Source organism: Bactrocera latifrons, unplaced genomic scaffold (genome assembly GCF_001853355.1).
Source record: "Bactrocera latifrons isolate USDA-ARS-PBARC rearing strain unplaced genomic scaffold, ASM185335v1 scaffold_120, whole genome shotgun sequence".
Classification (NCBI taxonomy): Eukaryota; Metazoa; Arthropoda; class Insecta; order Diptera; family Tephritidae; genus Bactrocera; species Bactrocera latifrons.
This window is the reverse complement of record NW_017534631.1, coordinates 433,737-484,994: the sequence shown is the minus strand read 5'-3', so window position 1 is coordinate 484,994 and position 51,258 is coordinate 433,737. Positions and strand designations below refer to the sequence as shown.

The 51,258-nt window shown below is 35.5% G+C and overlaps 2 protein-coding genes across 3 annotated transcripts in view; both read right to left on the bottom strand.

The window, feature by feature from the left end:
- LOC108978335 overlaps positions 1-6,598 on the bottom strand; it is a 43,353-nt gene extending 36,755 nt beyond the window's left edge. For both annotated transcript variants that reach the window (XR_001994099.1, XM_018948559.1), the window contains exon 1: positions 6,465-6,598. The gene's annotated coding sequence lies outside the window, so the exon portion shown is untranslated. The remainder of the gene's footprint in view (positions 1-6,464) is intronic.
- A 21,129-nt stretch (positions 6,599-27,727) lies between these two features.
- LOC108978329 (opsin, ultraviolet-sensitive) lies at positions 27,728-40,675 on the bottom strand. The gene is made up of 4 exons (XM_018948553.1): positions 40,458-40,675; positions 33,907-34,095; positions 28,734-28,864; positions 27,728-28,602 (listed from the first exon to the last, which is right to left on the bottom strand). Exons 1-4 carry the CDS (start codon positions 40,673-40,675, stop codon positions 27,728-27,730), a joined length of 1,413 nt encoding a protein of 470 aa, XP_018804098.1.
- Positions 40,676-51,258: the final 10,583 nt, after the last annotated feature.

Below are 51,258 nucleotides of genomic sequence, written 5' to 3'. Positions count from 1 at the left end.
TTTCCGAATGGACCACCTAAGACGCAGCCGCGGTCAACATTTAAATGAAATTATCTTCAAAAAGTAAATGTCATGAACCAATCTAACGTTTCAAATAAAGAACCGATGAGATTTTGCAAATTTTATGCGTTTTTTTTTTTAAAAAAGTTATCAAGCTCTTAAAAAATCACCCGATAGAACTTGTATCAGTTTTGGGTGTCAACGAAACCTATTAATTTTGATATCAGAAAGCAAGAAGATAATCGTTAACAAATTTGAATATTGCGTTTTTATTTCACTGTGCAGTTAGACCATTAAAAAATGTAAGTTGAGAAGTTTATTTATTTTATTCTTACAAATTAATTAACTTCATTTTTGTAGGGGAAAACATAAGAACAAAACACAAAATACCAGAATAATTGAATTTGTTGAAAAAAATTCAGACATCATAAGCGGATGCGCAAAACGCGATTAAAGGCTTATAGATTAATTATGACAGGAATTAACGAAATCCCTTAACGTTGCAGGTCTTTTACATAAAGATGTGACGTGTGAAAATAAACTTATTTTTTTTTTAGATTATAACTGAGTGGAAAAGCGAAATTAAGAGAAAAATAGCTCACAACAAACTGCCAAATTGATTCAAAAATCACGTCCTAATCCCCGTTTGGTAAGATCCCTCTGATAACAAGCACAGTGATGCTGCCAATTGAATTACAGGTGAAATCGTCGAGGGCTGCAAATGTGGATCCGTGATATAGAACACCATAAGAAATTGGAAAATTACGAAATCCAAACAAATTCTGTGACGCTACTGAAAATCAGTATTGATTTGCAATCCTGACAGCTAAGCATATCTGTCCGATTTAGGAAAAATGTGCATACAAATTTTATAAAATTACTTTCATAGAAACTTAGTCTTTAGTATAAAATCTAACTAAATCTCACTTATACATCGTGAGATACATACATACACTAAATTTATATATAATTTATTTATTTATTTTTACTATATCTAATATGCCCTAAAAAATCGTTGTCGAGTCGAGTGGATAATATTCCCTTAGCCAAGAATGATTAGAACAAAAGGTGTTCATAATCCCTTCAATAGATTCCTTCCTTCATGGTATTCGCAAATTAGCGTAAGGGCCAGTGAATCCTATTTTTCATACTTATGAAACCCAAAGTTCAACTAAGCAGGAATCGATGGCCTTGATTTGCAAGGGGTTATAGGACAGCACGAAGAACTGCATTTATGCCACTATGTCTGAATTTTGTAACCCCGCAAAATTAATACCTCTGTGTAAACTAACGTTAACCAAGTAAATACCAAAAGCTCTGTCATCGGGAAGGACCTCTCCGAGCCGTCCGATACCAAAAAAGGTTTCAGACAAGCCGATTCCTTATCATGTGAGATTCTTCAAGCCACTTCTGGAAAAAATAATTCGAGCTACAAATTTGAATAGAGAAGACAATCTCCTATAAGAATGTATTGATATCATTAGCCTCAACAACTGTTCCGTTAGTTTTACTTTCTTTAGACTTGATGAGGAAGCGAAGAAAAAGAGTGTGGTAGAAAACCTCCTAACATCATGCAAACAGTCGTCGCACGCCCCGTTATTGTTGTCAATCATAGCTTCAAAATCGTAGATAATTTCGTCTATCTTGAAACCATCATCAACACCAACAACAATATCAGCCTCGAAATCCAACGCAGGATATCTCTTGAGAACAGGTGTTATTTCGGACTGAGCAGCAACTGATAAATAAAGTTCTCTCTCGACGAAAAACGACTAAGCTCAACAATTCAACATCTGCTGAGTCGACGTTACTAGTTTCCGAGATAAAGGCTCTGCGGAAGTTTATGGTCTTTTGCGCATTGGCAACAGCGCTGGAACGATGAGCTGTACGAGGTATACCACGACATTGATCCATGGGTGTAACCAAAGTGAACGCTTTTTGCTGTTTTCTTTTAAAAGTATAACTTTTTCCGTTACGTCCACCAGATTAGCATGAAAACAACCGAAGCTGGTTGGTTGTACCAAAAAATGAGATTTTTTTTGAAATTTGGAAACTAAATTGGGTATTACCAATCAGTATATAAGATATTATCAAACTACGAAAAATAAAGGCGTCTAACAGACACAAATAGAAAATTTCACTTTGGCCACTGCTTTTCAAACTGGACCTTTCAAATGCATTATACAAATCACATTTTTTTTATTTTCTCTAAAATCTAGACGCAACACCGTTCCACTATTCCATTACTTCTCTTCCTTAAAAAATATTTAATATGCGTCAGCAGCATGAACATTACCAGGAATTGAAGGAAGAATAATAGGGAAAAATGTAATGCGAACAATATATTTCATTTCCTTTAACTACGCAATATCAACATTCACTTATGTCGGTAATCACTTCTGTACAGCTGGAATTAGCGAAAATGGCGATGTATTTTATTTTTATAACTGTTTATATTTTCAATGCAGGATACAAACAGAGTCGCACTACAAATATGAGCTTAAAACAGTAATATTTTGGTGAAACTAACGGCAATGAAGTATTTGTTTAGTCAATATTGACATAGCGAGCGGAAAGGTGACTGCTGCCTGGTTTAACCGTCATTGTTGCTATACGAGAAATAGCAGTACAGTTACTATACACATATTTGTTGGCATTAGAGAGAGCGACTGTTGCGTGGGATATTTATGCGTTGGCTAAGTGCAGTTGCAACGGTCAAGTTAAAGGTACTATGACAATGGTGAATGGGAAACTTAGTATATGTGCATGTGTATATATAAGTTGGTAGCAATATGCGAAAATATAATTAAGTTCTTATTGATAATTTACAATAAGGTATTCAAGATATAAAAGTTTGTTTATATATAATATTTTTATTCCAATATAAAATATTTGTCATCTTGTTTTTTTTTATTAATATAATAAAAAAAAGAAATTGTAATTTAAATTTGTAGGATAAATGATATTTCAAAAATATATATTTTGCTAAGTTGGTGGCACTATCTCTCATTATCATGCCAAATATGAGCACGATCTGTAAACCAGCATGTTTACAGCAGCTGCTTAAGTCGGTACATCTCAGTAGTGAGTTGCGATTTTTACAATGGATAAAAATATCGAAAGAACTTTTCACAAACTTTGTATTTATAAAAACTTCGTGTGAGGAATCTTTGCGAATATTGGAAAAGGCTTACAATTACTCAGTTTCATAAAAAAGAACAAGCCTACGCGTGGTATAAAGTCTTCAAAAACGGTCGAGAGATCTTTGAAGACATGAGCCGTTCTGGACAACCTTCGGCCTGTTTAACTGATCAAAATATTAAAAAAGTAGAATGCTAGAATAACGTCAGGCAAGTACTAGAGAGAGGACAAGAGAGCTCAACATCTCTCGAGAGTCCGTTCGAAAATTGTTTGATATGCAAACAAGGCAACAATCATCGGAATGGAGGAAAAAAAAGGGCTGAAATAAGAAAAAAACCACATCAAAACCGCTCAAAAATCAATGTGAGGCTCACTGTTTTTTCGATATTCGTGGTTTGAGTTTCATGATTTTTTCCGGAGGGGCAGATGGATAATAAGGTTTTCTATTTGGTCATATTGAGGCGTTTTTGTAAGAATATTGTAGCAGAACAATTTATAAATTTTGCACGATGATATTGAGCCACGATTGTGACCGAATTTAAAGCCAAAAACGCAGTGAATACCATCGATCAACCACGGTATTCACCACATTTGGCTCCGTGTGATATTTTCTTGTTCCCCAAACCGAAATTGCTGCTCCGTGGAACGCGTTTTCAGTCATTCGAAGAGATAAAACGAAATTCGCTAAAGAAGCTGAAGGCCATGCCAGAAAGTGGTTATGAAAAGTGTCTCTAAAACTGGATCGAACTGAAGTGTCTCTAAAATCGTTGGCATAAGAGTATTATATTTGGTGGGGATTAGAAGACAAAATAAATATTGATGAATAATTAAATATTTTTTCTTTTATTTACCGTATCCCAGTACTTTTTTTTTTGTCAAAATGTATTACGTAAATTTAACGGAAATATTGTGATCTGAAGGCAAAGTTATTAGAAATTAGAAGTTTGATTGAAAGTTGAGGTACTTTGAAGCGACTTGATATACAAGTTGTTATTCGATAATAAGTCGAAAGTAATGTTTTGATGGATAAAAGTGTCAAATGTTGTTCTACTGATGTTCGTAATTGGATGTAGTCAAGAGTTCTAATAGATTTTATGTATGTACATACAATATAATAAGCATATGAAGCTAACTCAGTAAGCAAAAGTAATTTTGCAATCTTATGCTACAGTGAACTTGAATTAAAACTCAGTCACCATGATGATATGAAAGGCTTACGATACTACGTAAGTAATGGTAAACAATCTCTGTCAGATAACCCCATTTGAATGCTAGCTAATTTGATTTCGATCCTGGCAGCGCCACATTGAAGCAGAAGGAGTCTATTTTGAAAGTTTTTAAAGAATTGTAACGATTGGTTTAATAAATTGACTCAGTCCTTTTACTTTCCGGATAAACCCTGTAGTTTTGCGGGGAGATATCGAAACTAAAATTTGAAACAATCAATGCTGTATGACATATATTAATAAATCGTTATGGCTGTTGATACTTAATCCAATTTATAATCCTATATAGCTCTTTGCCCAGAATTTATGAAATAAATTTCCTTTAACCGTAATAAAACAATTCTCGTCTCTCTCTCTGACTTTCTCAAAAAATTTACAAAAATTTTATAGTTATCTAAAGTTTGTCCGTTAGCTCTTTTACAAAGATTTGTTAGAACAGGGTATATTAAGTTTGCCTAAAAGTTTGTAATATGCAGAGGCTAGCATTGGAGATCCTGTAAAGTGTATACATTACATCGGTTCGATCTTTCTATAAAATCGCGTACGCGGCAAATGTTAAACGCATCTTTGCCCAGGAGAATATGGGTCTAAAACAGGTTTCGATGCAGCGAAATTTAAAAAATCGGAATAATCGGTTCTTTGATCATTAGAATATCAATGTGCATATATTTATTAAATTTCGTTAACATATCTCAAAAAATTACGAGAAATTTTTTATGATCCCAAAAAACGAGACAAGGTGCGATCGTATACAAATTGATCGATCAAAATGCAGCTTTTGTATGGAAATCTTCTATTTGCAGAGATATCTTTACTAAATTTGGTATGGATTGTTTTTCGTGGCAAGTGTACAACCTCCGAAGAAAGTGTTTTGATCGCACCGCGAAGGAGGATTTTTTGGTGTTTTTTTTTTGCTTAATAATCTGGAAGCCATCTCAACTAGTTATGGCTAAAAATCATTAATCTTAACTTTAGACATTAAAATTTTTGTACTTTAGAGCGCAGAAAGATTATAGTAGAAGAACGATAGTTTTTCGATTTTTGAAAAATTTCAAAATTTCTTTGTTAATAGTGTTTGTATGTAACAATAAAAATTTCGATTAAATTATTTAATTTTTTGTATGAGAAAAAAATTGTTCAAAAAAAGCTATTTTTACCCGAGGAAACCCATATAACTCCTTTACTTATATTACTTTTTAGTGTTTTGGTAAATTTAATTCAGTTTTTATAAAATATTATTAATTGTATTTCAGTATCTTATTATTAAAGAATGTCAGAAAAAGAAATATTTTTATATTTCCTTAAGCATAAATTCCATTTAGTGCTTTCTTCACATTTCTTAAAGCAACTTGCTTTGTGTTTTTCAGCAGATCTAGTGATGCAACGGGAAAGTGAAATTATAAGAGTGTTGCAACTACATTAACACAGAGATATCACGTAACACACACAAATATATACATACATATGTATATATACAAACATATACATATGCATATGCATATAAGCATCTAAGTAAACAATTTGCCCTAACACTGCACAAATTTTTATGACTTTTCACAGCTTCTTTTCATAAACAAAAAGTCGATTTACTCAAAATAAGATAATCTTAATATTTGTTCTAATCTTTTTAATCACCAAAAACCACTTTCACTAATTACAGATGCAGAGCGAAAGATACAATTCGTTTTTTATGTCATTTGCATTGCATTTTTCTCTCCTTTACTTTTTCTTCGCTCATATGTTGTACTTTGTAGCTTCGAATATTCAATATGCAATATGCACTGCGTCTACATAATTGTGTGTAGATATGTATGTGTGCTTATGTCAAATTTTGCATTTTCATAAGCGGATGCTTCGTACGCTGCTCATTTTGCCTAGCGTGCGATTCCCACAGCTGCTTTCATCTTTCGTCCTTCGCTTGCACTTCACATCATGTGCACTTACATGTGCATGTGTGCATCACTGTAATCACAACACCAACACAAACAAGTAATTTATATTTTTTTACATTTCTCTACTCTACTCCTTTTGCGCTTCTTCTTCATTTAAGTAATGCCTTACACTTAGTTAAAATATTTAACCGATTTATTTATTTACATTTTTTTCTTGTGTGGCTTTACTTTTCCAATCGCGACTTTCACAATTTGAACTTATCTCAGCAATTTGTCTCACATTAAATTCAATAAAAAAATATAATTTTCTTTCATTTGAAGCTGGCTGGCAAAAAATGTTGTATACATTTTACAAGAGCAACGCAGAGACTAGCCGAAAATGTTGTGCATTGCCAACGACGATAACGACGACGTCGACGAGCCAAACAGCTCCCACGAACGTAATCAACGAGCGCGCATACGAGCCAATTTGCAGTGACGACGAGCTAACCGCTTGTATGGAGCAGACACAGAAGCAGTGGAGAAAACTGAGGTGATTTTTGGCTTTGCTGCGATTTTGATTGTTGCTGTGGTGGCTGTGAGCACTGCTAAAGCGTTAAGTAGTGCGCATAGTGGGCCATTTTTGTGTAATGTAGTTAACTTTTGGTGTACAAAATTGGTAAGAAAGAACTTAGTCCAGACTTGATTGTACTTTTCGATTGCTATTATACATATGTAGGTAAGTAAGAACATTAATCGTAAAGATTTTAGATAACGCTCCAGTCCGCTCATTTATTTAGCGGCACTCTAATTTCCAATAATATAAAAATTGCTAATGAACCCAAAATTTTTATCATGACAAGTATTTGTTCGTTTGTTATTCTTCTTCTTTATAGGCGAGTTTACAACAGCGCGCTACACGTTCTTCCTTTTTATTGTTTGGCGTTAATCAGAGACTCCAATTGTAGCGAATTCCTTCTCCACCTGGTCTTTGCAACGGAGTGAAAATCTTTCTCATCCGCTGCGTCCTCGGTGGGTACTACGTCGAATATTCTCAGACCTGAAGTGTTTTCATACATTTGGATGACATGACCAATTTAGCGTAGACCCTGTTTCTTAATAAGCTGAATTATGTCAATGTCGTTATATATCTCATACAGCTCATCGTTCCATCGAATGCGATATTCGCCGTGGCCAACGCGCAAGAGACCACAAATCTTCCGCAGAATGTTTCTCTCGAAACCTCGTAATGTAACTCATCAGATGTTGTAATCGGCCATGATTCTGCATCATATAAGAATATGCAAAAGAATGATGAGTGACTTGAGTAACTTTGGTCTTTGTTTGTCAAGAAACGTCTTTACTGCTGTCAATAGTGACTTGGCTCCCATATGTCGCGAGTGCAACGCCTTTTTGGTTGATGACAATGAAAATATTCTTTGACCAAAATGAGGAAATACTCAGTATGGGAAAGCCTTTTTTGGGATAAGCTGTTACCTAATTGGAGCTTGTATTACTTATCTTCTCATTCAAAAAAGGAATGGGATTTTAATTCAACAAAAGGTTATGTTAGGTTGATCTGCTAGGCCAATGAGCCACGCATAAGTCTTGGTCCTTTGTGATACCAGATTAAGTTCAGATACTAGTTCCATGAGGAGTGGTCATGTTTTAGGATGCCTGCGTTTGAAGCGAATTTTAACAGACTCTATGCCCTCATTATTGACACCTCCCACAAAAAATAGTCCCAGAATGACAAGAAGGTCGAGTATTGTATTTAATTATAGAGATCTTCAACAATAAACAGAGAGCACTATAAGTTGAATGCAGTTATCGTATGCCCCGATTAAGTTTCCAGTATTACGACATGGAACCGGAGTCTTAGGCCATATTTAATGTACCCCTTCTACAACAAAGGTGGTCAATGCAGGGACGTCGGGAGCGATTGTGGAGATAAAAGCCTAATAGAAGATTATCTTGAAGTTTATGCGCAAAAATGCTAATCCGACTGCTTGTAGGGCTGTAAAAAGATTTAGAAAAAGTGCGTTTTCTCGGATTGGGATTATTTTGAAGTGGGAATAATAAATAGAGAATTTACGTTTTATAAACAAATTCACCTGACTTTTTGATAACAAATATGTCTAATTCTGATCAGTAGTAGTTGACATAATGATAAAATGCGAAATAGTCCCACTGTCTGAGAGGTGCTCACGATGGGTCTCTCATTCTAGGTGCGTTGCCATAGTTGTTGCTGGCGTTGTTTATTTTATTGTCATTGAGCTGTTTTTCGCATGAGAATACTGGGAAAACTACCAGTATTCGTGAGAGAAGAGCGCATAATTTTGCTGTAAACTTTTGTTTGTTTTCGTCTGTGTTTGCTTGGYTGGTTGGTGGGTGGTTGTTTGACTTCTTATTTTGCTTGGTGATTTGGACATGTTTGTTTTTATTTTTCCAGCTTTAGTCTTCAGCGCGAAATTACAAAATTTATTTGGCTGCTTTTTGCCGGCATTGTCTCGTCATTGTTCGTGTGCGTTTAACGAGTGCATTTTTCTACATACATATATATATGTACGGCATGTAAATAAACACTTGCAGGAGAATGCAAAACAAATTCATTTAATTGTTGCTGCTCTAAACTATTTATTGCCTTAAATCTCTGAAAGAAATATGTAGCGATCTAACTAAATCTCGAATGGACAGTGAATAAATAAACAGATAGTAAATAAGTGTTTCAAATGGAAATTGACTAATTAGAAAAATGCGAATTAATTGGGAAATGTTAAAAAATGTTATCGTGCCAGGTCGCAAGAAGGGTATTTTTTGGAACGCTTGTAAATATTGCGAAATGGGAGCCGCTTCGCGCTATTTTAGGCTCTTTACACATCTCTGCACTAAATAAAACAATTTGTTCTCATAACATTTCTCTGACATTCCTATGTATATTACGGATTTAAATTGAACAAAATTGGACCACAAGTACGTCTATTCCCCATAGAATACATTTATAAATCTGATTCTTTCACTTTCCACTGCACAACTCTAACTAAAAAATGGGTTAAAACTTTACACATATGGCGACTTTAAGATTAGCCTCCTCATGACTAAAAATTGTCTATGTCGGAATATAACTCTTTAAACCCACAGTTACCGCATATGTGAACCTCAGTGTATGTGGTTAACTTTTTACCGAAAATATCGCTCAAACCGTGAAATATATCAATAAAGTTCGAATATTATTATTTTACAATATTTTCCTTAATATAGTTTGCCTATTTGTCTAAATTGGGTTGAATGTTGTCAGTAATGCCCCTAGCCTTCATGTATCTAATATAAAGATTTTCTAACTCCAATTTGACTTTTTACCGCATGTAACGGTCAATGTGTGAATTATCTTATCTGGAAAGAATATTTTTCCAACAGTGTATTTTTCTCTCTAAAATATATAAAATTGGGTGAAAATCTTCTATCTCCCATATAATGAATGAAGGGTTTTCAAACATCCAGTGGATTTTACACCTTATATATTTGTCAATATATGGATATATCTTATTTGGAATTAGACTAAAGCTTGAAGAGAGAGAGATTGGCTCATTGGAAAAGAGGAAGTCAAATTTTTGTTACATCACAACTTCTTCAAGGCCATTAGATGTGACAAGTCCTTAAAATAATCGAAACTCCAAACTTTTCTAATAATAATAATATTCGGTTATTGCAAGTGGTGTGTGGTACGTCAAGATAAACTTTCTCCAATTGCGGCAATAAAAAGTTGGTTATTATCTATCTGCACCCCTCTCCATTAACAGTAATGGCATCCCATTTCCATTCCATTTCGTTTTAAATAGAAACTTATGATTTCACCAGACCAAATACCACACTATACTGTCAATTTCGTTAAATGTAATGATTATTCAGGAATAAATTGTGGGTTTTCTTCGCACAAGAATCGACACTTTTCGACGAATAGCGAGTACTATAAGTAGATTATTGCGACCATAAAATAGCAAAAGTCGCTATATAAGAAAATTATGTGAAAATATAATTATATTGATCATACTATAGTTTAAGACATAAAGGTAGATTTTTTCATAAATTTATATAACTTTGTCGAATTTTTTAAAAATATATTGCATTAAAAATTTTTAATTTTTTCTTACTTTTTGTTATAGAGAGATATTTATGATAAAGAATATTCGTGCCATGTTAAAAGTAAATTTTCAAATTAGAATCGAAAAAGAATGGCAGTTGTTGCAATTGTTCGTAAAACCGCTTCAGTTGCCACGACAGTAAAATGGCTAAAACTTCGGAAATAATATGAATTTTGAAAATTCCTATTAGAGCTATATTATTGAATATCTAAACTAGCGGAATATGAAAGTATAAAATGACGATTTTTTACAGTTTTTAGACTAGAACACCCCTTGAATACCGAAAATGTATGAAATAGGTCTACTTCCTGGATAGCTTCTTAAAAAAATTCATGAGAAAGCGCGTTTTTTAAATCGATTTAATCCCTTCGACTAAGTAAATGTTGACCATTTTGCAAGACGGAATATCTGCTGTCATCAAACAAACAATCGTCGCACTTGCGACTTGGCGCCTATGTTGAGGGTCATAACTTCGAAGTCGTAGATAATTTCGTCTATCTTGGAAGCAGCATTCACACCAACAACAACGTCAGCGTCGAAATCCAACTCAGAATAACTCTGGATTCTTCGGACTGAGTAGGCAATTAAAAAGTAATATCCTCTTTCAACGAAAAAAAGACCAAATTCCACAAGGCTCTCAATATTCATGTACGAGGACAACATCTGACAAGGTGGGCTCACGAGTTCGAGTACCGTAGTCGATGGAACGGTGAGCTGTAAAATCTCTTATGTAACGACATTGATATAGCTCAGCGAATTAAGAGGCCGCGGCTACGCTGGCACGTCCTCCGAATGGATGAAAACATTCCAGCTCTGAGAGTATTCGTCGCAGGGTCCGCCGGAGGAAGCAGAGGAAGAGGAAAACCTTCACTTCATTGGAAAAATAGGTGGAGAAGGAGCAACAGCGAAAAGGAAGAACGACTGGCGCGCTGTTGTTAGCTCTTCTTTAACCTCGTAAGCGGTGATTCTACTCTAGAATTAAAAAAAAATCGATTTTTTTTCATATATTTAAAGTTTAGATCCTTAAAAAATATTCTCCAAAGGATTTTTAAAAATTAAAATTATTTTAAGAGCTACATTTACTTTAGTGACGCAGTACCTAGCCCGGTAGGTAGGTAGACTCACTTTTTTAAACGCGTTTTTCTCGAAACTAATTTTTTCCACACGGTACCGGCATTATCTCAAGTTCTATACAACCGATTCACTTGAAATTTTGTGTGAACCTTATTTATATAATCCTTTATCCTTTATCTTTATATAATCCTTAATCCTTTGTTTTTAAAAGTTAAGGAATTTAAAAAAAAATCGTAAAAAATGAGTTTTATTTTCAGGCAGTCGTCATTTTTCAAAAAAAAAAAAAAAAAAAATTTCGTGTTCCCTAAAATAGGGACTATAACAGTATCCTTACTGATTAAGAATTTCTTTTGATTTTTTTAAGAACACCAGGAGTGTCAGGATCCTCAATGTCCCCAGGATGCTCCATTTTATTTTACACCTGTCTCTCCCCCCCCTCTAATTATTTTAATTTTTAATATGTTTTTGTAATTTTTTTTTCTGTATTCTTAAGATATAATATCAATAAAAACATCATAAAAATATAGATAGTAAAAATATATATTTTTTTTTAAATAAAGTTCAAAAAACTGTCCAAAATTTGATTCCTCAGTAGAATACCCCCTTAAAACTTTACCTATCAAGCCAAATGTCATGTTTATATGACACCTTAGTATTAGGTGAAGAAGAAGTAGCAGGAAACTGACTAATGTAAGATCTTTTAATCGTTATAATGATTTTGACCGCTTTTGTCGGGCTCCTCCTATTATGAGATGAATTTATAACTCGAGTTTTGACAACGAACATGAACTGATCAAACAATTTTATATGGGTCGCAGAACTGCTAGCTTATTTTTGCTGTTTTTAACGACTTCTCTTAAGCCATTACAAGTAATCCCTTCCAAATTTATAATAATAGAATGTGTACGTACACTCTTGGCATATACTGTTATGCTGTCTACTAAGCTTCGCAACAAATTTCATGCAATAGATTTTTTTCTTGCTTTTGTTGATGTGGGAATTGGTGATGAATGAAGGTGTTAAAGGTGCAGAGTGAAGTGAGCAGAAGGTGAACAGAAGGCGAACACGAAGAAAACCATGGACTAGTTATTGTTATTCAGTGTGGGCTGATGCAACATTGCTATTGTTGTTGGCGTTTTTGTACAATTTGTACAGATTTGCAAAATTTATAATGTACCTGTTGGTCGAGGTGACAGATGTGACGCTTATGCAATTTGWATGCATTTACATGCGACACAGACACAGACACACATACATATATAGTTTATGCACTTGCAAGCGAATATGCAACTATGCATAGCAAATGTAATTAGAATAATAAAGCTAATAATAGGGGGAAATAGTTTATTGAATCGCTTCAAAGACTACATTTTTTATTGTAAAGTTGAGAGACAATTTGGTGCTGGTGATCGCTTTTAGGGATATTAATATTCTTTAATATAATCTTATGTAAGGGTTCAGGTTCGAAAGATGACGGCTGGGTAACTGTCAAGTTACTGTGGGGAAATGAAGAAGCGGGAAAGGGTAAGTTGTACGGTTATGGTGGTGCTGCCGGGCACATAGTAGTGATAAGCAGACAAAGATGCAAAATTACATAGATGTTGCTACCATAATAAGACTTCTCCTTTTAGGAAAGTGGGGATTGCTTACGGTCAAACATTCTATCAATCTCTCTACCAGTGTTACCAGTATTATTAAGAAACTAGAAAAAATCTTAGCACCGACCGTACAAAAGCTGTAAAATCTTTAACAGATCCAGTGTGTATAGCAAATATGATATAAAAAGATTTTTATCTTTGTTTTGACCGATCAGTTTGTTCGAAGATTTGAGCGCTAACTTGTACAATATTAATTGTAGTCAAATAAATCAGGTTTTCATATATAGGACAAGCAATTGATCGTTCCGTTTGTACGGCATCTGCATGCTATAGTGATCCGATATCGGTAATTGAAACAAATGAGCAGTTTCTGGAGCAGAATAAGATTTTCCAAACTTCAAATCCAATCTTAACAAGTAACGAAGGTTTAAGTACGGGTGCAACTGAAAATTTTCTACTCTTCCAACTTGTAAGAATCAAAGTCAGGGAAATACTTTAAGGTGTAAAGCCAATCACCTTGGGTAAAGTTAGTCGAGGTTTGGAAAATCCGACTATTAGTTATATAGGGGTTAAGTCATCTTTTTGCTCAAATTTAACTCTTTTAGGCACAAAGATACTGTTATGAGTAAAACACGCTCTCTTACTTTTATTGGAATCACTCGCGTATTTGTCGATATATACGGTAAAAAGTCATTCGAAAGTTCGAAAATCTTTATAGAAAGTATATGGGGGCTAGGGAAGTATTGCTCTGATTCAACCCATTTTTGAGGTACAGACATACCCCTTAATTTCACACATTGCCCGACATTTTCGATCCAAAGTCAGCTATAGGTACCTGGGTTTAAATATTCGTTACCCGAAGTCTTGATCAGGTTTTTTTGGATTTAACCCATATTTGGTCATAAGATGGCCACACAACAGACATTATACGTGTAAGTTTTATCCCATTATTTGAATTGCTTCTTGATTTGTGTACTGGAAACTGAACGAATCGAGTGGAATTTAGGCGTGGTTGTTGTCCGAATTCGTCTATTTTCCCATTGTGACATAAGAATGTAAGAAGAATGCCATTAAATTTGGTTGAATCTCGAAATATGGGATTTCACTAAAAAGTGAACGGTGCCAACCTCGTTGTCCTATTTTCACACCGGCTCTTTTAAGGCTCTTTCATACCATGACAGTCGTAAAATATAATGTATCTGGTGTATTTAGTTATTGATTTATCGCGCTTTTAGTAGTTTTTAACGGTAGACGGGGAGTGAGCAGGGTCCTCCCTCCAATTTCATCTATTTTCAAACTTTGCTTGTTGTAGCTTAAGTGATTTAAGAGATATCTACATAAAACTTGTTACAAGGCGGTGCCGAGCCCACTTTTTCAGCTCACAGGTGTCCCTTGCTACATCGATTCTCTGTACTAAACTGCTGCTTTATATCTTAATTTGGTTCTTAGTTATGGGACTTCAAATGTTTTCATTTAATAGCGTGTAATAGTTCTGGGCGTGGCAGTGATCCGATTACGCCCATCTACGAACTCGAAATTTTCTTTATTCTAAGGAATTCATTCTGTTAGTATCATCGAAATATCTAAATTTTTAGTCAAATTACAGCTTGCACGGACGGAGGGACGGACAGACAGACAGACAGTCAAACGTATTTCAACTTTTCTCGTCACTCTGATCATTTATATATATATAACCCTATATCTATGCCGTTTAGTTTTAGTTGATACGTATAACCGTTAGGTGAATAAAACTATGATACTCTGTAGCAACTAATTGCAAGAGTATAGTTTACGTTTATAAGTACATTGTGACCAAAACGAACCCGGAAATTGTAAACAAAAAGCAAAATATTTAGTACACTTATACGAACGATTTTTCTAGTCCTGGAAACACTTTTCCTAAGGATTGTTTGGGATGACTTTCGGCTCTTTCAGCGAAAGTTATTTTATATATTCAATCGACTGAAAACGGATACCATTCCAAGATTGTTAACATGTTTGCATGTCAAACTCATAAACCCATATCTCATCGACAGATGCTCTCCACAAATGTTGACACAATCAAGAATATTCAAAGAGTCCTGTTTTTGGTACTCTTTTTGAAAACAATTCAGCTTTATCGAGGTGAGTCGAGCACGATTCATATTGCAACACCATAATTAGTTTGAAACTAGTCCGTACCATACTAATTCATATCCTTAAGCTAAGTGTATATATATTGAGAGCCGGCACTATAACGTTTAACAAGCGAATTATAACGGGTAATACAGATATATAGTCATCTTTACCAACGCAATCGCTGAGAAGCCGCAGAATTCCTGCTCGGTAAGCTGATGTTACCGCTCGAACGCCCTCGGGGTATTAAACAATTGAAATGTGCCAACAAGCAGATAGTAATCGTAGATAATGTAATTGCTACAACAGAGTACAACAAAAATAAAGATTTTACTTGGCATCTTCAATTGCAATTATTTACTACTTCACTTAAACGACTCGGGTTGCGCATGATGATTGCATTCTCAATGAAGCATAAAATTTCAGTTGTTCAAATCGTTTTAAAATAAATCAACGGAGATCAAATGAACTCTTTAACGATGCTGACTTATATTTACATACAAACATACGGTGATTGGAATTTTCGTATATGTTTACTGTAAGATGCTCACATGTTTACTGGCAATTAGGGGGATTTATTTTGATCGGCGTAGTTCCTAAATTTCGAATGCGGTAGATGATTGCTTTGATTTGATTCACCAACTGTGAAGAGTAAGTTGAGTTTATTTATTTTCGTCTAACACAGCTCGAACTTCTTTATCGTAAATAATGTCTCCTCATTCGGTCCAGACTCAAAAGTTTTTCAGTTTATATCTCTGTTCTCTCTAACTAATCGGGGGTAATCCGTAAACGTTATACTCTTTCGCTTGTTAGATGTCGATTTATGCCACTTCGAAGGAAACCTGGTGTGATATTTCCCTCCAGTACGTTTATCAAGTTTCGAAAAAAAAAGTTTCTATAGCTATATATCGTCACCTGAAATGCAAAATAACGTATCATCAAAAAATTCGAAATTGAGTGTCTTATTGGTTACGCTTCACTACTTCAAATTACATACATAATGTTACATATGTTCAACATTTTCAGGTTCTGCGCTCGGTTATAAACCAGTTTAAACAAATATTTTTTTTTCACTCATGTTCCATTCGTTTCGTGTTCATTCATGCCACTGTAAATTTTCTAAAATATTGTTACGTTATTTTGCATTTCAGGTAACGATATATAGCTATAGAAAATTTTTTTTCGAAACTTGGCAAACGTACAAAAACATGTTTAATAGTTTTATTCAAAGCATTGCCCATCAAATGCTCTAAATACCTTTTGTCAGGCAATTTCTGCATTCCATATAAAAAAAAAATTACAAAAAAAAGAATTTGGTACCAATATTTTTTACTACCAGAATTCACGAACAACTTCTTCCATTTATTCAGCGGCAGATATACTACACTTTGTATACTCTTGCAACATGTTGCTACATAATTTTGTTCACCCAATGTAACACATACAACATGTAACACCTAAAGCTAATCGAAAGAGATAAATGATAAACGGCTGTCTTACTGTCCCTCCGTCTATCCATCCGGTCCATACCTTGAGATATCTTGATGAAGTAAGAAGAAGAAAGCGTAAATAAAGATATAAAATTGTAATTTGGCACAGTGTATCAAAGTTGTAATTGTGGGCAAAAAAAAATAAAAAAAAAAAATGCATGAGCTCCCGCACTTTAATAGGTTTAATGTACATTTCTCCTAAACCATTAAACCTAAAACCCAGCGCGAATGTTATAAGAATTACTACCGACAGTGTGAAAATGGATAAAATCTGAGCATAACTCCATCCGTACGGGGTAAAAATTGAACAACGGGCGTGACACCGCCCGTTTTTAAGTGAAATCACATATTCTCAGACTCGAATGACCGATTTCAATCAAATTCGATATATGACTTTTTACTGGCATTTATTGCGATAGACCCCATATAACTAATAAGGCTTATGTACCTGAAGATATTTCTTTGGCTTTAATCCTTACAAGTCGCAAGTATGAAATATTCGAACTTACCCCTTCCTTACTTGTTTTTATTTTTTAACTATTTTTGACAATTGAAAGCTCCAAACCAGCGAAATTTTAAATAAAATTCCCGTTATTTTTTAAAAAATCTCCTAATAACAAACTGGATTCATTGATGTCGGAAGTTTAATTACTTTGAACGAAAAAATCATTCTGAAAGTCTTCGGGAGAACAATATTTAGTGAATGTTCTTTGCAGCACTTTTTGGGGTCTTCAAATGTTGCGCAGTGATTAATTGTCTCTACGTTACCTTACTTCTACAAGATTTCGAATACACAATCACATAAAAAAATACAAATACTATAATACATTACAGACATTATGGTATTCTTGAAATAAAATTAAGAAATAATAGCCAAACCGTCTTACTCTTTGCAAACCATTTTTATGCTCCCTTAGGAGGGAGCCTGGTTTAGAGGCTTCAAAAAATCGATTTTTTTTAGGATTTTTTCGGGGAGGAAAGAAATAAGTGATTAAAACTAAACTTCTAGGCTTTATATATATGAACATCATTCAAAAATTTTTTGGTTGCGAAATCTTTGATATTCCGCCTTTGGGAAGAAATGGCCCGAAACATTTCGCGTGTGAATTTGTCGGACGGCGGGTAGGCTACAGGTCGCAATTTGTATCGGAAACAAAAAATTCAAAGAGATTCATATTTTTTGATAATTTATCTTCTAGTTAAACTAAAAAAAGTGAAAAAATTTTAAAAAAATTAAAAAATTGGAAAAAAGCGGTTTTTCACCAAAAAATTTTACTTTATTTTGTTTAAAAATATGTTCAAACTTGACTTTTCTTAGTTTTTTTAGTTTAACTACAAGATAATTTAATGCCAAAGAACACAAACTTTGCTCCAATTCCATACGACGTTTAGTTTTTTCCTACCCTGCTAGCAAATTAAGAATAATCATCAAAAAAACCGAGAAATCGTGCGCCAAAGTTTTCGCTTTCTGCCCTAGACGCTCGGTCACTATTTTCCTTCTAGCTTCGAAAAAATTTCAAATTCTCATCTAAAACTTTATGTCCTCAAAGTTTTTTCTTGGATTCGAACAGATTTAAGCAAAAAAAAAAAAAAAAAATAAAAATATAATTCGATTTTTTGATGCTTCTAAATCATCATTCTAATACGTATTCTTAAATTTCATAATTTTTTTAAGACCTAAAACGAACAGTTGCTTAAGAACTTTATGCTATATTAGCCCTCTCCCCTTTTCTACTGTACACTGAAAAGTTATAAAATCTTTTACTAACTGTATGTATAGAGTTTGAATTAAGTAATTTATTCTGGTCAATCAATCCATTTACATAACATGTAAAGGGTGATCCATTCCGAGGTTCCCTACCTCTTTAAGGAAAAAAAAAACAGAAACTTTAAATTTAATTGGGTATGTTTATTACATTCTAAAGATCATTCTTTGGAATTTATGTTTTGAAGATTAGCCATTTCAAATATTGGCCGCGGCTACGCCTCATATGGGAGAGATCCATAGACTCCAATTTTTGATGACTCGTTCCAGCATTTCGAACTAAAATGGCAAATGACACACATCATGTTTTGTCCCAAGGCCTGAATCTAAGCGGTATTGTCCGCATAGACTTCAGACTTCACATATCCCCACAGGAAAATGTCTAACAGTGTGATATCATACCATCTTGGTGGTCAATTGACCGGTCCAAAACGTTAAATTATCTGCTCATCGAAAAGTTCTCTCAATTAATGCATTGATTGATGCGATATTTGCGAAGTGGCGCCGTCTTGTTGAAACGAAATATCAACGATTTCACGAGCTTCACTTTCAGGCATCAAATAGTCGGTGATCATGGCATGACAGTTCCGTTCCAGCGGCCCACTAACGACATCACATCGCTGTTTTTTTTTTTTTTTCAGAATAAAATGGCATATCCTGAAACTCTTCAGGTTTCTCCTTGTCCTAAATGTGGCAATTTTGCTTTTTTACATACGCATTCACTCAGAAATGGAATTTTGTTCATCGCTGAACAAAATTTTGCCCGAAAACGTCGGATCTTCTTAGAAGTTTTCGAGAACCCATAAAGTGAAGCGGTTCCAACCCGCAGTGAGAACAATATAGCAGCCGTAGTTGAGAGTGTACACGAGCGTGTGATCTGTCAAAAAAATATTGAAATAAGTACATCCATTTGGATCAGCCGTAATGTTTAGTCAATATATTTCTAAAAAAATAAAGTAATTTTCATCCCACCCTAATGTACCGAATTCATTTCTGTGCGCTCGCATATGCACAAATAAAGGATTGTGCTTGATCTTTTCCACTCAACAGCATTTACTTAAGTAAATTGCGGTAATAGCAGGGTAATTAAGGTTTATTGACGAGTGCTGGTATATAGTATACTACAATATAATGACTGCGTACGTATGTTCACTATTGAACGTACCAACATACTTACACGTATCCTTAAGTGTATCTTCGCTCCATAAAGGAAGAAGCATTCCCATGAATACGGGTAATAATATGAATTTCATATGAAGTCAAAGTAAACACAAAACTATGTTCTCGGTATAGCCGAAATTAAAACGTTAATATTTCATTTATTTGTATATATATTTCTTTTTTTATGCTTTACTTTACATTACTTACGAGCACACTTACTTTGGCGAATTTACTGACATTTCCATTAAATTTGAATTCAGCCATTCAACAAATTCTTAAATTAAAAGAAACTCACATGTTTTTGTACTTACGCATTAATCTCGCGTTTAAAAGGTACTTGATTTTACGTATATTTAAGTTAGAACATAGATATGTTAGTCAATTGTAGTAGTTGCTCTCAAATAACATACTGTACATTTCATTTCAACTGTTTTTAATTTGTTTAACTTTTATTTCTTATTTGTTTACTTGCTTACATTAGTTCATTGTAGAGTTATCAGGAGCTCTCTTACGTGGTAGACTTTAAGCTTCTGAACTGATTGCTCGGTACATATTGCTAAAAAATAGGAGCCTAATATTTATTATCTTAAAATTATATTTGTTCGAAACATTTTATTTTATATAAATATCAACCATATAAAAAATACTCAAAGGAAATAATAATTAAAATAAAATAAACTGATTTTATTGTTTTTCCAGACTTGGTATTAAAGAAGCAACCAATACGAAAGTTTGTTTTTACTCAGATGATCTCAGGCAGTGGCTGCTTCCGATAAGTGTATATTAATTAATATTGTTTCGAAAATTCGAATGAAGCACAATTTTGTACACCATACTTGTTGGCCCGTTTTTTAAACATTATTATATAAACATACTTTGATATCAATGGACCCTATAAATTTATGTTAAAGAACTGACTAAACACAATAAAATAGTCAGAATGATATATTTCAAAAACCGTCAGAGCTAGAGACAGCTAATATCCCAAACATCTATGTCAAAAGGGTGAAAGAAACAGACAGCAGGAATTGATATTCCCTCTATGTGCAAAAAGAAAAAGAAAGATTCATAGTACTATCGTTGGGTATTAAATGGAGGTGTAAGTGGTGACCCGAAGAGAGAGAGAAAAAAAGTAATATTTATAGCCTCAGTTATGACCAGCATGATTCTCGAACTCCCTTTTTTGAATATTTAAGAACCTGACAAAATGGCAGTTAGTTAAAAACAAAGTGAATTCTTTGATCTTGCTTTTCAAACAAAATAGACTAAACAATCGAAAAAGAAATTCGAAAAAGCTCATGTGGAAACGCATCCAGATATTTTGTGAATCAGTAAAAAAATACGGAAAACTATCTTTGGACGTCTGATATCAAAGCCTTGCCTCCAGACGGATGGAGTTTTTACAGTACAAAATGTGTCCGTGCCAGCGACATAAATAATAAAAGAATAATATTAAAATCGAATGTCACAGGAATAAAGAGTTTCATTGATATCCCAAACCGTTTTTGTTTTATTGAAGAAAAACACTTTTGTAGCGCTCTTATTGAAAACCCCGTTATATGGACAGAATGGAAAGCTTTAGCATGTACTGCTATTGCATTTTTTACGGAAACTGTCGAGTGTTGTAGCTAAATTCGCTGTTAACATATACTCTTGGAATACTACTTATGGAGTCAAAGAAAAACTGTCCCTACATATTTATTTTAAACTAAACTTCAAAACAGCTTTTGGTACTTGAATACCATTGAGGTTCAAGCCTTTAGGAAGATACACAAAATATGTCTCAGTTGAGTCATCTGAAATTTCATTTCATTAACATCAATAGTTAGCCAATAAAATAGCCCGCCTCTTGAACCAGACGGACCTTGTGCCTTTAATCACTTCTTAAACACATTTTAACCTAATATTTACTAAACAACTTTAATACCAATGAATCGTCTCTTAAAAAAAAAAAAAAAAAAAAAAATCTGGCTTAACTACCACTCACATGCTCGTAGGGTTTCTTCGTAAGTTCGATTATGCTTAGCATACCTTTACTTTTGGTTCATTTAAGAAGGTGAATTTAATCCTTAAAAATTAATTTTAACTGACCACCAAATAGAGATTTCTCTTTCCTTCAAGAGTAGAGGTTCAGTTTAACTTACACTTGACGTTCTCTAACAATCGACTTTTGAATGTTAAATAAAATTTCACAATCAAGTAAAATTGAATTGACATTTGAAAATTTATAACTAATAGCAATTACTTCGCTTTACCAGGCGTCTGACTCTACAAATAAGCGCATAATTATTGTATAGACAGTACAGGTATTACATTACAATGACTAACAAAGCGACATCCTCATTGATTTCACTGCAATTTATTTGCTTTTTCATTTTTATTTTTCAATATCTTATGTAATTTCTCATCTGATTTATGCATTCGTTAATTTCTTCTTTCATGGCATTACAAAAAAAACAATTACAACAAAGCGCACAGCAAAGCATAAAACAAATATTCTTACAACGGCATATTTTACGTACATTTTACTATACTCGTACTTGTATAGCACTGCCCTGTATAAATTCTGGCTCAGAGCTATTAGTCTGATGTTTTCCTCTTCATTTCGCTTCGGTCAGCATTTATCTTTGTTTGTTTGCATTCGTAGAAGTGCAACTTGCGTTTTTTAAATTGTATTTTCATTTTATTTTAATTTTTTGTTTTAATATTATTCCGTTGCCTTTGTTCGGCTTTGCCACCATTTCCATTCTTCTGTTGTCCTTAATTACGATTAACTTAACATTACAAATGCTCTTAAATATATTTATATGTGGCCTCGTAGAATAATGGTTATAAAAGTAAAGTAACGAATGCCTTTTTTGCTCTTACATTATCCTTTGATTTTGCGTACCCATGCACTTAGCGCTTCTACAGCAGCGTCAATAATTATTGGGGCAGACTTAAAAATAAAAAATGGAAAACTTTCTGTTCCAAGCTAATTCGTAAGTATTGCGTCATTCACTAAGTAATTTCGTTTGATGACAACAGCTGGTCTTAATGCCTGTTTTCGCAGCCAACTTCACATTTAAACACTTTACCGTTATATATTTGAATAGCCGATATAGTAGTGAGGTTTGTTGGTAAAAAAATGTTTTTTAATAGTTATGGTTCGACGGTGGACGATTGAAAACGGCATTTTCGGTTTTTACTATGAAACGAGTAAAATTACGGTTGAATCAAGGCGAAAATTATGTGATGATTACGGAGAAGATGTGTTGACCGAATGCCAAAAATCGGTTTAGAAATTTCGATCTTAAGTATGCTACAGATACTGAAAGACATCTTGAAGCCGGTTTGGTTAAAATAGAATCATTGGTCATAGTTTTGCTTTCTTCAGAATGACAAGACAAGACGAAATATTTCCAGTCATTAAGCAAATAGTGGTCGCACTTGCGACTTGTCTTCCATGTCTCTGTTGACAGTCATAACTTCGAATTCGTAGATAATTCCGTCTATATTAGAACCAGCGTTAAGACCAACAGCAAGGTTAGCCTCGAAGTCCAACGCAGAATAACTTTCGATGGACGATGACAATATCTGATGAGTCCGAGCTACGAGTTTCGGAGAGAAAGGTTCTGCGGAGAATGAAAACACTCTGGAGGAAGCAGAGTAAGAGGAGGACCTCAACTCCTTTGGAAAGAGGAAAGTTGGTGGACTACACTGACACCTCACAGCGAAAAGGAGAACGACTGGTACGCTCGGCTATAACCGGGAAGGCAGTATTTACGCCAATTAAGAAGAAGAATAACAACTCGGATGTGAAATATGAAATTTTTCTAACATTACCGGTCACCAACACATGGAACAGCTTGACAAAATTTATTTCGTCACATTAACGACTGTGATTTGTTTATCAAACGTCAAAGAAGTCATACATGTTTGAAGCGCAATGTTATTGGATCACTTCGAAGGCCGATTATCAAAAAAAAAAACAAAGAACAAAGGTTTTTTGAGGTTTTGCCCGACAATATCACTAGGACAAATTGAGTGTTGTACTCAAACATAATAGACCAGAATTGATCAATAGAAAGAGTGTAGTCTCCCATCTTGATAATGCGAGAGATCTGACAAGTGTGATAACCCGCCAAATGCTTTTTGCAATTTGAATGGGAAGTGATACCACACCTACCAAGTCTGGAGAATATACTTGAAACCGGGGGATTACAACTTGTTCCGGTCTCTGCAAATTGTTTCAGATGGGAGGACATTCACTTCATATCAGGATGTCAAAACCCATATTGAGCAGTGTTTTGCCTGTAAGGCTCAAAAATTGTGTGCATGGAATCAATTTAGAGCTAGAAAGATGACAAAAGTATTGAATCTAAATGGAGGCTTTATAATTTCATAAAATGGTAAAATTTTGTAACAATAAAAAATCGTGATTAAAATGCTCGAGAAAAAAACGAAATTACTTAGTGAACAACACAATATAAACTTGTTTTGATTTGCTTTCGGCAATCTTTTTCAATCGCCCAAAATTGTTTAGGGCCGATTCAGTTGTTTATTCTACTAATATTTTACTATAATTGAAGCCGTTACTAATACTATTTGTTTTTTGACTTTTCACATATAAAGTTACAAAAACAGCTCATAGAAACTACACAATAAATTTTTCAACAAGGGAAGTTTGTTTATGTTTCATCATCTTAAGAGTCTGTGGTGAGGTCTCAGGGGTAACTCAATATGTAAGCACCGTATTATAATATTATTTGAATTGCTGAAATTCCTGCCATAAATTCAAAAACTTTTCACCTAGTAATCGGTTCAGTTGCCAAATGACAGCAAAATGGTTTGGAAGAGGAAACGTAATCTCTTCTCCCAAGGGATAGCATTACCTTCAGTTCAGTTAACTTCAGTAGGAAGCTCAACAGTAAGACAGAATGGAATTTCGCTTTCGAGATACTGCTTAGGGGCAGTATCTTGCTCTGCAAGGATGAAGCAGTTTAAATGATTTTTCACACAGAATGGGCTCTTTGGGGCTGAAGAGGGGAGTATTTTGATATTGCATAATTACACAAAGGCTTTAAGCATACACAAATATAATAGATAATTCTTAAATATATACTAAGACTTCTTACATAATAATATTATATGTTAAATAAGCTAGATCGCATATGAAACTATTAATATATTTTTGCATAACTATATTGTTTTTTCGGTGATTTAAATTTTATATCAATCATTTGTGTCACTTATAGTTCAAAAAAATTTATTTTGCTTACTTATCTCTATTTAATTGCCCACCACCGTACGCATTTCTCTATCAGCATATTGCTGCTCATTAACAATGGTACGCCGGTACACCGTTGCATCGTTACACAGGTAAATATTTTCCTTTTGGCATAATTATCTTTTATCATTTTCAGTTGGCGGATGCGTCGAATGCCCAAAACGCAAAACGATTACAAACAATGATCACACAGCGAACTTTGTTCTACCAACTACATGAAAAAAGTTGTATTTTCGATATGATTTAGGTAGAATGTATGTATGCGTATATATTTTATAAGCAAACAATAATCACTAGGCATTATGTATTTTCAAATTAGACTAAGCAATCATGACTCTTCTTATTGAAAGCAATAATTTTAGTAGTAAATTTTATGCCGTTAACAATAAATTAGTTGCATTACACATTAATAATAGTAGAAACTACAAATTCGTTCATTTTCGATAGCAGGTACTTCATTTCATACATTACAAGCATGTAATCCTATATGACTATTACAAACCTAAGGGGTCCTACACTTAACATTAAAAAAGTTTTTCTCAAGTCATACATCATTACAAGGTCGAACGAGTTAGTCCCAATGGCTACTACTGTCAGGAGCATCATAATGACCGAGCCAAAATGTAAAAAAAATCTTTAAATTTTTTTATTTTCTCAATGGCTGGTAATGGGAAATCTACTAGTCTATTTCTAACATCAGTTGGTCGGACACTGGTTACAATTTTTCGGACAACAAGGCGCACACTACATTCTTACACTCTTAACATATTATCAAAAGCTTTACAATAAGAGCGWCAATAATAATATAATATAATAATAAGATATACATATTAATTTATTACAGAAACTGTGTGAAGGGATATTAACACCTTGAGCCTCAGTGCCCTCTTAGAATCAATATTTTGGGAAAAAAATTGCGACAGTAAATTTTCACATCTATAGACAGGGACAGGTGGTAATCGCTTTACAGTCTTAATTACAAAATGGATGCAAACGGGTATTTCAACCAAGCACACAAAGCTTGTGGCGAGTCAGAATCGATATGTACAGCCTAGCTTTTGACTGCTGAAAACCAATTCCACCCAAGCCAAACAAACACTTGCTCCCAATGACACCAGAATGGTTTGGCAGTACATCATTACCAAAAGGATAAACTTCACCAAGAAGTTTAAAGTGAGCCTTAACAGCAAGGCTGAATGGATTGATTCCATTTCTCCATACTTATGGCAAGTTTTCCGAGCATTATTCAAGTAGAAGTCGTTTCTATAAGTCGGTGCGTAGATATAAACCTCCAACTCAACTATCGCAACGAAAGTATAACCAGCRACAGTCAAGCGGCACTTAAAGCAGTCTCTCCCTATAAGATTAAATGGCTACGGGTGCAGGAGTGTAGAGAACGGCTGAATAATCTAGCGGAACGTAACCAAGTGCACCTCATTTTGGTTCCAATCACAAAAGTATAGCCAGAAATTAACTGGCTGAAGAGCTCGGCCTCTCCGATTAACATGGTACGACACGTAGAAGGATTCATCGCGGTGGGTCCTTATACCATACACGAGCTGCTCTAATCTATTTATCTTATCTTATCTTAGTCTCCACCACTGTAGCCTTATCTTATCTTAATCAACTGTCCACTGCTGGACGATTTAGCAAATTCTTAGCGCAGCTTAGTTTTTGAACTTATGTTTTGATAGATCTTATCTGAAAACCTTAAACCTATAATGAAAAGGTGTTATCAATTCAGATACGTATGAGAATACATCTTTCACTAACAGTTTCTTAAATAATTTATTAATTTCATTTAGAAGCTTATGTTAAGTTAGGTTAATCTGGTAGACCAGTTTTCGTCCTTTGTGATACCAGATGGAGTTCAGTTACTAGATCTATGAGGGATAATCATCTTTAAGAATGCCTTCACCTGAATAGAATTTCATCTGAATCTGTCCTCCAGTGTATCATACCGTGGGATCCTAGATGATTAAAGTGTAGTATTGGCAATACGGGAAACGTGCACAAGAGGTGCTTCAATGTTTCCCTGGTGCTTTGGTCTAGACATTTCCCTCAGTCTTCTCGATCTGTCAGCCCCATTCTACAGGCGTGTGTCGCCATCAGACCGGTTAGTATTCCGATCATCTTCCTACAGTATTTTCCATTGAGTGGATGAGTCAACCTTTTTTGGTTTAGCTTTGTATCATGTTGTCATCTTGTTTGGAAAATAGATTATGGAAATGATTATATTGCCTTGACATATCAAAATGCTTATAAAAAAAAAGTTCTAATATGCAATACGGTATTCTATATCTAAGCATTTTTATGGTTAAACTAATATTGAACTTAATGATAAATTATATTCATCGATTATCAATCATACTGACTCAGTAATGAGGACTTTTTATGACCTTTCCTAACCTAATAGTCGCGAGAGCTTTAATATTTCCCTAAATTAGCCTGAAAATCTCTTAAAAATATGTTCCTTATATCCAAATAAATTCCATTAATGATTTAACTGAGATTTTCTAATTTAACCATAGCATTTTCTACAAGAACCAACAGATTCTTATACAATATACGTATAGCATATACTCGTACTCAGGTGGTTTTGTCGTTCTTTAGACTAACTTAAACTGTGGTTACAGAGCAGCAGCTCAGTATACCTTACTTACACTTAAACTAGTTAATTATTTGAGGCTAATAATGCATACCTAAACTAAGCGTTCATAAATCACATATCACCTACACACATTCCAACATACATATAGCTACATACGAGTATTTATATACTTAATAAACTAACGGTTTTTTATGCGCATAACAGTATTATTCTGTGACTGCAACAACTATCCTATTTACATTTAAAACCACGTGCTACCTTCTATTAAAAACGGCTTTGCTCCATGCCGTCACTAAAATTTCCCGGTATTGAAAAGTCATAATCCTCATCGTTCTCCTCTGTCACTTCCTGCAGAGCCTGCAAATTATTTTGCTTTTTCGTATTTTCAATGCTGCGATTTCGCACGTCCACATCGCTGATAACGCGTAAACGGCGCGTCGACGAACGTGTCAGATATGAGGAGCGCGTCGTTGAGCTGCGCCGGAGGTGGCCGCGTCCCAGCCACAGACGTCGGAATTCCATGCGAAACCGTGGATGTGTCGCCGCATAGAAGTACGGATCAATGCAGGCGGCAGTCTTGCAGAAGAGTGCAGGTATCATGGAACCCAGTGGGGTTAGATATTTTTGCTTGCCAAAAACGCCCATCATAGCAACGATGGAGTACGGTGTCCAGGCTAGAAACCACAAACCGATTATGCCCACCACTATAAGCGCCAATTTTTGTTCAGTCTTATTTTTGTCTTTGCTGGATTGTATACGATTGGCGGCGAACACCACTTTCAGTATGTAGAAGTATGAGAAACAAATGATGCCGAAGGGCACGCACCAAGCGGCCACAAAGAATGAGAACATAAATATACGCGGTCCCACACCTTTGTCTAGATAATCGAAACTGCAAGTGGTGAGGAAACCTTCCGGCACATACACAGATAAGCCAATATCTAGCGCTGGCACAATGGAGAAGGCGAAACTGTAAATCCAAATTAGTGTGATTATATACGCGGAACGCACTTTGGCTGTCTTGCGCAGCGGGTCGAGCGGATGTACGACTACATTGTACCGATCGAGTGCTATAGCAGTTAGAGTCCCTATTGATGCGGTGCCACTGAGACCGCCAACAAAGCCGTAAATGCGACAACCTGTCAAGAGAAAGAAGTAAAGAGAGAGTAAATGACAGAATGATTTATTAACATCCCAAGCTTAATTATGTTTTCGGTTAATATATCGAATCTGTTTAATCTTAAAAATTTCTTATATCCTCCCTACTTACCAATATCACCAAGCGCAGGACCCTGCTTGAAATTATTAAAGATCGCAATGGGACATTTCATTAACATGAGAAGATCACTCACAGCCAAATTGATGACCAATGTGTTGGCCGGTGTGCGTAAGGATTTGCATCTGAAAAAAAATTTGAAATATATTGAAAACTATTCATTGAAACTGAAATAATTCGTTTGGTGTGGTTTAAAAAAACCATAAACATATGATTTACGTTAAAAATTTTAATATCAAGAGTAGGACACTCATCGAGGACCCCGACAACCTTTTATTTCGCTAATATTTATATTTTCAAGAGAACCATTGACGATGAGTTTCATATTGACAACCGTTTTGTTTAGAAAATTTTCAATCGTAGTCACTTTGGCTTATTTCCAAATTCTGTGGGACTGGTTTTGGTCACGACAATGTTGGAAACAGAATTTGCTTCAAATAAGTCAGTGCGTCTGACAATTGGCACCGTGGCCAGCTATTTACTCTGAATAATATACATATGTATATATAAAGTTTGTCACGAATTCTTTAACGCTCAGAAAGATACTAGAAAGTATATAATACTATGAGAAAAATTTAGTAAGGTTTTGTTCATAATTTTAAAATTCTTAAATAATTTTTCAAAATCTATGTGGTTCTCTACAACTTGTCCCTAATTCACTTGTGCCAACATTTTCGACAATCCTCGGGACAATTATTACGGAAGTCAATTTTAATGTCTTTAAGCGACTCAAAACGGTTTCCCCAGAAACGTCGTTTGAGGTTGCTGAATAGCCAGAAGGCATACGGAGCTAAATTAGGCGAATACGTTGGTTGCGGCATGATATTGGTTGAACATTTGGCCCTAACTCACGAAGAATCAACGCAGTATGCCACGGTGCATTATCGTGGTGCGACAATATCAAGAGTTGTTGGCCCATAATTCTGGTATTTTTTTACTAATATGATACGTAGCAAACGACGCATAAAGTAGTATTGCTTGTTGCTAGTTTGAACGGTCGGAAGAAATGCGGAGTGCACTGCAACTTGATAATCGAAGAAAACTGTCAGCATAACCTTTATTTTTGACCTGCTTTTACTTGGGTTTTTCGGCTTCGGCTCAACTTTCCCACAATATTCGGTCGATTGATCGTATGTTTCCGGGTAGTAAGCATAAAAGTATTATACGTCGCGGAAACGTGGGCGATGACGAACCAAGATGAGAAAACACTTGAGGTGTTGGAGGGAAGTAATATTCGCAAGAGTTTTAGATAGATTTATTTAGACAGATCGCGCGTAGGTCGTGTCGAGTTGAAATGTTATTTCTGTTCAGTATTGTTAGGCATTTCATCATGGAAAGACTTTCGGTCTAAAAACGTTACACCAATCGTTCCACTTTATTTCGAAAATTCACGTTCTAGAAATAATGTATTTCGCGCGCTTCGCTCAACTTACGATCAACATAATCGGTCTACTGAGCGTACTATTCGCAACATCATCACCCATCTTGAGACTCAGCTTTAATTTTTTAATAATGTTCGACCGAATATACCACTTCCAGTATGCAGTGAAGAAAATATAGTAACCGTAGCTGAAAGTGTACACGAAGACCGTGGGGAGTCGATTCGACGTCGTTCGCAGCATTTCGGTCTGACGTATGGAACGGCTTAGCGCATTTTACGTCGAGATATAAAATTGAAAGCGTACAAAATTGAGCTTGTGCAAGAACTGAAGCCGCTCGACCTTCTCAAGCCACATCGCTTGAAATGTTTCAAGAAGATCGATCTGACGTTTTCGCGCCAAATTTTGTTTAGCGCTGAGGTCCATTTGTGGCTCAATGGGTATGTAAACAAGCAAAAACGCCGCATTTGGAACGAAGAGCAATCTGAAGAGATTCAAGAGCTGCCATTTCATCTAGAAAAACGGTACTTTGGTGTGGTTTATGGGACGTTGGAATCATCGGTTCACATTTTTTCAAAAATGATGTCGATGAGAACGTAGCCGTCAACCGACCGTTATCGCGCCAAGACCAACTATTTGATGGCTGAAATTGAAGCTCGTGATCTTGTCGACATTTGGTTTAAAAAGACGGAGATAATTTCACGTTTTGGGCCAGTCGTTTGTCCACTAGGATCGACTATTTCCTTTGGGGATATGTAAAGTCTACAGTCTATGAGGGCCATGCCGCTTCAAATCAGGGCTTCGAGCAAAACATCATCCGCGTCGTTCGCCAGTTATCACTAGAAATGTCCGAACGAGTCATCGAAAATTGGACGCAACAGATAGACCTTCTGAGACGTAGAAGCAGTCAACATTTGAAAGAGATAATCTTGAAAAATTCATTCCCCATTACTTTTTGAAGTTTCTGTGTTTTTTCTTAGCAGTAGGGAACTTCGAAATGTATCATCCTTTACTTTCAGAGGTAAGCACGTGTACCAAAAATATCATTTTTTTTACTCATAGTCTACAATTGCGATCTACTGGGTAATTTAAGAAATTCTAAACACTGTAATGTGCCACCTTCTATTTATCCCTCGCTCTTTAACAATATATCTGCGTGTCAAAGCAGAGTAGGGGTGTGAATAGCTGAAACCACATGTAAGATATTACTAACATACCGAATATACCATTGATATTCATATTGAAAGGAAATATGCAACTAATTAAATGAAACAGTTATAGTCAAAGCTATCTTGTGGGTAATGTCAACCAATGCAAAGAGGAATGTTAAGGCTTGATGTACAAGTTTGCATTTGATGTAAATAATTTGGAATAAAAGCTTGGAATTCTCAGAATATGACATGAGTGACAACTAACTACAGGTCTCTGTTTACTATTTCAACAAACGAACTCGAAAATATTATGACTGATAATATGTTTGAAACGGTTTCTTAGGAAGAATTTTGCATTGTTACAGACTGAGGAGAAAACCCCAACCAAACAATTCATGGTATTGCTTATTTACTAATATAGAAAAAATGTATTAATTCGGTTAGCGTGCCCAGTCTAAATGGGTCAGTCCGAGTCAATTTCGATGAGATGGTAAAGAACCCTCAAGGCGTGTTGAGGTTTCTTAGTTACATAATAAAGTAAAATATCTTTAATGAGAATCTTTATCTTGACTTTGATCGCACTATTTTTAAATGGCAGCTTTGTGCTATAGTGGTTCGAGTTGAACTTTTTGATCGGGAATTGTAGCATTCTCTTGTATAACAATCCACCATATGTATTGGGATAAAAAGTCCTACACAAAATTTCTGATCAATATCTCAAAACCTTAAGGAGTATATTGCGATTATGTACAGATAGACGGTCATGGCCAAATCGACTTGTCACACTTATCATTTATATATAATATAGGTATACTTTACACGGACTCTGACGGTTCCTTATAGGCTCTATAAACTTTTTGACATAATGTATGTGGCGGTATAAAATCTTTTGCTTCTCAATTTATTAATTTCAATTTCAGCAGGTGATTTCCGATACCTCTTTCTATCCCAATACATTTATAGATTGTGCAAACGCCGGCAAATATGCCATTGTCCACAGTAACATTGCATATTCAGCACTTTATCAAATCTCCTTCGTAGGAATTCAGATTGGTAGATGCACATAACTGTTACGATTTCACCTCGACATTTCATTGTCATGTCTCATTAAATCCCTTACAAACATAGTGATGACACATATTCTCTCTGGCTGGTAATGTGTGAATAGCACGTGTGCTTTCGAGATGAACTGTACACTGTTTGCAAGTCAACTAGCATAATTTTCCTGGAAAAGACTTTACTATTCAGTTGCCTGATTGTTTTGGGAGGAGATATCCAAATGTTACGCTCAGTCATCGTTCGGGTCAAAGCTAAGATTTTATTACACAAACAACTGGCTTGTGGATCGCAAAGGTAACTTTCACAGAAAACTTAAATTTGATTTAGAGAGAGAGAGAGTTAAGTTGAAGCCAACTTATAACTATTGTATATAATTAGTCACGAAATGAATTGATGGTTAATCAAATTGAACTAGTTAGAAAAACAATACATTTTATATTAATTACAAGATTATTTCTTAATAACAATAAGTCGATAGCCAGGCTGCAATTATGGCAATAATTTCACATAGTATTTCATCATAGAATGTTCTTAGAAGCAGAGACGCAGTAAATGTAACGGCTGTATATATACCGGGTACCTCAAAAATTGAGATATCTTGATACGCGCGTAGTAAAAAAACTTTCAAGTTCGTAGTTGGGCGTTATCGGACGAGACATTAAATTTTACATCCGATACGGCATGAAAGGGCTTTAATGGATCCGGTTTCAAAATTTAATGTTGGGCGCGGCACTGCCCACTTTTAAGTGAAATCATATATCTCGAAACCCGGTCCATTTTTAGTTTACAGTGTGAAAGTAGGTGAAATCGTTTACTCCCCGGTATCCATAGTGGAGTTTTAATCGAAAATGGGATTTACAACGGAAATTCAGAGAAAATCTTGTCCTGATAATAGGGTCTCTGTGTTTAAAAAAATGGATTGAATCAGGTCAATACTTCCCTGAGTTAACATATATCTAATATAAAGATTTTCGAATCCAGGTCACTTTATACCGCGGGTCACTTTTTATCGCATATGTGAGTTATCTTAATAAAATTGAGAGAGCGCATTTTCCTTATAATAGTATATGTTTGTGCTTAGAATGAATAAAATCGGGTGAAAACTCGCCATGGATTCCACACAATTAATAGGACTTATATACCTAAAGGTACTTCCCTGGCTTTAATATTTTCAAGCTGCAAGAGTTTGAAAAGTTCGGTTATACCCGGTTTTACTTGTTATTGTTATAAAGTTTCCGCCGAGATGTTTGAGAGCAGGCAAAAGACACCTTCTGGAAATACAGAGATCAATTCAAGCCATTTTTGCTCCCGCTCTCATTGATTTGTAATAAGTGGTATCAGGCTCGTGTGTCTTCCAGATGACACAGAGTTTTCGCATACACATTCATGACCAATATTTACAAAATTTTATTTGATACTTTCGGGGTATCACCGATAATCGATCTATCCCTTCTCTCCCCATAAATTTTATTTACTTCCTATTTATTTTCCTTAGAAATTCCCTTTTCGTTTGAATAGGTTTTGCAAAGAAGGGCACTTTGCGTATGTAGACATGAGTATGTGTGCGCCTAGACTTACCGTACGAACATAAATATGACCAGTGAATTGCCAAGACAACCGATGCTTGATATGATGATATAAATTATGGCCATAATATAGTAGGTGCGGGTGCTTGGCGGTTCGAATTGCAACCAAAATGGATTTATTCTCTCTATGTATGAAACATCATAGTCGCCATGGTAACGTCTTAGCGCAGGATAAGCAGAGCTGCAATTATAGAGAAAGTTATCAAATTAAAGCTTTTGTACTAAGTAAGATTTTGGTATAAATTTATATGTTTCGACTGAAAGAATTGTACTAGGGTGGTAACACAAAAGTTGTTTGCTAAGTCGGAGCTTTTGTAAAAGTCCAAGTCATTGTTGCAGTCAAAAGGTCACAAAGTACAAAAATAGAGACTTTTAAATAGCTGATAAAGTTAGTCGAAATAATGCAGAACTAACATTTAATAACACTTAAATCTTTGTGCTTGAGTTTAGTTTCAAAAAGAATTATATATATGTATATGGCTTCGCAGAACCTTAGGTATTTAATTTTTACCAGAGATGTACTCTCGGTAGAAATCAATTCCTGTCCAATTCAAATTCAGAAGCAGGTTGCAGCATTGCTTCATTACTGAAGACGATTCTGCTACGAGTATTATTTTTGCGGGGTTAGATTGAAAATTTAAAGCTCGAAGCTCTGCACAACTATTGGAGTTTCATGATTTTCAGAGCAGAAATACATCCGAAGTTGTGCGTTACCTGTGTAGAAGCATCCGCCAACATTTTTGTATATGACAAAACACGTTTCACTTTACTGTTTACTTACAAGTTGTAAAACATTTGAAAGATTCGGAAACTGATAAGACACTTACAAAACGACAAAGCGCTTTACGCTCAGTTTCGGCTATGTGATGTGACGATGTGACATTTTACGTCGAGCTTGTGCAAGAACTGAAGCCTCTCGACCATCTCCAGCAACATCGAAAAACAAAGATTTGATGTGGTTTGTGGGCCGGTGGAATCATCTGTCCATATTTCTTCAAAAATGACGCAGGTTAGAAGGTAACCGTCAATGGCGACCTCTCGTAAAACTCGTGATCTCGGCGATATTTGGCTTAACAAGATGTTAGACTTTTTACTGTGGGAAAAAAGGTCTAAAGTGTATGCGGACAATTGCTTTTCGATTCAGGCTTTAGAGCGAAATATCACTTATGACATTCGCCTGTTACCAGTCGAAATGCTCGAACGAATCGTCGACAATTGTACTCAATGGATGGATCGCGGCCAGAAAATATTCAAAAAATAAATGCCAAAGAATTTTCTTTAGAACGATAACAAACATTCTCCCTTAAATTTTAAGTTTCTGTGATTTCTCTTTAAAAAAGTGTTACTTTTCTCGAAATGGATCACCCCTGATTTGGGCAAATTTGACTGCTCACAGTAAAGGTAAAATTTTTCCTTTAATATAAGCATCTATTGAGTATACTAGCGTATTTTTCACATTTCTTTCACTTAGTTTAATTTTTGCAGAAAATTTAAAATGCTACACAAAAGAACTCGCAATTCTGGCGAAACAAATTGGAATCTTGTTTCTTACACCGTATTTTAGTGAACAATGTCACGCTTTTTTTATACACACTTCGACGAATGACTGCTTAAACGTCAAAAAAATATCTATGTACAGGGTGAATCATCATTTATGTAAATAGTGCAGAGTTTTATTGGACGAATAAGTTGCTTAGGCATTTATGTATGGAGTCATTGTATAAATGTTCACGCAAGTGAGGAAATTTCTCTGATCGCTATTCCCTTAGAAGTGGCCGGAAACGATTCTTTTACATATGGCTCAAGCAGCTCACGTTTTCCGGTCCTAGAAAAAAAGAACTCGTCTGGGTAGCCAAAAAACATCCGAAGTCGAATCATCTCCTCAGAGTTGTGCGCTGGGTTTGGTACCCGCCAAGTAAAAGAAGACCTAAATCGGTTGACGCTGATCGCAATCCTAAGCACGAAATTTACCAAAACAACGCGACAAAATATTGATTAATTGTTCTGATGGTCGGAGGATCTTAATGAAGTTAAAAGGCAGAATGTTGCCGAGAATATACAGATTATTCCTGACCTCAATTTCTTGACGCTATTATTTCTATACAACTTAAACATACTGACCAAAATCCCCGCTATATGGCTTGATATTCTCGAAAAATCTTAGAAAGATAAATAAAAAGAGCTTATTCCGCCATTGAACGAACACTTGATTAGTCCCCAATAAATGGTAACGAAATAAAAATAATTCAAATATAATTGCAGGGTTTTTTAAAAGTTCTTCGGCCGCTATAGGAGTCGCTGCATCCTGTATTATGTCGTTCCCGCAGAAACCATAAACGTATTCTTCACATTAATCTGCAAAACGTCCATTTATATTTTTCTGTGGAAGCCTATCAGCATTCCTTTGAGGTTCTATAGTGACTCACATAGAGTACCATATGCCCCCAATTACTAACCTACACTATATGATAACTTAGTATGTGCGCACAGCGAAGCCGCAGTCGAGTATGTAATAATATAATACTTATTTATGACGGATTACCTCGTATCCACAGCCAGTTTTAATGGCGAAATTTTCGATTGTCATAACTACGCACTAATAAGACGTGATATGACAAGCCAGACATGGGTTAAGATGTGCGTTATGATTATATGGAATAGTTAAGACGAAAACGAATATGTTGAAATATTAAGAGTCGCATAACACTTGCAGTTAGTGAATTATGCTGTATAGGTTGCAGTGGTCTTATGGACTCTGACTTTAAATTAGTAATATATTGGATATAATGGAAAAGAGAAGTTGAAGTCTATCGATTTTACTAGTGTGAAATTTTGGTGCATAGTGATTTTTTTTATTTTCTCTCGCTGTCACTTAGACTGAAAACTAGAACCGATTGCGGAGCTTCTAATAGTTGGCTCATCACTATTGGGAGTGAAATCATAACGTAACTCTAAAAATCTTTGATTTATCGTTTGCATAGACGGACGGACGGAGAGGCGGTCCCTCGGAAATTCGATCGCTTCGTTATTCTGATCATTTGTATAATTTGTAGTTGAAAAAGCCTTTCCTAGTTCTAATCAAACTTCAACTTTTCTTTTTTTTTTTTTAACGAACTTTAATGAACCAAATATGTACCATTTTAATCSACCACTTTTTGCTATTTTTCCCCAAGAGACATTATTACATCAGTGTAAAACTTTTCTCTTTAATATCATCAGTTGTTGACAGTAAAATGTATAATCAGTCGTTGGATCAGGCAGGAGAAGCTCATACTGGATGATTCCTTCCCAATCTTATCAAACACTCAGCATAACCTTTCGAGGCGTCAATGCTGGCTTTGCGACCATTTGTTGAGCTTCACCACGCTTGGACCATGATCTTTTTCGCACATTATTGTCGTGTTTGATCCACTTTTCAGCTCCTGTTATCATTCGCTTCAGAAATAGTTCAATTTCATTTTGTTAAGAATCGCAGATGTTAATTCGGTCCATTAAATTTTTCACAGATAGTTCATGTGGTACCCAAACGTCGAGCTTCTTTTAGTAGCCGGGCCTTCTTAAATGGTTCAAAACCATTTGATGATGAATGTTAAGTTCCTTAGCGATGGCATGACTGCTTATGTGACGGTCCTGGTCAATCTTTTCCATCATTTCAGAATTTGCAAAACGGAAGCGAGCGAACCTTTGTTGTGCTACACGAACTGATACATCATCGTCTTCGTAAACTTCACAAATTTCATTGATGGCTTGCGTGGCATTCTTCCATTTTTTTTTTACAAAAATTTTAAATTATTTCGAATTTCACATTATTTTCACAAATTTTTGAAAAGTTTTAACTTTTCTCATTATGAGATTGGTAGCACTGTGGATATACAACATACGAAAAGACTTTTTTGACTACCCAATATACATATATATGCTATATATATATATATGTATATGTATACATCGATTATTTTTGTGTGAAACAAACATAGGTGGAGGATGGAGCCAAAACGATTATTTTCCCAAGTAGCTCACGTCTTAGACCAAGTATCCTCGGGGTAGCCAAAAAAAGCATACGTTTGAAGGCGAGCTAAAGTGAGAAGTCGAGGGTTGTGCGCTGGCGTCTGCCCTGTATGAAAACTTCCAGCTTGGAGCGCACCTATGAGAGCTGCCCCGACCGATGTCAAAATCGTGCTTGATGACTTTAAACTCTGGGTGAGCAAAAGAAGTAGCATTGGCACAACGGTCGGTAAATTCAGCCTCCATAATGAAACATCCTCAAATGAGTTTCGGCTGCCTACCTAACAACGCTACAATTAACCAAAACATTTGCGTGATGGGATAGACACTAAGAGTTGAAAGGAAGCGGGATGCATTTACAGACAGAAAGAGAGATCGAAATGCATGAGTACGAAGAGCTTGACAAGATAGCCGACAGGGGTAATGCTCGAAAATTCTACGAAAACGACTTATGGAAGGACCCAAAATGGTGATCTAATAATTGATGTCCAGAGCATAATGAAATTGTGGTGGGGAGTCTTCCCCTGCCTGCTGAATGGTATTGAAAGTATAAAACTAGGAGATGGTAAACCCGCCTTCGACAGCACGAAAAAGAACTGCCTCTATTCTGCTTTGCCTGGTATCCTCGCAAAGCTAACAACGCTGTATAAACTGACGTTGAGTAATGCCAAAAACTGCGTCAGGATCGGGTAGAACCTCTCTGAGCCGTTCGATATAAAACGAGATTTAAGCTGATGAATTGGCGTTCTGAATCCTCGAGAGAAGATGGTGCGGAAGGTTTACAATTCTTTGTGAATTGGCAACTTTGAATGTACCGGCCGGAGGATGCAGAGGAAGAGGAAGAGCTCTATCCATTGGAAATACCAGGTGGAAAAGAACCCGGCATCGCTTGAAATCTCCCATTGGTGACAAACAGTGAAAAGGAATAACTAGCTATAAACGCGTAAGCGACTTTTACGCCATTAAAGAAGAGGAAAAGTTGTCACATTATAGGTTTTCGGTTTATGGCGTTTTGTGGGGGTAGCAATGGCCCGATTACTTACGTACATGTACGAACTTCCTTTCATCGAGTTATCTCAATTTTTATTCAAGTTACTGTTTGCACGGATGGACGGATGGGCAGACAGACAGTCACCCGAATTTCAACTCGCCTCATCATAGGAGGATGGAGTCATGTGTAGAAGTTCACGCAAGTGAGGAAAGTTTTCTGATCGCCATTCACTTGGGAGTGACCAGAAACGATTCTTTTACATATGACTCAAGTAGCTTACGACTTCCGGTCCTTGACCAAGTATCCTCTGGGTAGCCTAAGAACATCCGTTTGAAGGTGAGCTAAAGTGAGAAGGCGAAACATTCCCCTGCATAGGGTTGTGCGCTAGGTTTGGGACCCGCCACGTAAAAAATCCACCCGAATGACAACGCAACAACAGCATCGGATGAGAGACCCCACTTTTGATTATAAGTCACTCATAATTCTCCTGCTATATGGTGCAGAGGCTTGGACGATATCAACAACAAATGAGTCGACGTTGCGAGTTTTCGAGAGAAAAGTTCTGCGAAAGATTTATGGTCCTTTGCGCGTTGGCCACGGCGAATATCGCATTCGATGGAACGATGAGCTGTACGASATATACGACGACATTGRCATAGTKCAGCGRATTAAAAGACAGCGGCTRCGCTGGCTAGGTCATGTTGTCCGGATGGASGAAAACRCTCCAGCTCTGAAAGTATTCGACGCWGTACMMGCCGGGKKWAGCAGAGGAAGAGGAAGACCTCCACTCCGTTGGAAGGACCAAGTGGAGAAGGACCTGGCTTCACTTGGAATATCTAATTGGCGCCAAGTAGCGAAAAGAAGAAAAGACTGGAGCGCTGTTGTTAACTCCTCTATAATCGCGTAAGCGGTGTCTATGCCAATCAAGAAGAAGAAGATTTATTTTAATTATGCACTAAAAACAAAAACAGTCGTTAATTTCAGATGGCAGTTTGAATGGCAGCTATATTATAGCGTTGACTTGAGTAAAAACCTTTGACAAATTCTGTGAACATATCTCATTCAATAAAAAAGTTTTCGATGGAGGACTTTATTTTAATTAATCAACTTGTTTCGAGGTTATATGCTATAGTGGTTTGATATCGGTAATTACTAGAAACAACCACTTTATTGAGAAAATAAGGACGTGTGCAAATTTTCATCTCAATAACTCCAAAACTGAGGTACTAGTTCGTGTCTAACTGTCAAAAACTCTAAAATTATGTGCACTAACATGAAACGGCTATAATCGCTTAGGCGGTGACTACGCCAATCAAGAAGAACTTATCAAAACACCCTGTTTCATTCCATCGTAATACATTAGCTAAGTTGCTTTTGTGCGTCCCCAACCTTCTCTGTCTGTCATCACCCCTCAACTGTGAAAAACTCAAGAGAGCTTCTTCCAATTTGTCTAAGTTCATGTCATGCTTGCACAGTTGCCCACAGTTGTGTGCAAACACATACATATCTACATAGGTATATTTGTGTGCATGTCTCCTTCCACTTACCTCAGCGTTTCATTTGCCAAATCCATTTCAATTAAATCGACTTTGTCAGTCGCTGATAGATTCAACGTCGGCCAACTAACGCCATCGACTGACCAGTTATTGTTTGTGCTGTTGTTGTCAAAGCCGTCAACACTGCCGGCGGACGGCAACATATTGCTGGGTATATTCGCCAGCGCCATGGAAGCGGAGGTTGAGGCTATTGTTGTTGCAACAGACATAATGGCACGTCCAGTTTGACTGCCAAAGTTATCGTTATTATTATTTGTGGTGTCGTTATTGTTGTTCTTGTTGTAGCTGTTGTTACTCTCAATCATTGGCGCCGTGTAGGAAATGCTCGGAGCGTTGTTGGAGTTGTTGCTGTCACTGTTGTTGTTGCTTAAACTGTTGCTCGCACGCTTGTTAATGCCGCCGCGGCGACGATTGCTATTCCGGACACGCCACGTGATAACCATTTCAACAGTGTTGCATACAGTCGCAGTCTGTGCCCCGAGCAACACGTCCAAGGAAATTATGTTGGTGCTTATTTTGCTTATGAGAATGTCAAAGTTGAGGTAGCAGCAGCTGCTGTTGGCGTTGACGCCAGCGCTTGTATATTGTTGCACTCGTTTATGTTGTTGCTGATGTTGTTGTTGTTTCCGTGCGCTATTAATTATCAACACTTTGTTTTCGTCGATTTTCCTTGCCACCTTGATCCGTCTTTGACGCTGCCGCTGGCGCTCTCTTTGTTGTTTACGCTCCGAATTATCAAAAGCAACAACAATTGCTGCTTTATCAACGGAATTTATTTGTACTATATACTTGGCTGCTTGCGTTGGCAAGCAATTGCTGTTGGTGACCTTATTATTATTATCGTTGTTGTAGTGTTTGTTGTTGCTTTTGTTATTTTGGTAGCTGCCTTCGCTGCTGCTGAAAATGCAATCACCAACTGCTGCTGCTTCTGCTATTCTGCTGTTGTTGTTGTTGTTGTTGCTGCTGCTGCCCATTTCAACACCACTTTGGAATTTGTTGCTTTAATCACTTGTCGTTAAACGCTACAGTTGTTATCGTTGTTGTTGTTTCTTTTTTCTTCTGCCAACTGCTGCTTGGTTATTGTATAACTTTTCGACGTTTTGCTCGCTTTTATTTTTGAAATTTCGGTTGCCTCAGTGTGGCTGTTTACGCCGGCTGTTGCCAGCTGCGCTTGAAACTGGCGTTTTTCCGTTACGTTACGTTAAAATTACTCCGCCGTTCGGCTGAAATATTGCCTCCGCTATTTGTAGGCCTAATCGGATTGGTAAGTGTGTGTGTTTGCCAACCACGCACACTTTTGTATATATACATACACTTATTTTTGTTTGTTTGTAATTTTCTTCTTCTGTAATTTTTAGCTTTCTTGAAGTTCCTTGTTTATTTTGCTCGCGGTTATTAAGATTCCTTGGCAGCTGCAATTTGGCAAAAGCGAAAAAAATAAATAAATCTAAATTTCTACTGAATTTTGAACTACTTATGTTATGTAACGGTATCAATTAGCATTACCTTTTGTTAGTTTTACATAGGTCTTAATTAGTTTAATTAGCAAAATTTCGTTGCATTTATATTGACGGAAATGAATGTGCAAAAACAAATATACCTGTAAAGAAATTAAGAAACTGAGAAAAGGTACTTTAAGTTTACAGAAAAAAACTACAAAACGTAAAGTTCTTTAGTTGGCAAAAAATCGAATTTTGTTCATAAAACAATATGGTATATATTCCCTTCTTGGAGATTATACGCAAAGTTCCTTGTAGACCTCGAGACTTGGCAGCACTAGTGTTGCGATATGCAATAAGGTGGATTGCCGGACGAGCTGCTCAAATAAAATATGGTCCTTGTAAAATATGGTCTGGCGGAAGCGTGCCGGATGATTCGAATTTAAGTTTGCTCTCCCCAATCCACAAAAAGGAGAATCACACAATCTGCCTCAATTTCAATGGGATAAGCCTATGCGGATTCAGAGGTGGAAATGGGGGAAACTTCGACCCGTAAAAGAAAATACTGCAAACATTAAATTGATATTTGTATTGGTTTTGCATAAAGCCAGCGTAATGTTTTGGTTATAAATTTCTTTGTGTAAGTACAATATATTGAATTGGATGCAGAGTTAGAATATTTAATTAATTTAGCCGTGTACAAATTTAAATTTATGATTTCAATGATATTGATATCACTGGCCTCAACAACCCCGCCGTTTATCCAGACTGGATAAGGAAAGAAGCGTATGAATTTGATTGTGAACGAGGACAAGACGAAATACCTCACTGTTGACTGTCACAACTTTGAAATCGAATTTCGTTTTACTTGGAACAACATCAACCAACAATATTAACTTTGAAATTCAACGGTCATGTCGTCCGAATGGATGAAAAAACTCCAGCTGTAAGAGTAATTGACGCAGTACCTCTCGGGGGAAAAAGAGTAAAAGAAAGACCTCCATTCCATTGGAAAGGCCATGTGGAGAAAGACCTGGCTTCGCTTGGAACATCTAATTGGCAAAAAGAAGAAGCGCCTATTACCGCGTAAGGGGCATCTACGCAATTAAAGAAGAATAAGGAGTGTTGCGATATGGTAACTCACAACATTATCGTAAAGTATCACAATTTTGATTACTTAGAACATTATGACTTATGAGCGCTATTTGTGTTGTTTGCAGTAACATAAAATATTCCTATCGGCTAAGAAATGAAATTATATCGCGAAAATTTTCGAGTGATTATTTTTTAAAATTTTCGAATTGGGTCAACTGAGCAACATTACCATTTTTGGGGCTGAAACTCCATCATGAATTCAACTCTCCAGACGACTTTTCAACATTAATTGGAAAAAAGTCTGATCACGTTGGATCCCATACAAATTGTCAATCACTCAAAAAAAAAAAACCTCGTTTCAATTGGTGGAGAGAAATGTTAACAAATACAATAATGATGATTGTAAACATGTCTATGAACTATCGTAGTAGGTGATGAATGGTGGATTTACGGGCGGGCCCGATAGTCAATGGCAAACGAAGACGGATCACTTAACTGTACCTTTGATTTCTTTTTATTTCCGTACGAAAAAATAAACTAAATAAACCTCGTCACCTGATGAGGCGATTGGTGCGTTCAGAATGTATGTTTTTGTAGCAGCATGTTGCAAGAGTATAAAAGAAATGTAAAAGGTTATGAAACAATGACGAAATTTTTCTATCCACTAAATATCTGTAATGTGGACCACCCAATTATTCTATTAATCAACAGCAACAGCATCTATTGACAAAATACGAAAATACTTTTTCTACTGTCAATATTTCTGCTTTCAATCATTGATCGATGTAGATATTCCATATAAACCTGTTACTTAGTAAATTTGTAGTAGAAGTAAGATATAAATGGGAGGGTAGGAAACATTTATTGTGAGCGAGCTTGGTTGATTTCTGTTTGGTTGACATGACATGTGTCAAACATAATCAATAACGTTACATCATTGAACAAACAACATTATATTGTTTCATTGTGTTCAAAATGTAAAAATTTGTACCGAAAAGAAATTAATGAAACTATTAGTTTTTTTGTTTCTCTTGAAAGAAAAGTAATGCAGCGTCGAACCGAATGCTTGTCGAGACATATAGTGACAAAATGCAAAGGATGGTTTCAAAGGTTCAGATATAATGAGATGATGTCAGAAATGAAGAACGTTGAATGTGATTTTGTTATACGATAATGCACCTGTACAAAAAGCAAACCGGTACAGAATACAAACAAGTACTTGGCTGGGAGCTGCTATCCCACACACCGTGTTCGTCAGACTTGCCTTCATACGATTACGATTATTTTTTTCATCGATGAGACGCGCATTAGCAGACCACTTCTATGATTTCTACGCAGAAGTCAAAAATTAGATGTCTGATTGGTTTGTTTCAAAGGATGAATATTTTCTATTTTCATGGTATTCACAAATTGCCAGAAAGGTGGTAAAAATGTGTAAAAAGCAACGAGCATTTTGAATAATTTGATTTTTACTTTAAAAAAAGAAAGAAAAATATTTAAATTAGTATACAATTTTATACGGCAAGAAAGTGTTAATGGTTAGTGAAGCTCGGCGGTATGTCGCCCTAGATTGAAACTTTTCTGTCTCAATAAAAAAATCCATTATCCATTTTCTCGAAATATGTAAAATTTTGATTAAATATATATTAATCTTGTAAAATATTTACCATAAGTAGGGCGAAAGTCACCTTCTGCTCCAGTATTGGATATGACATCAAAAGGACAAAAGTAAATTCATTGATCCAAATGGTGCCGGTGAACATGTGCCTTTATGAACTAATCATTACGTTTCAACTCTCTAAGACATTTGTGCGCTGATTGTGTGATATACTTTTATTGCAAGTATTTGTATAATAAAATAATGTTTGCTTCTAATTGTATAGAAATATTTGTTTATATTTACATGTTAAAAGAGTATAACACAACACAAAAGAATATATCTTTAAGTAATACACGTGGAAATTGGTATGTATCATCACTAGGTAGCATCACTAACCGGTTAATGGAAATTGCGACGATATTTTTTTTTTAAGTTACGTAAAAAAAGGTTAATAAAAAGGGTAAGTTTCTTATGATTCATTGGAGCTTATATTTTGCGATTACAACATAAAATTAGCTTTACTCGTACTTCGTTGGAGTATTCACCGTATTATCTGAATTTTAATTTTATATTTATATTATATTTTTTGTCAACCGCATATTCGGTACGCACAGACAGTCACCTGTATTTCAAATCGTCTGGTCCTCCTAATCATTTATATATCCAAAAAAGCAAAATCTCACAATTTTACCCAAAAAATTTTTGACCTTTGCAGTCTGGAAACACGTACAAGCAAATTTTGAATCAGGTCAAATGCTCAAAAGAAATTGTTTTCAAGCCCTTAAGCATATACACAATTTTAAAATTATTTTCAATATTGCACACAAAGAAAAAACCCGAAAAACTTCAACAGAAAAATATCACAAATATGGACGTCGGCATGGCAAGCAACACTAGTAGTGCGCTGTCAGAGTCTTATAACGTCAATTCGCGGTGGATGTGAAGCAGTATTAATGTAAAAGGGTTAAGCAAAAATATATTAATTAAAATAAGCAATATTTTTTAATAGCAGTATTTTTTGCTGATACAAAATTTTCGTTTCTAATTAGTTGTCGCACTCAAACTGTTGATTCCACACATTTTTGTTAAAATCTTAAAAAAAAAAAAACGGATTAAATTAAAATCTTTAGTATTAGAGTTTAAGTTCAATGAGGCTTATAATAAAATGAGCGAAAAACGTTAAAAAAGTGATTTATTTGAAAATTTTTTTCATTTACTTCAAATTAAATCACGTTTCTAATTAGCTGTCAACAGCTGTATATGTCGACTGGTGCGTTAGAATCTGCTGTGTTTATCGATTGTCCAGTGAGAATTCTATGACATTTCATCAATTGGAAGTGAAGTTATTGCCTTTTAAGTGTCAGTATGTTTGTGTTATCTGTGCGAAATGAGCTTCGAACAAAGAGCCAACATAAAATTTTACCGAAACGTTTCAATTGATGAAACAAGTTTATGACGATGATTGCCTATCCCGTGGAAGAGTGCACGAGTGGTTTCAACATTTTGAAAGTGGTCGTGAGGACATAAATGGCGATCAGCATGTGGGCCAATCCAAATCACCGACTGATCAAAGGAAATTCCATCGAAACTTTGCGTGAATTCATCAAAGATTACCCGAAATCATGATTGAAATTCCTGGAATTGAACATCTCCAAAAAATCGATTTATCGCCTTTTGACCAAACATTTGGGCTGACGAAAAGTACGATTATTTGACCAAAGATCACATGTTAATCATTAAACACTTCCCGTATTCACCGGATATGGCACCGTGCGACTACTTCCTTTATGCAGACGTAGAGGCCATTCAAAAGGCTTGCACCGACATACTGGCGGCCAAACCGGCCAACGAACACTCGTTCGACATGCTTTTTTGACGTGTAAAAAGCCATATTAAAGCAGAAGGAGACTATTTTGAATAAAATAAATTGATTTTGCCGAAAAACCATTTGTTCTGTCTTTTTTTACAGTCCTGTTTATTTTGCAAGGAACCTTTTGTATGGATCCTAAAACTCAAATGTAATTCATCATCAGAAAGAACTCCGTGACGTCCATGTATCCCAATTGTACTTATAAAGTCAGCTAACAAAATTGTAATAGTAAATGCCGACCTCTGCTATATTTATAACTCTATATCTATCTTGATTCGGTTTAGGTATTACAAACAACCGTTAGATGAACAAAACTAATGTACTCTGTAGCAGCATGTTCCATGAATATAATAGTGAGATGAGAAGGAGCGAGTTTCCATTATTTCGAAGTTGGTTGTGTTTTTTGCAAACGCTCTTTGAATTTTTATTTTTTGCTCTAAACATAATAATTCAATGTAAACAAGCTCTTTATTTTCAATTGAAACCATGTCTAAATCATACTTCACTTCCCATATATGTATGTAAATATGTACCATATATTTATATCATTGGCTCATTTTGATATCTTGCATTAATCAGGTAAATCTTGTATTTGGAAAAAATGATATCCTAACAACAATTTATCTTTCTGTATAAAATGTCTCAATGATAAAAAATATTCCTTCAAAAGTAATACATAAGCATTCATATGAGTGATTTCTACATTCTATGTTGCTCATACGACATGGTGTACCACATAAAGGTAGTACATTTGACAAATACCTTTTAATACGTATGTGAGAGAAGTAAAATGATTTAGGCAGGGTTTAAATTGAAAATATAGTGCTCGTTTATGTTTTATATAATTTTTAAAGCAAAAATTTAAGACTCATCTTTGCAAAAAACAAATCAACTTGGGAAATGATAAGAATAAAAGTGGGCAATTTGCAGGAAGAACAAGTCTCGTGAATTAAAAATGATATCTTGAGGATGTATGTATTTAGAAACTTTTGAGGGATCATAGTGGAAAGAGTTTTCAGGCTACAAAAATAAAAAAATAAAAAGTTATGTATAAGTATTACCCACTTAAAATCAATATCCAATTTCAATTCGAATAAGGTTGCGCTCGTAAGGTGTAATATGAATCGATAAGCGCTCATAGCTATGGTGTTTTCGCTTATTATAAATACTAATCTTAAAAGTTAGGCCAGTAGATTCCAAGCTTTGGACGGATTTCCAATCTCTTAGAAATGGTTAAATATTGTTTTTTTTCAAACAGTCACTGCCACACACAGTACCCCATATTACTCACAGTATCCTTAATAAATCTAACAGTAGTATTTTGAAAAATTGTTTTGTCTCTTTGTCCAGTAGTAGTTAGTAGAATCAGCGTCTTTGCACATACGCGTGCACGTAAATTGAAAAAAAAATTATTAAGCAAAATAATTGTAATGGCAAGCGCCATTGGGTGTGCAATGGCAAATTTCCGAATGCATTGTCAGCAAAAAACAATTTCATAAAATGCATCTGGCATATGGGAACGTCCTGTTACATTTGTATATGCGTATGTACATACATACACATGTACGTATATCGAATGTTAAAAATATTTGTATGGATTTATTCATACGTGTACATATGTTGAGCGGTTGATTTTTAAAAATGCTCTACTATGTTTTTATGGTTGGCTATTATTACAGACTCGGCGAAAAAATGTCAGGATATCCGTCCTAAACGATGTGCTGTTAAAACATTCAATATGCATCTATGTATGTACATAAATGACATGGGTATAGCAAGTAGTAGTCGGGAGTTCGTACATGTATAGGCATGGTTAACTTACAACTAAGTAAAAAGTCGCATTTATTAACAGCACCATATAAAATGACTGATGACTTGATGAATATGGCATAGTTTTGAATGTAAAGTTGATTTCAAATAATGAATATTTTTTAGCAATAAAAAGAAAAGCAGAATCAATAAAGCGTTATTTTAAGAGCTTTTTCGAATTGTGAATGAAGCAATATTCCTAAAATTGACAACAAATTTTCACTATTATTCATCATAAGAGTGTGAAAGCAAGAAAATAAACTTCATCGCAAAGAAGCCTAAGTTATGTTAGGTTATACGGTTGATCTCAAAATAGGATCGCACTTGCACTGATTAAAGTGATCTACATAAAAAAAAATATTCTGTTGTCCGGATTACGAATTTCTTGTTGGCAATAAAATTTCTTTTTCCAATTGTGACTAGGATTCTGCTTACTTTGTTTCAGGCTCCTCGGGAAAAGTGTGCGAAAGGTTTTAAAGTTTTACTAAAAATCAATTGTGGATATACCTATATGGACTACTTTGAAGCAATCATGCCAAAAAACTCCCAATTGTCAAGGGATGTTAATCATACTCTGCCAATCAATACAGTGAATAAATATTCGCATAACCCTTGAAAGTGGAAGAAGATTGCTGTAATTACATTTGTAGATTTTCGAAAAAAAAGTTCCAATATTTGACGCTTCTCAAATAGGACATATAACGAAAGATACAAGATTTTTTAATGTAACGGCTGTTTTGAAAAGTGAATCGTGGTAAAGCTTTGTGTTAGTAGTAGAAAATTATGTAGTCAATCACAAAGTACTAAATTACGACGAAGTTATTCAAAATATGGTGACAAATTTTCAAACAAATATGGGTAACTGTAAGGCTATGTAATCATCAAGACAAATTTACAGATAATTCAGTAAACTGTGGTTATAAAAAGGGATGATCTGAAAGTGATGAAAGAAAGCTAGCAAGTATGATGGAATCGTTACATGATGGCAGGTTACTGCTGATTGTAAAAACAGATTCTCGACTGGAAAAAGGCTCATAAAAGACATTTATTTGAGATACTAGCTGACGCCGCATGCGTTGTCCTGCGTGTTTTTGGAATGAAAAGAAAGTTGAATTTACGTTGCGTTAAAAATCATTTATTTTCGATTTTTATAAATTTTTTCCAATGTAACGCAGTTTGATAAACAACATTTTTGGTTGAACCATGTACATTTATCAATAGCAACCGTCGTTTTTCGGGTGGATTATGTAAATTCGTCCTTAGGAATTAGTTGAAAACACACCTGTATGCTAATCTACCAGTTGACTATGCTTTCTGTGTAACTATTTCTTCGACGATGCATTCCATGAATAATTTCTGAATAGAGCAATGTTCTAGCAAACGAATCACTGACGCAATTTGAAAGAAGAAGAAGAGAAAAACTAGTCAATGTCAATTTTGTTGTTGGAAGTATTTCCGCTGGCTGTACTGTATTCTCTGGGTGGAAAAACACTCCATTCTTCAAATGAACTGCGAGACGCACAACAGTCGGCAAACGTTCATGAATTGCAAAAGTAAATAACCTACAAAGCGCTTTATTGCAGTTCACGTATCGACTATTTGACCCCTGCTGATCTCATCTCGTTCAAGACCAATAACCACCATTTCGCTTTCTTTGGTGACGTTTTTGATCGACTACACCAAACTACAATATCAAGCATTGGCATGAGTTTTGAAAGTGAATTAGACAACAGTGGCGACTATGGTACGATCCATATGTTGTCGACTGCGATATTCACTCCTCTAAGTTGAATAGTAAATGTTCTGCCGTTGTCGTCTGATGAGCTACGACGATCGGGTGGATCTCTTTCATTTCCAGTTTGAGTTTATGAAAAAAAGCACGGGGATAGTGTTTCGTGCATTTATTGTCAGTCATACAAACCGAAAAGAGAGTGTAATGTTCGAAAGGTCCATGAATCATATTGGTTTTCACCACTTAATACTGGATTTTTCTCTGCATCAGGAATTTCCGCAGAAATGATTTCATCAATTTGATCTGGTGTAACCACCACCTACCATCCAAAGAAGAATGTGTGCGTTCGGCACACTGGGAGTACTCGCTCATGTACCTTGGTGTGCCATACGTTGATGGCAAAAAGAACGCTGACTGATATTAGTGCGACTGCTTCGTGGCTTCGTAACAAATTTTCAATCTGTAATTGATCGTCTGAAACACACTTAAAGCTTTCACCGAATAATTTTCAATAATTTTTATATTAAATAGGCGGAATAAAAAAGCAAGCGTTCACATAATTTACAAATCAAAATATTGGAAAACAAAAGAGAAAAATTGTATGGAAAAAAGTCAATTTTTGGAAATCTCCAATTTTTCGACTTTTAATTACGAAAATTATATTTTTTTATTTCTAAACCTTTTCAGATTCACAGCGAACAACTTCTGAAAATTTCATGAAGATTGGTTTAGTCGTTCTCGAGTCTTTGTGTTGCTAACAAACAAACATTCATTTTTACTTATATACATACATAGTCTGTTTTTGGGGGTTTTCCGGCATTAATTCGAAGAGAAACATTAAAAAAAAAGAATTGGCCAAATTTGTCCAGGCACTGTTGAGGTATGCTCTTTGCAACACATTTTGCTATTTATTTTTATATAATAGACGCAACTTTCGTAATGTTTTCGTACACAAGATCCTTCCCCTAGTAATAACAAATACAACAAAAAAAGAATTAGTGAAATCGGTCCAGTCATTCACGCGTGATGCCTGTCCAAGAAAAAGGGATTCAGTTATATATATATAGATTTGAAAAAGCCCGACCAGGAAGAAGTTCGAATAGCAATTGCCCGCCTGAAGAACAACAAAGCGGCGGGGGCCGATGGATTCCGGGCCGAGCTATTCAAACACGGCGGCGAAGAACTGATAAGGAGCATGCATCAGCTTCTTTGTAAAATATGGTCGGACGAAAGCATGCCCAACGATT

Excerpts from the sequence above, each read along its gene's own strand:
- LOC108978329 (XM_018948553.1), bottom strand. The coding sequence starts at position 40,675 with ATGTCTGTTGCAACAACAATAGCCTCAACCTCCGCTTCCATGGCGCTG. Across the intron at positions 28,865-33,906 it reads GTCATATTTATGTTCGTACG|ATGCAAATCCTTACGCACAC; the intron begins GTAAGTCTAGGC and ends ATTTTTTTTCAG. Across the intron at positions 28,603-28,733 it reads TCCTGCGCTTGGTGATATTG|GTTGTCGCATTTACGGCTTT; the intron begins GTAAGTAGGGAG and ends TTCTCTTGACAG.